General features: G+C 37.6%; 1 protein-coding gene across 1 annotated transcript; it reads right to left on the bottom strand.

Annotated features, from left to right (window-relative positions):
- Positions 1–23,736: 23,736 nt before the first annotated feature.
- Positions 23,737–48,257, bottom strand: LOC140162722 (uncharacterized). The gene is made up of 5 exons (XM_072186007.1): positions 48,162–48,257; positions 36,287–36,366; positions 31,436–31,701; positions 28,900–29,046; positions 23,737–23,961 (listed from the first exon to the last, which is right to left on the bottom strand). Exons 1-5 carry the CDS (start codon positions 48,173–48,175, stop codon positions 23,752–23,754), a joined length of 717 nt encoding a protein of 238 aa, XP_072042108.1. The 5' UTR covers positions 48,176–48,257; the 3' UTR covers positions 23,737–23,751.
- Between the last annotated feature and the right edge of the window lie 23,832 nt (positions 48,258–72,089).

Raw genomic sequence — 72,089 nt, 5'->3', positions numbered from 1 at the left:
AGCTAAATTGGCGTATTAGATACAAAATACAATGGGCTACACGTTGATGTTTAGATTTTTGAATGCTGATGTATATTTCTCGACCTACGTCCAAATTCATTCGTACGGTATTTTTTTCTGGGACACACTGTATTGTTTTTAAATATTTTTGTAACTAGTAACGTATAACTAGCCTGCAAATTCCATGGTCATCCAGGCTTGCCCACTGAGTTATTTGTTTTTGTTTTTTCTCTTGTATTTGCTCTGTTCAATGTAATTTTTGATGTTGACGTATTTTAGCGGAATTTGTAAAAATTAAAACTGACTACGCATTATCACTACTGAGCATGCAGGGGCGTGGCCAGCCCTCTCTGCCAGGGTGGGCAAGGCTCCAAAATTTTCTCCCAAAAATGAATAAGAATTAGATGAAAGCGAGCGAGCGTAGCGAACAGAGCCTTTACTGGCGTGGGGTCCAGGGGCCCTGGTGGGGGTCATTTGGTCATTTTTATACCGTGAGGCCTCCTTGCATACATTTGTAACGTTTTTATTTGAACATTTTACCATGTAAAATAATGTATGGTTTCTTCCATTTCTTCCCCCTTTCTCTCATTCCTTCCCCCTTCCATCAAATTACTTCCCCTTCTTTTCATCAAGTTCCCCTTCCTTCTCTTTCCATCTTCTTTAAATTCTTTAATGTCTTCCCCTTTCTCTCATTCCTTCCCCCTTCCATTACACTCACTTAAATTACTTCCCCCTCAAATCCCTTTCCGTTCCCTTCCTTAAAATTCCTTTCCCTTCCTTAGAATTCCTTTCCTTCTTCATACTCTTCAATTTCTTCCCCTTTCTTACACTCCTTCCCCTTGTGCATTAATTGCTCCCCCACAATAAACATGCACGTTGTTTTCTTAATCTCTTTTTCCCTCTTTCATTTCTCTCTCCCTATTCCTTCCCCCATTCCTCTAAGGCTTCCCTTTTGTTTTTTCATTTACCTCTTTTTTATTTATTCTTGTTTCCTCTCTGTTGTTTTTCCTACCTTCTTGGCCCTTTCTTTTCCCCATTCCCTCTTCCGTTTCTCTTCTTTCCTTTCCCTTTCTTTCTTTTTTCCTTTCCTTTCCTTTTCCCTTCTTTTCTTTTTTCTTTTCCCTTTCCTTTCTCTTTTTTTCCCTTTTCCCTGCAAAATTTCCCCCAATTTTTTCCAGGGTGGGCGAGTCGCCCACCCTGCCCACCCCTAGCTACGCCACTGTGAGCATGCTAAGCCTGTCTAGCGATGAATTGCCTGCCAACAAGCACGTCTTGTCACTGTTACTTCTCTAATTAAAAAAAAATGCTTTGCTCATCTCTCAATTTAATGATTTATCAAGATCTGACGTATTATAGTTTTAAGAGCAGTATGTGATTGATAAGAAGGTCTTCAGTTAAAATTCAGTTGGAAATCCAGTTTAGGATGTCCATCTCAGACAGAATGGTGATGAATTACCCAGGTAGTAGAAAATGGGGTTGAATTCAACTGAAAGTTATGTAAATCCGTCTTAGTCAAGATGGCAATGGATAACTTGATTACTCCTATATAGATTGGCTAGCAAATAATGGTGATCAAATCACTCATACGCTATACTTGAACACCGTTATCTGCTAGCAAATCTATATATAACTTTCAGCTGAATTCAACGCCATTGTTTACTACTACTGGGTAATATAAATTATCAGCTGTAACTTTAATGAATCATAATTGTTATTTAAGAATAACATATGAGTTTAAATACTTTTGAAATGGTTTAATTAAGTTACTGAGTTTTGTCTGCTGATATCCTTTACATGTGTAGCCGGCTGGAACTGGTTTGAGCAACAAAATTGAAAGGACTCAGTGCGACAATGTAATTTCTATTTTTAGGGTGGATCTACGATTAGCTTAGGTCGTTTGGGCGTAAACGCGCGCGTTATTTTTTCCCCATTCGTAGTTCTATGGTTAACGTCAGATACGTTACGTCTAAGCGATACGTATATGCATATGGAAGATTTAATCTCACAAGAACTTCGTAGTAGAATATGGCCCCGTTTTAGCTGCAAACAGTGCAGCCGTCGCGACAGGGGGGTGGGGGTGGAGTTGCGTTACCCCCGGGCCCGAGGTCTAAGGGGTCCCGTACAACAAATAAAAGCAACACACCTTGGCCCATTAAAGCGAAGAAAAGCGAAATGAGAGAGCCCGTAAAAGTAAAAAAAAAAACTACCATAAATGATGGCATCTCTTCCTAGTTTTATTGTAGGTAAGGTTAGATATCTTTTCTTTTCTTTTCTTTTTTACAGGCCCATTAAAACTTCTTTCCTGTTTTTACGGGCCCATGCTGTCTTTTCTTTGCTTTTAAGGACTCACAACGGTCTCTATTCTTTGCCTTTTACAGGTCCATAACATGTTAACATGCGATTAACAGTATAGTCGTTATTATTGATTATTGAGCGCCTAGCAGGCTGCCAGATATCTCTCCTGTTTTTTGCATCATTTTCTGTGTATTTCTCTGTTTATATCCACCAAACTGTTTGCAGTTCATTTGCTAGTGACTTCGTCCATCTGCTGGATCACTGCCGACTTGATTGCTTACTGATTGGATTAATTATCATTGTTTTAATATTTTTAGTATGTACTCTATGACTATGTTAACTATTATACTAGGGCTGGTACTAATTCCTGTACTGGTCAATTCTCACCTCACTGACCATGATCAAGTTTTTCACACTTCCGTGGTAGTTGGTCAGCCAAATACTGGCATTTTTCACACCTTTATGGTGGGTGGTCAGTCAAGTACTCTTGTAGACTCTCATAGCCTACTTATATATCACTGTGCTACAATGGAATCCTATAGTAGAAATGATCTGCTTCAATTAAATAATAAACATAATGTGTCTGAAGAAACATGGAGGGCAATCACATCTTTGGGTATACAAAGTAAACCCCCAACACATAGGGGGAAAAGAGCAGGCCGTCGAAAACAGAGAAGAATTGAAGTTCGTGTGACTTGTAGACTTCCAAATCTTACTCGGAGAGATGATAGACCTACTTATGCTAACTTATCTAATCTCCATCCAGTTCCACATTCCAAACCACTTTCAAACCTTAATGTTCATTTGTGGAATGCCCAATGTCTTCGAAATAAAACTATTACTCTTGTTGACCATGTATCGCTTTATGATGTTGATGTAATGTTGATAACTGAAACATGGTTTATGGCTGAAGCCGATTTGGTGATAGTAGGAGAATGTACTCCTCCTGGATATGACTTCATAAATGCACCTCGTGGTAGTTCAACTTATGGTGGAGGGATTGGCATCTTATACAAAAAATCATTGAACTTAACTTCAACCCCTACTGGGCTCACTTCCGTCACTTTTGAGCACTGTACTGTTACCATCAATAACTCCATCAAATTGATATGTATTTACCGCCCATATCCTTCCCGCGTGAATGGCTTTAAAACCTCGGAATTCCTTGAAGAAATAGATACATTTCTTGAAGATTTCTTGAGATCTCAGATCTCGGCTTCGTTCCTCATCTGATCTCACCCGCCTTTGGGTTCCTCGCTCTTTTAGTAAGGCTGGGGAGGCTTTATTTGCCATAGGTGCTCCCAAAATATGGAATGAGCTCCCTACTGAGATCAGAGAGGCGGAGTCGGTGTCTGGGTTCAAGTGCATGCTCAAAACCCATCTTTATCCAGATTAGTTTTGCTGCTTGTTTTTGTATGTTATTGCTTCAATTGTTGGAATTGCTTTGTATAATTATTTGTTTGAATTGATTTTGTATATGTTTTCTTGTAAGGCGCTTTGTGGAGCGCCATATAAATGTTTTATAATAATAATAAAATAATAATAATAATAGTCAAGCCCCTCTCCACCCCCACACATAAGTAAGTTTATGAAGTCCTGTACTTCATTCAGAGGCGTTGATTTCTTTTTGGCATGGGGACATGGGGGTGATTCTTGAAGCATTTTGGCGACAGAATAATTTTCTGATACAACTATGCGGAAAGCGCTCAAAAATATTGTCATAATTGAGGCTAAACTGGTGAAATATGATGTAAAAGTGGAATATATTCGCGTAAAACTAAAACATTAGCACTTTTGGTGCGGAATAGCCAAATATGAGGTTAATTTTGTCAGAAACCCACATACAGCGTCAACATGGGGGGTGCGATTGTATGGATCATCCCCTTGCAAAATATTGGGGGATTTACCCCTCCCCCACCCCCCATCCCAGGAATGTACACCTATGACTTCATCACTGATCAAAGGGATCAAAGGGGTCCCGTGCGTTCATTTTACCCTCGGGCCTGTAATGGCTCAAGGCGGCACTGTCTGATAAAAGATGGGTTACAGTTCTTGTCTCCGATTTAAATATCAAGTCATGTATGGATTTCGGTCAAACTTCTCGTAAACTTTTTACGTAATGCGAGATAGAAAAACGAGAGTTGTCGCATTCTCCTGGGAGCATTATAATACTGCAACACGATACAACTTAATAAATACAGCATATACAGGTGTACTTATCGTAAAACGTACTTCCGACTCGACTCCACAAACAGTTTTCTCTTTCTTTTGTATTTGTTTGATTATTTCCGATTGTGTGCACCTTTTTGTGTATAAAGTTCTTTTTGTTACCTTATAATATCAATATCTCAAATAAATAAGGCCAATATAAAAACAATATCTGGAATAGAGTCCCAATATTAAGGAAAAACACACTGAAAACTAATCAGGCAGCTGCTTGACTAGCTTTAAACTTGTCAGGCTGGTTAGTCAATCCAGCTTGACTAGCTTTAGGTTAGTCAAGCCCGTAATTCAAACTCTAAAATCATAAAAAGCCTGCTTCACCAACGATATTTGTTGTGCTCGACTAGCTTACGACATCGAATGGACAAGCTAGTCAAGCCGGCTTGATTAGCCTTAGGTTAGTCAAGACGGCATGGATGGAAGTTACATTGACAATAGCATCAGGGAGATTATTTCAGATGAATGGGAGAGATATATAGAGTAAAGATAAAATAAAGGAATAAAAACAGCGCAGGGTTGCGAAGGCAGGGTTTGGAATGGGGCTGTAAGGATTAGAAGAGGATTCTGAAAGTGAACAGCTGGCTTATGGTCTGGGTGGAAGTTACAATCACTAGTGGAAGTTTTGGATGAGAAAACGGATATTTTGATGAGAAACGGCCAAAATGGTGAGAATTTAATTTTCTCATTCTTTTGGATGAGAAAATAATAGTGTTTATTTTGCGGGGATTGGCAATTCTCACCAGTTTTAATAAGACAATAATGATTGACACACACACCAGGAAGTTTCTCATCCAAAAGAATGAGAAAATTAAATTCTCACCATTTTGGCCGATTCTCATCAAAATGTCCGTTTTCTCATCCAAAACTTCCACTAGTGAATAAAGCGATAAAATAAAGGAATTACAACAGCGCATGGTTGCGAAGGTAGGGTCAGGAATGAGGCGGTCAACTCTGCTCTAGTTTCTTGATTCCATTCCATCTCACTTGCTTTGCCTACATCGATTCCATACATAGTGTTGCTATGGAATGACGATGTAGCATACCAAAATAATACAATTTTTGATAATTTGACCTCATAACTCATGCTATTTGTTTTCCCTTTGTCCACTTTATGTTGAATGAAATGTATATATGTATGCCAGATGCTTGCAGTATAGACAAAAGAGCTGTTTGATATTGGTTGTTGTTGTTGTTGTTGTTGTTGTTGTTGTTGTTGTTGTTGTTGTTAGAATTGTTATTGTTTACTTTTCATAGCTTCAAAAAACAAGAACATCGGTAAATGGTTAGAAATAATGTATTGTGTTGATGCTTGAGGGAAATATGCTTTCCCGTCTAACTCTAGCGTGCAACACAATTAATTGGGGATGTGACAAAGATATTCGCCGAATGGTCTTTGGCACACACTTGTTATGTAAAGTGGTCAGTGCTCTAGCTGATATGAAATAGCTTAGTGTTAACAAAATAAATATAGCTTGTAAAATGCTCATGTTCTGACGCTCTGCTTACTAGATTAAAAGCATCACGTCAGTCCTCTCCTAATCCCAAACAAATCTAACAATAATCATGCCCATGTTCGTATTACCACGTTCGTAATCATCTTGACGCATTTGTTACTGGATTATAATGTCATGTCAGCACTCCACAAGTCCCAAGTAACACGGTTCCTGGAAAGTATTATCAGATGAGGGGTTTTATCATGACAGCAGACTTATTCGTGATCATGCATTCCATTATACATTAATGTTTGCATACTGGTAGATATTGTAGTTTTGAATTTGGTGTAAACTAAATAAAAAAACATGTCTCTACGGTAATCGGGGTTATCAATTTAGTATTTTTCGATATAGTGTGTTTACCTCTGAGGGTGAAAGGAATCACAAAATAGGTTAACATTGTATTTGTGCAATAGTGGGCCTGCAAATGATCACGATGTGTTTTAATAATTTATTTCCTAATAATATTTTTGAATAATTTATCATTTTGTATGTTTTTGTGCAATAGTGGTCTTGATGATGTATTTTAATAATTTAAATATAACTTGTACATACATCATATTATAACGTTTTATTTTGAAAGATGTATGGAGGATGTGTGTTGAGAGGGTGAGAGAGGAGTGCATGTGAGAGTGTGACTGTATGAGGAAAAATGCAGGGCTACTATTTTATTTATTATATATTTTGTCTTTTAGTAAAAGATCGTATTAATTTTAGTTTTTAGTCTATGTACACTAATATATTATATTTTAAATTAACTTGTGTTTGTTAGTAATATTTTTAATATCCACACGGACATGTGGAAGAACAATACTGTATTGAACATGTTTTTACCGTGTATAAATAAAGCTATCATTATTATTATTATTATTAATCATACTGTCTCAATACGCGTAATAACCTGATCCAGCCGTCTTAGATAATAACCCGTGAATAATGACTTTCTAAAACAGCGCATAACACCACTTTTACTTCACACGCGCTTCTTGTTTAATTTAACGAATTGTGTTGTGTATATCAATCTCTGACGAATCTTAGATGTCAGAGCGATTTGTGATTAAGAAAGGTTTAAGTCGAAATCATCGAAAATGTAAAAAAAAAAATACTTGAAGTAATTTTGCATTCTAAGGAAGACTTGAAAGGTAAGGTGCTTGAAACCAATTTTAATTGCTGAAAAGCTTAAAGCTTAAATTTATTGCTTAAAAGCTTTTCAAATATGTTTTCTGCAGGCGAAGTTTGCATTAAAAACATTAAATAGTGAAAAAAAAAAAAGCATATAGTAAAAAACATGGAAACAGAAAACCTGGCAGACCCCTCTAACATACGTGGATGTATTGAAACAGGACACTGGACTGGATGTTATGGATTTGGGAACGGCCATGCAGGACAGAAGGGTTTGGCGTGCTGTTGTAGTTCGAGGACACCACTCATCTTAAGTAAGCAATATAGTAACACACTTTTTAGAACAAATTTAACCATCTGTTTTAACAGCAAATCACAGATATTATTAAAACTGTGCCGTTCTTCATTGTGTTTATTATAAGTAAACATAGCTTGTTACAGTTTTAAATCCACTGTTTTACCCCGAAATCGAAACCTAAATGTTATCGTCTAACATTTCCTACTAGCATTTTGTTTTGTTTTATCAGAAGATGTTACAATTTTAAATCCATTGTTAAATGACAACGATATCTTGTTATACATTGACAAAAACGCATGTCAGTAGCATATCAGCCTTGGAATAATGTCACAATGTGATCATATCATTTTTAAGGTAGGCCTAATATTTATTTTAGGCCCATTTTAAATCCATTGTTAAACGATAACGACATCGTGTTATAAATTGACAAGGAATACGTTTCTATCAGCAACGAATCAGTCCGGGTATAAAGCTTGCCATAATGTGATCATATCATTTTTATGGTAGGCCTAATGATATCAGGTAGAAAAGCAATTACTTACAATAAAAGAACATACTAGGCGAGGGGTTATGCACACGAAATTATGATTTTGGGTCTTTTATGATGAAGCAGTTTTATATTGAAGAAGACTTGGAATTTGAGAAGAATCCTATTAGGTTTGTCTCATATCGATCTCAACGTTTTAGCATCAAATTATAATACATCCTTTTCAAAATGAGTAATATTGATTCATAACCTGTAGCGATTTTGAAATGTTATACCATACATTTCATTCATTGTTGGTTGCTCAAACTATGTGTACAGCTTGACATACAGTTTAAGGAAACTTTTGCAGAGCAAAATCAAATGAAAATCCTATCCCGAAATATGATGCTAATGGAGACGTGTTTTATTGTAGATTTTAGCTTTTTCGAAACTTACTTTAGCGTGTATGAATACATAAAGTTGAATGAATTACATATTTTAGCACACTCAACTTTACTGTGTACCTTTGTTGTAGCATAGTATTGTTGAATAATAACGACCAGTAAATCTAGTACATTCGTCCCACTGCCATACATTTTAGAGGATGCTTGAATTCCTTTAACTGAGCAACAATTACATAAAATGTCATTTTGTTTGTGCTGTAGTGTTTGTAGACATCTTACATTTGTTTATTTTACACATATTTACTGCTCATGAAGGATCTACTGGAATCTATTGGTCCTCGAGATGAACTGGAGTCCGTGAGCCTGATATTCTCCCGAGACTGCCAGGTCGAGGGAAAATAGTAGGTTCACTGTATCCAGTTCACCGAAGGGACCGATATATTCCACCAGATCCCGAATTTAATGATATTAATATATTCTTTGTTCGTTGATTGGTTAAAATATTAGAAAGCAAGCTCTCTATCATAAACAGAGGCCTAGGCATACATGTATGCTAGGCCTAGTGGTGAATAGGTTGGCCTTGCTTTGTTTTGATTGAATGCACATGCAGTAACGTAGTACGCACACAGGTTAGTGGCTTAAGCGTACCATGAAAATGTTGTAACCTCTACAATAATCGTAATTTCAAAATTATAATACTGATACTATAACTAATATTAAACGATCGATGAAACCGTCGTAATTTAGCTGCAGTTCTGTGCTGCTCGTGTGCTTCGCAAGACTTGCTACACATTAATACCCCTGAACCGGCACTGAAATCCTGCGTTCGTGGCGAGTTGCACTAACTACTTAGTCTCGGTCCCAGCTGACTTGTGCTCCTTCGTCACTAAGCAAACCGTCTGGCGACAACCTCATAGTACGTCTTTTCTGATTGGCTGAACATCAACGCCATAAATACTCGCGTTAAATTTTGCTGTCAATCAACGCTGGGCTTCGGCGCATGCAGTGGTCGATGGACAGCTATGCGGTTACATAAATCCACACAATGTACGTGAGTACGCGCTGCACGTCGCGTACATGAAAGGTGATATTGGACGATCGGCGCCTCAGTTGCTGCTATTAGCTAGCGTACATTTTTCGTTTGCGGTATCTACAAAGACTACAAATTGTGGAGGGCCTATGATGTTAAGTGTCACTTACACAAGTCACGTCCTATAGCCAATTGAAAACAGTTTTATTTGGAATTCCGCGATTGTCATTTCAGACGGTTTGTTTAGTGACGGAGGAACACAAACCGGCTGGGACCGAGACAACTAACTACTGGGAACTGCGACGCGGCAATGAGGATATACACGCTAATAGGGAAATAGTAGTGTTATTTCCCCGTAGTAGCCCTTACCTCATTAATCGGTCTTTTACTGCTTTGCAAAATAGCTAAATCTATTTTGGTCACATGATACTCGTTTAACCATTAAATGAACGAGAATATATTAATGAAGGAACGTTGAAATGTTGAAATGAAAGTGGTTTCAGGACTAGAGTGCTAATACTCCTCGGCGACTATTGGTTTAATCAACGCTCTGCAGGGTCTATTGTTCTATTGTTTCCGATTAGAGCGCTGACATATTGGAAAATGTTGCCAATCAATATTCATGAGAGTGTACATTCAACGTCCAGTTTGCGAAATTGGGTGAGTTGTGTTTGGTAGGTGTGAAATATATCTGACTGGGCGTTTTAATTACGTAACGAATAAAGGCATTGACATCATCGAATGGCTGCCCAGTGCTGTTATGTGTTTAGTTATTATATAGGCCTAATAATGATTATTAAATGTATTCATCATTCCTTTCTTTTCCCTTCTCTGTACTTATTATTTCCTAGGCCTACACTTTATCACTCCCTCGCTCTCATTGTCCCCTCTCACCCTCCCTCTCTCATTCCCATCATTTTCCTTATATTTCTATTTATCTACTTGTCTTTATTATATCTTTTTATTTCTCACTTCCTCCAGCCCTCTCTCATTCTCCATATCCCCTCCTCCCCTCCTCCTCCCTCATCCCCTCCCCAACTCCCTCCCTCTTTTGGTACGCCACTATTTCTATACCAATCTCCTTCTTAAAATAAAATTAAATGGAAATTTCTTAAAAATAACCGTTATAGGCCTATACTTAAATACTTAAATACTTACATGTATACGTATAGCGATTACCATTATAGTGTAATATAGATATATGGACTGGACATGGCAGCCTTCATACATTTTAATGTGTAATCGATCAGCAAGAGCATTCAATTTATTTAAATGAAACGCCTAACGTCAGGTGGGTGGTAAAGATGATTGCATCGACAGCTAAAGCCTCCTTATAGACTTCAGACCCACACACGCACACATTTGGGATACGTGAGTACAATGGTACCACTTTACACATAACTGCCCTTACACATGACTGTAGTGTGGTCACTTATTGATATTCGCCTGTTGTGTAGAGCGTTAATATGATGCCGGATCAGTGACCAATTTAATGGCGGAACCCTTTATTCGAAACAATGGTACCACTTTTATGAATAGCCTGTCGCAACTTCTAATCGGCATCAAACGAACAAAAGATTATATAATCTATTGCGACTCTATTTCTATTTAAAAGCTCTTTGGGTTTAATCATCACCAAGAGGTCAATGGTCAAAACTCGAGATTCAAGTACCATTTCCGGGCAGAATGTAAAGATAAAAGCACAATTCCACTTGATTTTGTTTCTTCAGGGTGTAAATTATTCAACAAAATTAGGGTGCCATTTTTTTCCAAATGGGCTAAGGGTGTCAAATCCATGATGGCCGCCAGTTAATAAAAAATTAAATCTTTGAATACTTTAAGGATGGTTGGTAAAGTATGAGGTTAAAATAAGCAAAAGGTTAACAATCAAGATTTTCTGATTGAAGCAAAAATGGTCTCAATTAAAATACAAAGGAGATGCAAAATAATGCCGTTATAGAGCTAGCGTTAATTATCTCACATTCATAATCTCATTAATATACGCAACAAGTGCGATCCAATCACAGATAATAAATTTTAAATACGCGGACGCAAGTGCAGGTCATTGAAAAAGTATAATGGCCGCGTCTCGTGACGTAGCTAAAAGTACGCTCTTAAAAGTGACGTGTTACGCGTTCGAACAATTTACGCGGACGCTGGCCGCCGTATTTGGACATCGCATGATTGCGTGCTAGTGTGATTGGTCGTTAGCGGTATTTTCTTAATGGGCTATTCGATTTTTTACAGGGAAAACGACAGATAAAGTTAAAATTGTGTTCTGTTTTCAAATTAAAAGAAGAAAATGTGACGTAAATTGAATTTTTAAAAAGTGAAAAGTGACGGTTATGAATGAGGTTAATGATTTTGCATCAGTTATTTTTCGGGATATTCCTCGATTCCAAAGCACAATGTTTAGATATTTCACAATACCCTCAAAACAACTGATGCGCAGTCATTATCCTCTAATTTCCACCTCGTTACTGTCCCAAATTACACAAAAATAAACAATGTGGCTAAATCCACATGGGTAATTTTGCAACCTACCAAACATACAAAAATGTCTACCTTGCATTATCAAGTTATTCAGTTTAGATTAAAAGTGGCTCACAATTCATGACTTCATATCACTCTAAAACACAATTTGTGCTTAAATCAACAGTGTTATAATATAGAACAAATCTCGGAAACCACGCCCCTTTCTAGGAAAAAATTAAGCTACTAGTGTTAGGATTGGCAACTTTGTTTCCACAAGAACACCCACGTTTACTAGAATAGTGTTTGAATTGAAATATGAAGCGACATATCCCAATTAAGAACTACACATGTGTTGCTAACATGACACAAAATACGAATATTGCAACGTTTGTCTAAATAAAACGTTATTGAAAAAAAAAAGTAATTGAAAAAAGTGATATGCAGAAGGCTGCCACCCTACTTTTACGATATTACGTTGACATTGAAATGATTAGAGCGCTTCCTATTGAGTGTTCTTTTACGCTCAAAGGTATTTTCAACATGGTGTGGCGCTATAATATTTTCCAGATGTGCAGGGTGTTACAAAGTGATGTAACAGGATTAATTTTTAGCGATGTATTCGCCCCAAATGTCACGTAATTAATCGGATTAACTACCATAGCAATAGAGGAATACAAATTTGAATATATCGCCCTGCACTACAACACTCACACACCTGTAAGATTCAGTATATTTTCAATACCTTTTCAATCAGTGCATACTTCAAGGATGGTTGGTAAAGTTTGAGGTTAAAATAAGCAAAACGGCAAAATAATGCCGTTATAGAACTAGTGTTAAATATCTCACATTGCCACCTCGTGACTGTCCCAAACGACACAAAAATAAACGGTGTGCACGTGTGGCTAAATCCACATGGGTAATTTTGCAACCTACCATTTACTCTTAGTATGTGTTTTAGAACTTGAACAAAAATGTCTACCTTGCATTATCAAGTTATTCAGTTTAGATTAAAAGTGGCTCACAATTCATGACTTTGTATCACTCGAAAACATTTGTGCATAAATCCACAGTGTTATAAGATAGAGCAAATCTTGGAAACCACGAAAAAAAAAGGAAAAAATTAAGCTACTAGTGTTAGGATTAGCAACTTTGTTTCCACCAGAACACACACTTTTACTAAAATAGTGTTTGAAATATGAAGCGACATAAAACCAATTCAGAACTACACATGTGTTGCTATTAAACATGACACAAAATACGAATATTGCAACGTTTGTCTAAAGAAAACGGTAATTGAAAATAGTGATATGCAGAAGGCTGCCACCCTACGTTTACGTTATTACGTTGACATTGAAATGAGTAGAGCGCCTCCTATTGAGTGTTCTCTTACGCTCAAACGTATTTTTGAACATAGTGTGGCGCTATAATATTTTCCAGATATGCAGGGTGTTACAAAGTGATGTAACAGGATTAATTTTTTAGCGATGTATTCGCCCCAAATGTCACGTAATTAATCGGATTAACTATCATAGCAATAAAGGAATACAAATTTGAATATATCGCCCTGCACTACAACACTCACACACCTGTAAGATTCAGTATCTTTGGAAAGAGCGGTATTGTAGTCAATCTATGTTTGTTGACATACAAAGGTGATTAGTGCAATCTGCTTGTAACGTAGGGCGATCTCAAAAATTAAATTCCTCTATTGCTATGGTAGTTAATCCGATTATTACGTCGTTTCTACGGCAAATTGCGCTGTACCTCTGCATCTTACCATAAAATATCACAGTAGGCATAAACATCTGAATCGTAATTCTACACTAAAAGTTTAACATTATGCTGAGTCCATGTACCTTTCACTCGCACCTGATGTACGATTATCTTTGAAAAGAGAGGTATTGTATTCAAACTATGATTGCAAACATACACGGTCATGAAATACAGCAGTGGACGCCGTTCACCAGTATTTCTACTGCTAGAATTAAAAAAAATAATGCTATTTTCTTGCGCATGCTGAGGAAGCCTGATTACCTTTTTAAAATAGCCGAGTGGGAGGGTTTTTAATGAAATATGTTTTGTGTAAAAACTGAAGCATCATAATGTATAAAAAATATTTGAATATTAACTGTATAGCCAATGGTGCTAAAGTTTATGTGGTTTAGAAAGCAGAGAATTTTATTTCAATTTTATATACGCCAAAATATTGTCTGAATTTAGTGGAAATTAACACTGAATTGATGGTGAAAAATTGTTACGGTCATGACATGTGCGCAGCCTGCTTATTACGTGGGCACCTTTTAGCTTTGGACATTTAATAATCTTAAGTCGGGTTGAAAAAAAAAAGAATATAATTAAATATCCAAAACTAACGCTAAATAGGGCATCTCCGTCTAATGGTCCAACCCCGAATTGCCCATCAAATGTGTTAGAGGAGTATACTTAGTGTTTCTATATAATGTGGGGAAGGAAAGTGTAGAACTCACGACGCACTGCGTCATCATCCCTATATCTTCGTGTCCAAAATTGCGTGATAGTACCATGAATCCTCTCATTTTTCAAAAGCTACGCATGGCGATTTTGTTTGAGATAGGCCGAGCGACTCAGGCTAAGCATACCATTTACATGATACGAGATACCATAGCCCTGCCATAGAGCCTGCCGCTTAATTTCTATTCTACGATTTGCGTATGATCAGTACCACATATGGTGTTACTATTATAGAAAACGCAGGTTTTGTTTCCAGTACACTAACTCGAAAAGCAACACACTAATTAGCGGGGCCTTGCTGTTTGCTGTGGATATCTTTAACTGCATTTTATAAGTAAAGATTTTGAAATCCAAAGTAAAAATTGTGATATTTTCAACTGTTTGAGAAATGAATTATACAAAGGAACCCGTGTAAAACCCAGGTGCTGTATCTATAATACAATGTACATTTATCGACTTTCTTTATCTGCGTCAATAATAGAATATCGATTCAATCGAATTGAATACATGTCTCCATTTTGAGTTTGTACTACACCTCTGAGCGACAATGCGATCTAGCCAATTAGATACGGTAGGCCTCCTTTTCTTGCGTTCGGTGAAATACCAATCGCCTTCGCGTCGCTCACCAACGGAGTATTAAGTTTATATTTATAACACTGGCTGTTGACACTGTGCGACGGTCAACAAATTTACTTTTAGTTATAAGCATACTTCTTTGTAGCGTACTTACTACTCTCAATCGTAGAAATGGGGACATGCCCATAAATCGGGCCGCAGGAACGCGCTAACCATACGTCCTATCATTATTTTGATGCCACTGCTCGAAAGAGTGCCCCCTATTTCTATTTGAAATACCCCCTCCCTCACCCCGATATGTGCTTCCTTAAGAAGTTGAGACACCAAAATACTCTCACACAAACTCGGGACGGGGGGAGTGAGTAGAAAGAAAATAACTTGATATTTTAGAATAAGAATATTCTACTGGTTGTAATATAAGCAATGATTGACTTCAATTAAAGCACTTTAAACGTTTGTATTTTTGCCAACGGTGTCAAGTTAACTACTAAAACGTTATAATTATATATAATTGGTCAATGATATGATCGAGTTACACTATTAGACCACGTGTTAACATTTTAGCTAGCATAGATTACTAGGTGAAGCCTTGAATTGTTCGTTAAAATTGTAACATGCTATTTTAACAGTGTAACGAGTAGAATAATAAAAAATTAATAGGAGATATTAGAGCGAAACAGGAGAAGACGAACACATGTGATGATGATGACACAAGTAACTATTTATTTAACGGAGTAATAACATTTCCATTCCATGTTCTGCCTCATTGGTTGTACTTTTCAACCGCACCCCCTTACTAATGCCTATGTTAATTAAGGGTACACGATGTATTATACTTTGAAAACTTGCTTGATTTATTGTTGTTAAGGGCTGGGGTATGAACGTTTGGACGGTATTTATTTTGGGACATTAGAGCACATCAGACATATCGAATTGCATTCTGAATACGAAGAATGTCATTCTGATATCAAATAATTTTGATTTTTGGAATTCGCAATTTAATACACATTTTATGGCAAATCATTAAAAATTGATATTTTTGATATTTAACAGTACTTGAAGTGAACTTCATAAATCTGATGATTTATACTTAAAGTGTATGTAGGTGGGATGAAATGCCGACGATCAATTGAAAATTTTGACCTTTCGTATTGAAGATATGGATTTTTTTCCCAAACACCAAAAAAATTAGGTCTTTTTGGGAAAAAAATCCATATCTTCAACATGAAAGGTCAAAATTTTCAATTGACCGTCGGCTTTTCCTCCCTGCTACATACACGTTAAGAATATATCATTAGATTTATATAATTCACTTCGAGGACTGTTATATATCAAAATTTGAAAAATATCAAATTTTTATAATTTGTCATAAAATTTGTATTATATTGTGATTTTCAAAAATGAAAATTATTTGATATCAGAAAGACATGCTTCGTATTCAGAATGCAATTCGATAGGTCTGAGGTGCTCTCATATCGCACAAAAAATACTGTCGAAACGCAATAAACGCTCATTTTAGATCCCTTAATGAGTTACGTACATTTAACGAAAGTGTTGTTGCTTCAGCCTTCTTTACAACATAACTCAAGAACCACAGGACCTACAAAAGGACATCTGTAATATTTGAATTCTTCTACACACTCGCTATAAAATGATCATGTGATTTTTGCCAAAGTTCACTACCATTCGCAAGATGCTGTTAGCTACCAGATGGCAACAGTTTAAAATAGTTACTAACCTTAAGTCACGCAACAATTCGATTCAGGGATGTATTTACTACTATGGTAGCCTGGTATGTATATCCCGGACACCAGTCTCACTTTAATATTACCAACAATATTACAACTAGACTAGGAAACCTCAAAGCAACACTTATATATACCACTACTAATGGTCTTTTGATAAGTATACGTCTTCTACATAATAGGGCACGCAATGTAGAGTTAATCGCACATTGAAGTCACTACATATGAGACCAAGATATGGATTGACGACGTAATTTTGGTTATAATGATTTTTTGTGAATTTCGGACTTAATCATTCAAATGAGTATTTGTGCTGAAACGCACGCGAAGCGCGCGAAGTTTTTTTACTTTCATCACTTGGAGAGGGCGCAGAATCGATGCTGAATTGTTCAATGTGTCGCCCTCATAAGGATGCGCCCAGGGCAAGTGCCCCCCCTTCCCTACCCCGTCGATACGCCACTGATTTTGTTATTGCTACTTTTCTTTTAAGCTTTATCTGAAGATGGAAGTGTTAATTGACACTTAGAATATTTCTCTGTGTTTCACATACAGCGCTATTTAACGCCACGTTTACACATTCATTGGTACGTATATCAAATACGGTGAACGACACAATACATACAGATCTATTCAGACCATTTATACGTTCGTAGCCAATATACAGCCTGTCTCAAAAAAACTGTGCAAGTAAAAAACGCCCTCTATGGCAATTAGAAAATACCGTTGCGACATGATGCTTAGATCAACGTCACGGGCGTAGTCTAAAGCTGAATTTATACTCAATCGCTTTTGCAGAAAAGCGATTTTCACGCATGCTCAATGTTTACTTACATTTCCAGAGCGTCAAGCCGATCAATCGATTCAAATCGCGGAGGCAAAAACGACGTCGCTTTTGCAAGTTGAAGAAATCTCAACTTCCCAGCGATATCGCTTGACACGTGAATGCGTCAACCAATCATATACAACCAACTGGATCTATTATTTTTTCTAATTAATTTATCTTTTTTGATTTTTAACTTTTGGTGATGAATTAATTCAAAGCAATACTTATTGACAGCAACTCATGTTTTAAAAATGTATTTTGTGGCATTTAGAATATTTTAATTGTCGTCTGCAATCGCTATCGCCGTGATAAGTATAAATGCAAAAGCGACGGGCGATGCATCGCAAAATTCGGCGATTGCAAATCGCTTTTGAAAAAGCGATTAATCGCATCGCTCGGCGATCGAGTATAAATTCAGCTTTAGCTCTCAAATTCCATTTGTTCTGTTCAATTTGCTTGTTTAAATCTTGAGATATGTTTCGTTAACAACGAAAGGGTAAAATTTCAATTGTGCCACTTTTACTTGGAAAGATCAAGAGGACTGTACATGTAAATCAATAAATAACATCAAGTTTATCAATAGTTCCGCCGTGAAATCAAACGCATCAATTATACAACAATAGAAATACTTTTTTGCTGCTTTGTTTTTGTTTTTTATCATGATACAGGTATTATATGATTCCCACTTTCCACTTAAAATAGATCAAAATTTCCATACAGTCTGCACTCCGCTTCCTCATTATATTTTGTTTAAGTAATTATTTTTCTACCAGAAACCCTTTGCATTACACTTAATCGCTACGTTATAGATCAAACATTTGTCAAGATGAATGCTACTGATATCGGTTTTTTATCTTGTGAACACGATATCATTATCATTCAACAAAGGATTTAAAATTGTAACATCTTATGATAATGCTGAATTGTAGTATTAGTATTCTGTGGATATTCTTGCATTAATAAATTGTGTCTACATTTGTATCATAATTCTTAAGAATTAACAAACAAGGGTGAATAAGGGTGATATTTACCTTTCTAAACAGCCGCAGGTTATACATCCGTCCTGCTGTTCGATAAAAACAGTATTACAAAAGTGAAAATGATGTATTACAAATATGAACCTTAAACGTTGAGATGGATATCAGAAGAACTTCTTTTCAAGGGATGCTTCTGAAATGCCAAGTCATCTTATATATAGACGAATCCAATTTCACGCATTCCTACACCTTAATGGCAGCCATAGCCGCGACAGGGACCAAGCTATCTCAAGCTATCTCACCTAAAATGTGAAATGATGCGGCCTTGAAGGGTATTTTAAACTGCATTCTATCACCCGTGTTACACGTAGACAAAAGAATGATGACAGTTTACAACACAAAAGAATCTAACGTCGAATTTTAAGCGGGTTTAACCCAATTGGGCACTCTCAACACCTGTTTGGTGCATGCGGGGAGCCGTTTATGGCCGACCAAACCCTGACAATGACTTGGCTCGTTGGATTCGTCTATACATCAATACTGCTTTATCAACAAAATCATTACATCTTCAGATCTTAAGTAATAAAATAGGAAATGGGGTTACGCATCCTGCACAAGAACAACTAAACAAAATTGCTCGCTACAATTTAAGAGACAATTACTTCTACCTAATACACTTTACCGTTAAAACAATGGACCTTTCCAGTTGAAAGCCACATAAGACATGTCCTAAATCTCATACAAACCAGGTGTGAATTTCAAATGGAGTCACATTCCAGCAAAAAATGCACACCACCTGTTTGGAAGAATAAGGTCATACCTTTTATCCAGATGGTGTATGAATTTCAACTGGAATAGCCCAAGATTTATGCTGATGCGGTTTTTTTTTGTCTTTGTTTTATTGTAACACATCGTTTTTGTTTACCAAGGGACATTTTATTTAAATAAAACAAACAAACGCTACTGGTATGCATTTATTATCTCAAAGTTGGGAAGTTTAACATAATTTTATTTTGGTTTTTATTTCGGATTAAAACAATCAATTTTAAGATTTTAATAACTTATTTATAATAAAACACATAAAATACGTATCGAGTTGTGTTAAATACAGACACTTGATAAGAAAAGAAAAACTCACCCTTTTTTTACCAACTTCCGCCATTTAATGTAACTCACTTCATGAATTATATATATTCTTAACCAGCATGACAATCACGAAATATGTGACCGTCCATATCAAACCACTCGTAAAGTCGACAAATTGTATATCGAGTTACAGTGCAAAATAAGCATAAAGGTTGTATGCATATGCACCTACTAATTGTCCTACATGTTTCTCATTTTAGTCAAACGCCAATCTTTAATCCTATTGTTGAAGAGGATAATAAGCTTTTACTTATGTATAGAGTTAAGTAAATAGCTCTAGTCTTTGTTTGCTTTGGCTAAATCCTGTTCAAGTGGTGGGTTAACCAACAATCAACAATGAGAGGACATTACTGACGTTGACTTGGGGATGATTTGAAGTGACCGCCAATTATGACCATTTGATATGTAATACCAGCAATGTGGAAACAGAGAAATAATGAAGCACCAAAATAATGTGCCCTGTTACTGAAGGAGCAAAGTTTAACAAGCCATAACTCCGCTTCTGGATATCGTTTGAAGTCAAATGATATATCATTGTAAATCTTATGATATATTTTCTAAACACGGAAGAAAACAAAATTGAGCAGGGGCCGACTTTACGAGCGTTTCGACGTGGACGGTCACCACCTAGGTTTCATTATCATTGAGGTATAGGACATTTTATTTTTTCGGAGAAGAGCAGGTAGGGCTACAACTTGATTATATTTCTACATGTTCATACTACATACTCTGAAAATTTAAAAAAATTCGCACGAGTCCTTAAACTAAAACTGACTCGTTCATTTTTCCTCAAATTTTGCATATGATGTGGATTTATCATCTGGAATGTAATGCAAGTGGTGTCGTTGCTGCTCTTCTAAATTCATTTTTAAAATGTCCGCCCAGACCAAGGTGTCACATATATCATTGGCAGAATAAAATACGACTATTCTAAGTTTCATCTTGTTGCAGGAGAAATGCAACAATGAAGCAATTTGGATCAGTAAATATTTTAGTAGAAATGAAAAGTAATACTTTCTTTATAAAATGAGGTTTGCAATGGCAATGTTAATAAGAGGCCGTGCTCCTTATTGAATCTCACGTCTATTCAAGCCAGTGTACTCATATTGGTAGTCATAATCAGGAACTGGTTTTTCTTTATATTAAGGGGTGGGGTATGAACGTTTGGACAGTATTTATGGTGGGACATTAGAGCACATCAGACATATCGAATTGCATTCTGAATACGAAGAATGTCCTTCTGATATCAAATAATTTTGATTTTTTTTTGAAATTCGCAATGTAATACACATTTTATGGCAAATGTTTAAAAATTGATATTTTTGATATTTAACAGTACTCGAAGTAAACTTTATAAATCTGATGATTTATACTTAAAGTGTATGTAGGTGGGATGACAAGCCGACGATTAATTGAAACAATTGAAGATATGGATTTTTTCCCCAAAACACACACACACAAAATAGGTCTTTTGGGGAAAAATCCATATCTTTAATATGAAAGGTCAAAATTTTCAATTGATCGTCGGCTTTTTCTCCCAGCTACATACACTTTAAGAATATATCATTAGATTTATAAAATTTACTTCGAGTACTGTTATATATCAAAAATGTGAAAAATATCAAACTTTAATAATTTGTCATAAAACTTGTATTATATCGTGAATTATTATTTGATATCAGAAAGACATTCTTCGTATTCAAAATGCAATTCGATATGTCTGATGCAGTTAGGACGCTGGACAACCGATTGTTATTGTTCTGCAAGGCTCACTCAGTCATTTAATAAGGCAATACAAACGATCGAATTTGATATTCAAATGAACAACATTTTGAGTTACACCTTTTCAGTGTAAAATTTTTTTTCTCGGCCAAATGAAAAGCAATAATTTTCATTTTTTCAGTAAATGTCAGGAAAAACTGTAATGCTTGATACTGTATTTTTTTTTCAAATCTTAGTGTTAAACTTAGTCGTGAAATTCAGTCATTTAGTGTAAGATTTTCGATTTTGATAGGCTTCAACTCTGCCCGCGAGCCTTTTTTGGATCAACCTTTAGCTTTTCAAAGTAATATAGTTCGCTAAAGAAGGATTTTTCCCAACTTTCTAACGCACATCACCGTGAGCGATATATCATAGTTTTGTCAGAATTTCCGTTTTGATTCCATAATTCAGAAACGTCAAATATAAAAACAGTACTGAACTAAGCAAATACATATGGACTTTAAAAGAATCAAATGTGCAATACTCCATCAAATGGAAAATCATCAAACGCTGTAGGCCATATACAAACATCTCTAAGAGATGTAATTTATGTTTATATGAAAAATATGTTATTATGTGCCACCCTGAATTATGCACTCTAAACAGTAGAAGTGAATTTGTCATGGCATGTAGGCACAGGAGGAAGTTTTTGTTGTGTAATAACTAAGTGTTTGAACATTTTTTACACTTGATCAATAGTGTGTATAAACTTTTTTCAACTTTTTTCAACCAAGCATTTCTCTCATCTAGGGCCTTTGCCAGTTATACAAATGCACCTGATGAGTGTGACAGGGTTTTAATGTCTGTCATACGAAACAGAACTGTAGTGTAATGTATTAGCCAAGTTCAGCCCTTACAAGCAAATTACATTTTGTCGGGCGCATCACATAGTGACGTATCCTGTGAGTGCACAAAAGATGTGCTTAACAGCTCTGCTAACATTAACATTCATGATTGTTGGTAGTAGATGTGCAGTTGTGTTGGTGTTTTAGGCGCAATGCTTACGCTAGTTGTGTGTTGCGTAATGCATGACTGGTGCACGCTTATGTGACTTTACAGAAAATTTATCAGGGGTGTAGTACCACCTTAAGTTTCTCCTTTATTATCTTAATTACTAATTAATTACTTTATTTTCGTCTTTGGAACTTGGCACAATTTAAGACAATATTCAGTATTCAAAACCTATGTACCAAATATAACCAAAAATCATAATACATCACTATGTGATGAGCCCTACCATTTTACAAGATACACATTTACAATGTACATAAAAACATAATGAAGGCTTAATAGCAAGCCCAGTTGAATGAATTAAGACCTTTATTGTGTAAGACCAGTATAAAAGTGATGACAAAGTTATCAGCTGAGAATCAATCATAAAATAAGAGTCCCAAAGTTGAGGGTCTCAAGTGAAAGAAAATTGCCTATTTTAGATTTTTGACTTGTACTGTAATTTTCACAACAGAGTCTCTCAAATGATGTGGATCCTTTTATTTTGGTGCACTGTATAATGAGACCAATCCTCACTAAATGTGAGTAAGTCACTAAACTTATTTCTCAATTATGACCATATTTTTTGTTCAGAATGTAAGTTTTGACATGCTAGGGTTTATTTAGTAAGGCTAAGACCCTGGTATTTTTATGGGTAAATCGTTTGTTTTCTATTGAATTCTGACATGTTCAATAATAAGGTAAATCCGGGGTAAATATCTCATTCTTGCCTTGCAACTTCATCATGTTTTTTTCTAGTCTCATATGCCAACATGCTTGAGTAGGCAACTACAATATATTGCTTATTATATGGAACATTTCATGCATTCCAACTGCATTGTTCCATAGTATGAGATCTGATTCAGATATCTCATATGAGAAGTTGCCTTGATTTTGCCTTTTTTCAATTTTGATCAGTTTAAAGCCATCTACAACAACAACAAGGCCCAGTATGAGATCCTGGTTATAGCCCAATGACGACAAACAGGACTGAATACACTGTTCTGCGTTTTTCTCAAGTATGTTGTAAGAGCGCATGGGCCAAATTTCCGGGTTGTGGATAACTCGCACACAAGTTTGACATGTGATTCCTCTCTTAACGGTTGAGGAACTGGATCTAGATCCTGGACATCTTGGGTCTGAACCACCATTAAGTCTGGCCTGTGGGACTCAAAGTAATGGTGATGTTTATCGCTCTTCACAATATAATCACCAGGATTATCAATCACAGAACGGTCATTATTTGGCAGATTTCCATTTATACCTACCATATCTTCATAAAGAGGGTCAACAGCTGTATTTTCACGAACTGGTGATCTAGATTTAGATCTAGACCTATGAGCGCAATCAGCCTTTCTTAGCGCTACCCTATATGCAAGTGGTGTCCTTACTCTAGCTCTTCCCTCCGTATCGACTGCTCTTCGTGGTATCCATACACTAAACTGTGTGCACAACCCCTCCGATCGATACATTTATGGAGGTGTTTGATGGGGAAGGAACAACAGTTTGTACTGCTCCAGGCGTTGTCACTTTGATGTTGGGGAAGAGAAATTCAAGCAAACTTTCAACAGCACCTGGACCGATTGAAGTAAAATCATCACAGACAGCTTCTATCCACTTGTGAATTGCAGGATGAATATTTTGAAGCTGCAATGAAAATAATAATAAGAGAAATGGGGGTTGAAAGAATATACCATGTGTCCAAGAAAGAAGTAGTCAACAGAAGATTCATGGTTTGTATTACTTCAAAACAAGGATGGATATCAAGTGAAACATACGTTTGAACATCACTTGAGGGCCGTATTCTTAAACATGTAACACTAATCACTAATTTAATTGCACTTTAAACGCCCGCTAAAATAAACGCAATTCTCAAAGCATGGTCAACTATAAATGTTGTTTACATTTTTACTGCACATCGCTAAACGGGCCTAAAATGCCGCTCAAGTTAGACTAGGACTGGTGGCAGTTTAAATCAATGCCGTCAATGCAAATTATATTGAGGAACAGAAGTATGGCCACGCGAATTTACAAAAAAATTTGATATAAAACAATCCACTGACATCCGAGCAAAATCGAGTCAAAAAATGTACTACCCGTCTGATGTAAGATATGTAGATGTTTTTAAAATGTGCTGAAATTTTACTTCATTAATATCAGATTCCCAAATAATTGTGTATATTTTAAATACGAAGGTACTAGCTTTGAGCTGTATGTACTGTATGGCCTATATGCTACAATGTATTATGCATTCAACATATTTCTAAAAAATCGGGTATGGGGCATAACGGAACCCCTAGGTGTGTGGCATAACGGAACAGGGTTCTGTTTTGCCCCGGGCGTTTTGCCCCACAGATGGGTTCCATTTTTCCCCAATTGGACATAACACGTCTTCACTCAAGGAAATGTATGACATCATTGTAGGGTGTTATGTTAAAGCTGAGATGTTCTTGTTGCCCATGGATGTGAAAAAATCACTTGAATTTTGTTTCGTGATGTGTAAGATATCCCACAATGCAATGCGTCAAGAACCTGATTTTGAGAGGTGAAATGCTTACAAAATACGGGTTGAGTCCTTTGTGTTGGCGTTGCCCGGAGGATTTAAACCATAGCGAGGTCTGGGCGACCAATCACAAGCCAGATCCATTAAAAGATGCATTACATCATGACCAATTTTAGTTAGGCCAGAAATTGGCCTAACTCTCCATAGAGTCCCGTGTTTAAAATGTTAACCGCAAGTCAAAGTCAGTAGTCCACTTGGGAAGCTAACAAACAGAGGGAGTACGGTGACTGAAAAGATCAGTTGTGAAAATCTATCAATTGTGCACACATTAATTAAATCAGAGTTTTAAGCTTAAAGACAATATACAGAATATGCACAATGGGCAAGTGGACTACGGAGTAGTCTACATGCTAACTTGGAAGTTACATTGTGAAAGACTATGCTCAACAGTTTACAGGTCATATCAGGAGGGCTTCCTGGTCATATCAACAGTCTCAACCTGCACATTAAGTTCAATGATCCTAAAAAAGAGGGTACTCTACCATTCTTGGACACTTCAGTAAAGCGGAAAGTGGACAGTAGTCTTAATATTAGTGTGTACAGGAAACCTACAGTACACACCCCGACTAGAACCCTAGCATTTGACTCTCACCACCCTCGAACACAAACTTAGTATGATTCAAACCCTGTTCCAATGTGTGAAATCCCTTTCTTTCATGATAGGCGGTCTGTGTTGACTTTGAAAGAATATGCCCCTTTTCCGCATTTTTTTATTTTATTTTTGTAAATGCATAGTTACCAGCGCTTGTGCAGAGTGAGGGGGATGAGTTATCCTTTTACCATTTACTTTAGGTCATGCACCGTGAATAGAGGTATAGGAAAGGGTGGAGGCGTTACATATTTTCCAATCTTTTAATACATTTTTTGCTGTAATAATAGAATGGAGAAAGGCATTGAGCTGATTTATATCTCATTGTCTAGCTAAATCTGAGGAAAGTTTGACATACTAATTGTACTTTTCTAGATATTGTAATTTGAATGATGCAATGTCGGGGATGGAGGCTCCTACGTCAGTGCAAGCATGTGTTAAAGTATAGGAATATTGATTTTTAGTGCCTCTTGAATATGTTTTTTCCTGGATCTTCAGGGTGGGGGGGGGGGGGGGGGGGGGGGGGGGGGGGTACCATTTTGTTGGTATGTTTATGTCTAGCTTACAATGTGCCCAGAATTAAGTTAAAGCTGGGTTGATTTGTTGCAAGTGTGCTGCGTTTTGTGTCCTACCTTTGATGGTTTCCCTATACGTTAATATACTAAGCGTGCATTTATACTCTGAAATGTTCTGAATATCATGTCTTTTGAGGGAATGACCCTACTTCTGTCAAGTTTACAATAAAAAGGAAATTTGATGAGGAATTCAAATATGCCATTGGTTTTTGTGTAGGGGATGGAGGAAAAATTTTTGGATTGATTTAAAAGTCCTAAAAAATATTAAAATTATGTACAATTTTTGAACACCCTGTATCTCAGTTAGGCAACGTAACTCGTTAAATTGCAAGTTTGCTTTTTTTTAAAGCCATTAATGTTCTTAGCACACCTAAAAAGGTTTTAAAAGAAAGTTTTCATGGTAGTAAATAAAAGAAGAACAACATTTTGTACGTTTTGAACCAAAATTTAAATTTCCCACCCTACATGTATATATATGAAATTTGCAGCACCCTGTATATCAACTTACAAGTTGTAAAATTTGTCTTCCTTACATTTTCAGCTTTACAATGATATAACGTGTGCAATAAGTTTGTTCCACCCCCTCCCAAAAAGCATTAATAATGTGTTTAAAATGAAACTCACACAATGCATTTCAAGGCTATTTGTTATGTTGTTACATTAGTAGAAATGTAAAAGGGGGTACTACACCCCTGTGGTAAATTTGTGACTATTTTTGCATTTTTCTCAAAAAATAATACCACACTGGTAACAAAAGTTATATATGTGCCCATCCACCACAAACTGGTAAAGTCGGCATTTACCATTTTGAGATACAATCAAAAACAATATATGGATTTCTTTGTAAAATATATACGAAATTTGACCTTTGATGAACCATAACTTCACTTCCAGATGTCAGATGAAGCTGGTTGAGGTGTCATTCTAAAGCTAAAAGTACATTGTTACAAAATCTGCAATAAACAGAAAATGGTCTAGAGCCGACTTTACTATCACTTTGTGGTGGATGATCACATATATTATTACTACACTAAAATTTCAGTGACTCAAGACAAGCGGTTCAGTATATAATGATCGTAAATGAGGTACATCCTAGCGGTACCTTATTTCATATATCATAAATAATGAACCGCATGTCTTGGGTCACTAAAATTCCACATAGTAATTGGTTTCCTTGCCACTATGATATGTATGTGTTACCTCTGTGTTATTAGTTTTTGAGAAAAATGCCAAAATAAACACAAATTTATCGAGGGGTGTAGTACCCCCTTAAACAAATTTATTTGTAGTCATAGTATCCTTGATGGTCAATCACCATGATCACCTCCAAACCATGCTTGCCCCAGTTACTGTCCACTAATAAATGGCACAAGAAGTTCCTCATTCTTGTCTAGACTTTGCCATAGGCCCTACACTCTGGACTCTATCTCTAAGTTGTGTTATTATTTTGCAATAAGGAGTTTCAAAAAACATTTCTTTTAGAATAGGCCACAATATTTCTCTATTGGGTTAAGACCTTTCTTCCTCCATTCTATAGCAATGTCCGATTTCTTTGGACGCCATCTTGAAATTCTCTAAGGTTTGTGGTTCTTTAAATTCCTCAAGACACATGTCTGTCCACACTTAAAGCAATATTATAACATTTTCAAACAAAATAGATTAGCATTTCTTTGCCATAAAATGTTAGCTTTTACTGTCAGATATATCCCTTTTATTTTTGAGCCGAACAACTACGGCAAAGCAAAGAAAATTGAATTTACTACCAGCGCACATGTCGCCAATACGTACCACTCCTTCGGTCATGTTGTGGTACGACCCTTTGTTGTGTATATCACCGTCCCGCACGCCGTGACGTACTGTGTGTTATGAACATAGTGTATGCGTTCGACTAATAATTCCATCGTAATAATAAAGCGCTGAATCAGCCTTTAATTCAAAATCACGGATTTTGACAAAACTACAGCACTTAGAGTCTTGATTTTTGCAGGGTATATTGGTTTAATAAAGTACAATTTAATCGTGTAAAAAAGGAATTTTAAAAATTCAGTGAGGGCGTCTTCCTCAGCAAATGTTATAATATGGCTTTAAGAAAATTAAAATGGCTGGAGAAATTTTACAGCGTGTATGCCTTAAGAACATTCATATAGCAAGTAATCTTGAGGGCAAAAGCTGATGGCACTCTAACTATAGTGATAATATCATTATATGCTTTGGGCAAACCGGACATAAGGGTGGAACGAACTTTTTGCTCACCGTATATATGATTTTGTAGGTTTCTGACAAACCTTAGATGACTTGCAACCATTTTTGTTTGAAACCATGATTATATTTTTAATTTTAAGCATGTAACGTGTTTTGCCCTCAATTCATAGCACATGACCTTTAGACAAATCATCCTAGATCCTTACGGATTGCGTGTACAAATAGTTGTATAATTAAAGACAGAGATAAAAACAATTTATCGCGTCTGATGTCGCTGTCAATTACGATCCTTGATTGGTTTACACAGGTTAATTAGCGCGTAAAAGGAAGACCAATCTATCTGGTGCTGATCGGAGAAAAGGAATAGCAGCAAATGGCGAAAAAGTCCATACTTTTACAAGGCAAAAAGCAGCTTTTCTAGGCATTGTGGACATGGTGCCTTCACCAAAGAAAGTTTCCTACTATAAATACCTAACTTTTGAGATGGTTTGCATGTCAAAAGGTGCAAAATTAACAATAAGACGCCCGCTTATAAATCCGCGTTCAGCAAGTCATCATCACGACACTTGTAAACAAACCGTGCTCGAGTTTGATTGACATGTGACGTCAGACGCGATAAATTGTCTTTAAATCTTTGTCTTTCATTATAGGCCTACCATTATATCAGCTATGACCTGATCTGCCTTATAAATTGCTGTTTTACGGCGGGTATTCCATCTGCCACACTGATAAGCTTCATGCAAGGTATTAAAACCCACATTTCCAGGATTGTTAGGTTGAGGTTGAGGTTGAGGAGGAATCATCTGGAAATTTAAAAACAAAATTTGCATAAATTAAGACTTCAGTCAGTGGTTCAGAGAGCAAACAAATTACTAATGCATGACACTGCTAGGGAGGTCTTCTGCAAAGGGATAGATTTATGTCATAGAAGTGAGAGAACAATAGAAGGAGAAGTACAAAAGACAAGCACATAATTTGCATTAAAAGAGGAATATGTTTGCATGATAAAAGTGCATTGCGATAGAAACTCAAAACAAGAAAAATATTCACCAATGGTTGAACATGTTTGCTATACAGCTATCTTTATAGTAAATGTCAGGAGTGTTACACAGAATTAATTAATTGGCAATAATTAAAATTTCTGAAGAACTACCAGTCTGTTGGTGTTCTTTTAGCACTTTAAAAAATATATTCCTGAAGCCAAACTGCTGCATTCATGATGTAAAGACCTTCATATTCACCCACCAAGTTTCATGCCCATACAACAGTTTTTAGTAATTTGACCTCAGATGACCCCCGGATGACCCCAAAATGACCTTCCAAAAATTTGGCTCTAAATGTTGACTGTAGGCTACCCACCAAGTTCCATCCATGCCCATAGGACAGTTTTTAGTAATTTGACCTCAGATTACCCCAGGTGACCCTGAAATGACCTTCCGAAAATTTGACTAGGTACGATCAGTACGAAAAGTCCAAAGCGATTTTCAATGTATTTTCTAAAATTAAAAGAACCACTTTCTAGCGGGAATTTTCGTAATAAGTTACAGAGCTGAAGTTATGAAAGGGTTGGAAGACTACAATATTATGACATAAACAAGAATATGTTCTTTTGAACTTTTTCTACAGCTTGTTCCTTTAAGTACCAACATGTGCAGACTACATGTACATGGTGCGAAAAATAAAATATGTTCCAAAAATCACTTGTCGCCAGCTCATTGCAAGGTTAAGATGACAGTAACAATCTATTTCTGTCTGTTTTTAGTAAAATTAACATTTGGGCCAAACTTGGAAAAAAATGAAACTTGCATGATATCAAAACTGTTTTCTTTATACAGCGGGTTGAAAAGAGAAATCCTGTCTCGTCAGGAGTGATACATCAGAATTCAACTTGATACATCATACACCAACGTGGCAATATTCATAGATTACTTTTTATTTTATAAATGTGCATTGCGATAGAAACTCAGCTATTATAGTAAATGTCACGAGTGTTACACAGAATTAATTAATTGGCAATAATTAAAATTTCTGAAGAACTACCAGTCTGTTGGTGTTCTTTTAGCCCTTAAAATATATTCCTGAAGCCAAACTGCCGCATTCATGATGTAAAGAAATATTATATGTGTACATAAAAACATGGTTTTCAAGATTTTTACAAAATGTTACACTCCTGACGATCAATTGTAAGTATTTTAGGCTCAACAATAAAATTGGAACTTATGTAGTTCAATTTTTTGGGCACCTCTGTTTGAGATAGCCAGACTAAGTAGATAGTGTCACCAAAAAAATACAAAAACTTCTGTAGAAAATGTGATTTGCAAATTTATATATTTGAGGCTATACAGTTACAGTACTGGACGTAGCAAAGTGTAAGGAGTGTAACAAAAACATGCAAGCTAGGCTCAAAAAATAAAATTGAATGTAAGTCACTAAATTCTGTGCCTTTTTTGAGAGGGCCATAGATGTTGTCAACAAAAAAATACAAAGAATGTTTTAGAAAATGTAGTTTATAAAATATTTGGGGCCATGTACTATACAGTGTCAGGAGTGTTACACAATAGCATTACTTTGATGGATCCTTACATGTACATCAATCGTGGGAATTTAAGGGTCCAAATGCAAGTGCTCTTTGAGGGGCATTTTCTTCTTAATTTAATCAGTTGTGACCCTCATTGGTGAATGTTATCACTCACTAGCTGTGTCTGAAATGATATGCCTAACAAGATAGATTTCTGAATTTCGTTGGGATTTCAGGGAGTGGGTTAAAATCAGCACTTCGTACTGTTCAATCTAATTATTTTTGACTTTGAAGGACCCATTATAATGTCACAGTGCACTTATAGGTCCTAAATATTCAGAATGGATTAACTATGTGCTAATGTCTATGAGCAACGCAAAAGAGAAATTGCAGCTATGCTAGACCACAGGCAGAATTTCAGGGCCTCCTAAAGTGGTTCAGCCACATATATGGCACTTAAAATCAGCAATTTTAGACCCCTGATAACAACAGGTATGAATTTCTAGTCTTTTGTATCTGAAAGAATGTGGTCTAAATAAAGGGGGGGGGGCCTGGCATTTGCAATCAAAAGGGTCACTTGCATATCATGTGCTCAGATCTGTTCTTACATTTTTTAATTAATCTATTTTTTGGCTCTGACCTATTGGAAAAATTTAAGTTATGAGGTTACTCACACGTGCCAGAATGGCTCTTTTAACATCAGTTGTAATATTGGTGAACTCTACCCAGCTTTGAGGTACTGCAAAATTCTGGAGACCTTGACCATCAAGAGGTATCATCCTGTGGAGAGTCTGGATTTGGAATTGGCCTGCAGGGTCATCAGGCTCAGGTGGATCATTTGTTGGACGGTCTTCCCAGTCAACAGGTATAAATTGGTCGGTAGGTAGAAGTGCATTGACAACGCCATAGTCCACTTTTTGGAAGGCCACGCAAGATATCTCTGCAAATAGATTGACCATCAATAAATGTATGATTTTTGGGTTTTTAAATCAATAAGGTGGAACTGTGCCCACCCAGAACCTTCAAACTTGGTATTCTGGGTTACTTTTTGCTGCAGATTTCAAATATTTAACTGGAAAAAGTATAGCTTGCTCCATTTTAAAGTTATAGTGGCCAAAAATGGCTCTACATTCCATCTGGACCACTTTTTGTGAGGCCGTATAAGTCAAAAAGTAAAAATAATTTTATTATAATATTAGTGGTGGGTTAAAGAATGATGATGCTTCAAATTTCTTAGTTAACCAGCTTATTTGATGCAGTATGATCTCCTGAGCATTTTTTTCATCCAAATTAGCCAAAAAATTAAGTGGTTAAGTGGTCTAATCTAGGACTAGTGTGTCTCGTACAGGCCTAAAGCATTGCTATCTAAATGATAATATTCATCTTTCAGTAGCTTGATTACCTAAAAATCACTAAATAACACTTCTTCAGATTGTTTGTCCTTGTCTTCTTTACTGATGCAGTCAATCATAAGAAATTTATAAATACCCCTGTTTGGAAAACAATCCACGTAAGAATCAAATATGCAAACCTATATTCTGAATAAAATAATTCTGCTGCAACAATTACCCCCCATCATAAACTATTTCCTAACAAATGGTAGCCTGATGCTGTCAATCATAAGAAATAAAAGCTGTTTTACAACAATCCTTAAGGATAAAATATTATGTAAACCTATATTCTGAATAAAATAATTTTGCTCCACATGATCTACCATTTCCTAACAATAGTATTAGTAACTGAAATGGTAACCTGAGCTTTATTCCTTTTTATTTGAAACCTATCCTCTTACATCCCATGCAAACGATTTTACACCTTTCTTTGCTATCTATGCTAATATTACATTATTGTTTTAAAGAAAAAAAGTATCCAAACGGTTACATTGCAGCACATTACATGAAAGCTCCATTGGGCACCCCATTCCTTTTTTAAAGGAATTTTTATTTAAAACTCACTTGGTGTCCCTTTTCCCTCCACTCCTTCAAAGTTGTACTTTCCTTACCAAAACCAGTGCTGTCTCTATTATTGACCCCGAAGTCGGGGGTCAATAGAGACACCAAAATTTTATTTAAAAAATATATACCCCCCACATATATTCAATTTTTTATTTGGTGGATTAAAGGCATATATGGGTGGACATAATATGCCCTCAAAAGTTTGGCTCATGCGGCTACAGGGAACAAGAGCACCACTGGTGCTGTAGCTCATTTGTTATGGGTTATGGTCAGGAATACCATGCATAGCTATGTATAGCCATGCATCTCTATGTATAGCCATGCATAGCTATGTATAGCCATGCATAGCTATGTATAGCCATGCATAGTTATGTATCTAGCCATGCATAGCTATGTATAGCCATGGATAGCTATGTATAGCCATGGATAGCTATGTATGGCCATGTATAGCCATATGTAAAAATGTCATAGCCATGTATAGCCATGTATAGCTATGTATAAAGGGCTGCCAACTTTGAAAAACACATTTCAGTATTCTCAAACCTCAAAATCACCATAGTGCTGTGATCAAGCAGAAATCAGCATTTTGAAAATATACTTACGGTTCTCAAGATATTTATTTATTCAAGGTATTTATTTATTTGTACCTTTTGCTTGTCGAGTATCCTTTGATTTTATTTTGTTTAATACAGTTTTGTTTGTATATTTAATGTCTTGGATGCACCATCGGATAGATGAGTGCCACTGATGTAAAAGCAATTTCCAAATAAAAACTTGAAACTTAAAAACTACAACAATTTCATGGTAAATGCCATGCATAGCCATGCATAGTTATGTATAGCCATGCATAGCTATGTATGGCCATGCATAGCTATGTATAGCTATGCATAGCTATGTATAGCCATGGATAGCTATGTATGGCCATACATGTATAGCCATGCATAGCTATGTATAGCCATAATGTAACCATGTCATAGCCATGTATAGCCATGTATAGCTATGTATAGGCCCCCTACAGGGCTGCCAACTTTGAAAAACACATTTCAGTATTCCCAAACCTCAAAATCACCATAGTGCTGTGATCAAGCACAAATCAGCATTTTGAAAATATACTTAGGCCTACGGTTCTCAAGATATTTATTTATTCAAGGCATTTATTTATGTGTACCTTTTACTTGTCAAGTATCCTTTGATTTTATTTTGTTTAATACAGTTTCGTTTGTATATATTTTAAAATGTCTTGGATGCACCATCGGATACCCAATGACCCCCTTTTTTAAATGATGCTTTGTACCTGATAGGCCCCTACTTCGCGACGCCGGTAGGCTTTATACCCGTCACTTCTAAAGTGTGTCCCTCCCCCGGGACTATATGATAATAGATAGTGGCCAGCACATTTATAAAGGACTGATTACTCACAATCTTCACTCTTAAACTGTGTTTTTCTGAATGTGCTGATCATGTTGATTGCTAGTCGGAAACTCCTGCGAAGCTAGCTATGGACATGGCATCTTACCTACTCCATTCTATAACAGTCTGCCTAGTGCCTTGTGTGTTTTCTCTTCAATCATTTTGTTGAATGTAATTTTATGAATCAAATAAAAAAGATAGAAAGTGACTTCACATAAGTTATGTGTCATTTTATTTATAATAAAGAAGTTATTAAATTAATAAAGTAAGACAATTTATTTATCTATACATTGTAAGTGCATGTCAAATGGGGTACATTGTTCAATACTATAGGCCTACATGAATAAATTATGCCCATATTATAGCTAGGCCCTAAAAACTTTATTTTGTATCGGATTTTTCCTGTTGAAAAGACAAAACTGATGTTTATGATAGCAACCATTTCATCAATAACATTTTGAGTCATTTTTATCCATAAAACGACACAGGATATGACAGATAACTACTTTCACATCAATAGGGTCCATATGATCACAGGTTGTTGAGAATCTGTGATATGATGAAGATTTTGATTCTATAGCTCTGTTATCAACATGATATCACGCTGTTCAGTGGTCAAGGAGTAAGGACCCCCGGTCAAGGACACTGATATGACATCATAGGTGATGTAATTTTCTTCTGCTGACCATATGATGCTGTATATTAACTATTATATAGTCTATTATTGTTACATTTAGGCCTATACCTAGAACTTTTAAAGTCATAATTAGTTCAAACATAACTTTGGTAATACTCGCTCGTTTTCATTCGTTGAAACGGCAAAACATACTTACTTTTCCTTACAAATCGAATAACAATAATTTTAAAACATTCCACCTCAGAGAGGGGTTGTCACCCATATCCTGATATACCAGGCACTGAAAAAGTGCTACTCACCTTGAGTAAATGTTTACATAACTAATTGGGTTTAGTGACTGGGTAGATGTGTGATAAATGAGTGAGATGTTTGTTCTTAGTCATTAGTCAGGGTTGCCAACCAACAATTTGGTAGCCCAAATTGGGAGAATTTCAGAAGTAAGGGCCTACACAGCACGAGCCCAATTGGTGCTTTATCTATTGACTTGCAGAATGTAAGGCACAGCAACACTGAAAAGCAAACATTGTAGCCGCACTGAAACAGTAAAGTTCAACATCTCTTTTACAAATTCGCACGATCAAGGAGTTTGTACAGTGTTTGTAATATGAAAAGCACCACAAACAGTCTGCATAGGAGACTATTCCCTGAAATTTGGTCAAACTTTTCGTAAGAAAATGCTCCAAAAATGATACTTTCTGTCCGAATTTTCTTAGCTAAATAAGTAACAATCATGAACGATCATGCAAAGATCACCGCCTCAAATTACCAGATCCATTGCTCAAACGATGTAGCAAGAGAAAAAAAAAAACCTACAGAAAAATGGATCATGCCTAGAGTTCATTGCGTTACGCAATGAGCTAAAAAACTACAATCTAGAGAGTGCCAAAACTGTCCCTATTCACCTCATTCTACGGTACATATTGGTGACGTTTATGTCATTTTTCAGTGTGTAATATTTTTTGTACCTAGTTCATGACATACGAGCTGTTACGCATCCCCCCTGCTGAAATTTCATCATTTCTTATTATCAAATCTTTAGAAGTTACTGATAAATAACAACATCTCAACTCTCAAGCTTAAATTTCACTTGTGCATCGTACCCAGTTGAAAATATGTAGAGATGCTTCCATTGAATTACATGTCGTCAGCCTGCTACGCTAATTGCCTTTAGAAGTCATTTTTACATGTTTCTCATTTGCAATTTTGATTTGCTGAGTACCGGTAATAAATAATAATTAATCAAATTTACAGCCGCATTCTTCATAAAACGTGTAGAATACCGTACATCAAAAGATTATTCATAATCATAATCATATTTACTTATTTTACCATTTTTACCGGTAATTTACCGTAATCTACCGGTAATTTTAAACCGCCATTTTTAATTTACCAGTAAATTAACAACACTGGGTTTGAAGTTCTTCAAGTGCACTTAACTAGCAAGAACCAGACTCCAATAGCCCTTCTCCTTCTTTCCTAAAACTAGGTAAAATAGTTGTAATTGTAGTACCGGGTACACTTACCACCATACGAGATATGTCGTAATTCATTTGGCATACAATCCATAGGTCCAACTCCAAAGCATGCAATCCTGCCATCAGGCCTGTCAAAAATCATACAAACAAAATAATAAGCTACATATAGGTACAGGTTTATACAGCGGTTTGGCACTTAATTTAAGAATAGCACTCATCAACAAAACTATGAAATTATAATAGTTGATAGTTTGAAAAGTTTTGACTCAATTTTTTGTTCGCCCCTTCCGGAACGTTAAAAAATTGTCTTAAAATGTATCGGGACGGAATTTTACATCACATCTAGAGTAATAGACTGTGTGTGCATCAGATCTGGGACTTTAGTGCATAGAGCCGTGTTTGCTAGACAATACATGCAGGGTTGGACTTTTGACTGGTCAAAACCTGTTTTGTCCACGAAGCGGTTAAAACCAGGTTTAAACCGGTCAAAACCGGACCAAACTGGTCAAAAGTTGATGTATCATAACATAAAGGCGTTTACCCGTAGACCTATTTGGCGGTTCTCGGCTGGGCGCGATTACCTGGCTGATGGTAACTGTACCCACCAAGTTTCATGCCCATATGACAGTATTTACTAATTTGACTTCAGCTGACCCCTGGATGACCTTGGACGACCCTGAAATGACCTTCCAAAAATTTGGCTCTTTATGTTGACTGTACCCGCCAAGTTTCATGCCCATATGAGTTTTTAGTAATTTGACCTCGGATGACCCCTGGGTGACCCTGGATGACCCCAAAATGACCTTCAAAAATGTGGCTCTAAATGTTGACTGTACCCACCAAGTTTCATGCCCATATGACAGTTTTTAGTAATTTGACCTCGGATGACCCCAAAATGACCTTCAAAAAATTAGGCTCTGAATGTTGACTGTACCCACCAAGTTTCATGCCCATACGATAGTTCCTTAAGTTATTTGCCCTCAGACGACCCCTGGGTGACCCTGGATGACCCCAAAATGACCTTCAAAAATTTGGCTCTAAATGTTGACTGTACCCACCAAGTTTCATGCCCATATGACAGTTTTTAATAATTTGACCTCGGATGACCCCAAAATGACCTTCAAAAAATTTGGCTCTAAATGTTGACTGTAGGCCTACCCACCAAGTTTTATACTTGTACGACCGTTTTTGCTAATTTGACCTCAGATGACCCCAATTCCCAAAGTCACCCAGGTGTCAGCTGAGGTCAAATTACTACTGTCCTGGGCATGAAACTTCACTGGAACTCACTTCCCTACTCAGTAACCACCATAGAAGACACCAAGCAATTTAAAACAGCCGTCATAAGCCACCTCAACCAACAAGACTAGTAAATTTCAAGCGCACACCTCATCCTGCGTGTATGACTCCACCAGGAGTGTTATGCAGTATACATTTTAACTAACAAATGCAGGGCGCATGCGCGAGCCGGGAAGTTCAAGCTTGCTGTAGGCTCGGTCCCTACATTATGTACACACATACTCACCGTATATGACACGTTTGCAACGCCCCGACTCAGGTGTCAATTTGTGGATTAAATTAAATAAAATTAAATATCTTTTTTTTCTATATGTCCGTTTCTCCGTCTCCCGGGGAATTGACTTGAAAACACTATGAGGATTACTCAGTTAATTTTTGAGGACAAAAATCGTGAAATTGGTGGTGTACGGGAATTTTGTTTATATGGCCAAGTTTTAGGCCAAAAAATATATGATTTTTTTCTAAATTTTTTTTGACCGAAAATTCGACCCTTTCTCGCTTATCTAATGAATTTTCAACTTCTTTTTGACATATGTGGTAGATACGACTTTGGTGTTTATATTCCCTGAAGTAATTGTTGTAATTTTGCTTAGTTTTATAAAATGAAGTGATTTTCTGCATGGAGTTGTTTTTTAAATATTCGGCTTTGTTTACGTTTCAAAACCAAAACTGAATTTCCCGGCTCGCGCATGCGCCGTGCGTTTGTTACTAGTTAAAGTTAGTTCACCACGTAAACTTATGGCTCAAAATTCGGACCGCTCGCCAATAAGTTTACTGCTTTCTGTGTTTTGAAATTTGTTGACGTTTTAACGATCCCCGATTCCCGGTCGCTTATTTTAGCTGTGTCACGTCACATGCATGACGCTGGTGGGTACCAACCAAACTTCAGGAAAAAAAAAACTCGATCGCCGATAACGATGTGATATGGGACTTACATTGGATTACACAGAGATATTTCTTGCCAAAATTTGACCATTTCTAGGCAAGTTGGCCCTACTTTGTCTAACGTCATATGAAAAGGACAGTCTTAAGTAAGCATAAGTGCAACGCTTTTGATGTTTTGATGTTTTTGGAGACTGGGAGGGTTCAGAACAAAAAAATGATGGAGCCTATTCTTGACTGTGTAATATTCCTTCAACCAGTTGCCGTGCGGTAACAGTCTTATACGATGGACAGATAGTATCAGTTTGTGAATGAGGACATCGTATAAGTTCCTTGTACTAAGTTAAAGTATACATTCAGATTCAGATTCTACCTGAGAGTACTAAATATAGAGAGGCGCTACATCGATCGCTCAAGTGAGGACAGCGTGAGCTCGATACCTGTATAAGAGTCTGTTCGTCACGCCACAAATCTTGAAAGGTGATTTTGAATATGTAATGATATGAATGAGCTATAATGTGACGTAGCTACGAAAAGGCGCTGTCATTGGATGTATGTGGTTCATTTTCCTATGAGTTATTGTTGTTGTTGTTTTAAATGTTTGTTTTTTTGTCTTTTATATGAACGCACCGCCAATTAAGGCGTGTGCCACTGATATAGGCCTAAAAGCGTCCGTTCAAATACATAAATAATATAAAATATGCCCATATTGTTGTTGCTAAGCAGACGTCACGCTTTCTGCGAACGGTACAAAAAGGTGACTATAAATAGAAATATATTACGGATCTTGGCAGCAGACAGATTGCGCTGTCCTCTGACCCTGACTCATTGCCACGTTGACCTAGATAAACACGTACAAGCAGGGGATGCGACTGTGCCACAGGGCACAGGTTTTGTCTACGGAATCGGTATAGGCAATTTGTACAGAGTGCCGCTAGCCTGATTCTACGTGACGTGACAGCTTTTTAATCCCTATTCATGTTACGTGAATCACGCTATTGTGTAGGTAACCTAGGCAAACCTTATAGTTGAATCATTTTCTTACGATCCGTGACCATTCATAGCATACCTTTGTTTCTCTGTGGATTTGACTAGATGGACATATTCTAAGAAAAAATAGCTCCTATGTCCCTCCCAAAAATGACGGGAAAATCTATTTATAGCTCATTTTTCAAAATGGCCGCCGGTGGCATTTTGAAAAACATGAATATCTATATACCATGTTCTTGATAGGCTATAATGACAAATAATATGCCGTTTTCCACTATCTTTGGCATGCCCAACTTTTTAAGATAAAATTCAAAGTGTTTGGAGGTTATCTTGACCCCTAAATCCAAGATGGCCGCCAGTTCCATATTGAAAAACATGAAAATCGATATATCATGAAGTGGATAGGCTATAATAAGAAACAATGTGTCGTTTTCAACTATATTTGGCATGCAAATCCATTTAAGATCATATTCAAAGAGTTTGGGGTCACATTGACCCCTAAATCCAAGATGGCCGCCAGCGCCATATTGACAAAAACATTAAAACCTATATACCATGAAGTGGATAGGCTATACTGACAAACAATGTGTCGTTTTCCACTATTTTTGGCATGCCAAATCTTTTTTGTCATATTCAAAGTGTTTGGGGGTCATCTTTAACCTTAAATCCAAGATGGCCGCCAGCGCCATATTGAAAAATATGAAAATCGATATATCATGAAGTGGATTGACTATAATAACCAACAATGTGTCGTTTTCAACTATTTTTGGCATGCAAAACGATTTAAAATCATATTTAAAGAGTTTGGGTCACCTTGACTCCTAAATCCAAGATGGCCGACAGCACTATATTGACATGAAGTGGATAGGCTATACTGACAAATATTCCACTATTTCTGGCATGCCAAACCTTTTCATGTCGTATTCAAAGTGTTTGGGGGGCATCTTGACCGCTAAATCCAAGATGACTGTCTAAGCCATGTCGAAAAACATGAACATCGATTTTCAAGATGTGACACACATGAGGCCAATGCTTATTTTTACTCAATTACTTATACTATTGATTTTGAAAGTGTTACTTTTGTTCTTTCAGGAAAGTTGCACGTTAAGAGCATGTGATGGAGAACAGAACAGACACTGAAGAGCTACAAAGCAACCAAGAGACTGATAAACTAGAATGCGTGCTGAAAGATCATTGCCCTGTAAAAAACAGTTTAGAAAAAGTAGAGAATGGGAGAACATTAAGGACAATTTTTACAATGGAAGGGCCTTGATAAATTTCAACATGTCAATACAACAGTGGAATGGGATAAAGGACCTAAGGGTTATCATATGCATGCTACTTGTTGTACCACGATGTCTAACACACACGCTCACTGCCAAGCCACAAAAGGCAAGCACAAATCTGAGAAATCAGAAAAAGGCTGGGATGTCCGGTCAGCAATCATCTTTATCAGGACCTCCTCCCAAGAAACTTCGTTCAAGTACATGTGGGCAATTCCACGGTAACTCGTGCTACACTTTATGGCGTCCTTTTACATACTTTGTGCTCCAGCTTTTAAATTGATTTGATTGGAATCTGTATTTTTTGTATTTTAATACCCAACATTCAAGGCTAGATCCTCATAGTATTGCTAATTCAGGATATCAACTTTTGTATGTATGGGACAGATGTAAAAATCGGTAACTCGTGCTACGAGCAGAGGACATGCTTAAAAATCACTCATTTTTATTTTGATGGTGTGCTAAAACAAAAAACACTAAAGCCTTATTGATTATATGATAAGTAATTGCTATAATAAGGTTTGTTTTGGTATACCTTAAAAAGTTGTGCCCCTCATAGTTTTACATTGACTGGCAAAAAACATGGTAACTCGTGCTACGGTAACTCGTGCTACAGTTTGTCCGGCCATATATAAAATGGTATTGTTCATCTAAATGTCAATTTTTTTTGGATAACAATTCCTCAACAACTGGTGTAATGATCAAATAACTCAATCTATGTACAAATAACCCCCCAAATAACCCATCTATGTACAAATAACACTATTCAGTGTATGTACCAGCATACAATGTACCACACACATTACATACAAACATCCCAGCCTTACATACGCCTTGCTTGATCCTGTTTGGATATTTTATTCTAGGGCTTAAATTTAAACAGTTAAATTGAACAGTCAACAATTGATAAAACTTTAAATTCCATGTTATTTGACTCTAAATTCCCTCACAAAACTTGTAATGTTCATGGTTATTTGCTCTGTAAGTTTTTTAAAAATTGCTTTCTGAGTTATAGAATGTTTGGTCATCTTTTGGTTGAGACCATTTCCTGCTTGGTGCAAATACTCTAGTTTGCCCGATTTCAATCACTTCACTAAGCTGGAAAATGAGCCTCATTACACTCAACAACAAACCAATTTCCAATACAAATCTCAGAACTATACAAATCTCAGTATCAACAATGTCACTGTGGCTGTTAATCTCAGGATTTCCAGTATCTATTTTGTTTGTTTTATTTCTTCTTTTGCCTCGGTTACTCATTCAGTGGATGTTTTAAGGTATCCTCTGTTCTTCCATGAGGCCCATATTAATTGATTGGTTCTTAGGCTAGATCCTAGGGGGTGGAGGGCTAAAAATTTTGGTTGCATCATTTTGACCAGGTATTGATAGTGGGATATATGCTAAATACATTGTAGCATGTTTTTTTAGAGAGACTGTACAATGTAAAGTCTTTGAGCTTTTAAAAAAAAAAAAAGGACTTTATTGGTGTGTGCAAAAATTTGGTATAAATAAATTTACACTATTTTGGCACATGATCGGGGTCGAAACTGGCTCCTTGAATCTTATCTCTATCTTTGCCTTCCATATTTTTACTTAAATTTTCCTGCGACAGGAGGTCACTTTTCTCTTTAATTTTTGGCCCCCACACATGTGTGGTTGCCTGGTTGTTTGTTTCTTTCTTTCTTTGTTTGGCTGTCCGGGCGGAAGCAAATTCATTAATCCACTGTACAGCTCCAACACAATAACTACAAACTTGGTACCGGTATGGTGATAGAATAATGGTGGCTTGATGTGCTGTGTAGTTTTGTGTTATGTTATTTGCATATTTATGAATATTAATGAGCTTATTTACAAATTTTGCCTACATTTTCATTAATCCACTTTGCAGCATTATAAACACAATAACCAATCAACTTCAAACTTGGTTTGGTTGGATATGGTGGCCTGATGTGCTGTATAATTTTGTGTCATGTTATTTGCATATTTATGAATATTAATGAGCTTATTTGCATATTGCATATTATTTTTTATTTACAAACCTTTGTTATTTACACACTTTTGTGTGTGTGTGTGTATGGGCACCTTAATTACGAACTGCATAAATTATTCTAGTTTGTCATGGGGCAGGCTGCCCCCTCCCCCCCCCCCCCAACACTGGCTACACTGCTGCTAGAAAGCTGTTACCAATATCATGGTCACATATAAATGCATATTCATGTAGTTGGGAGATCCTCTATTGCTGCCAAGTGGTAGATTTTGCATTACCTTTGCTGGTACAGGGGAAGTGGGCTATGGTAACTCGTACTACATCGGTAACTCGTGCTACTGGTAACTCGTGCTACAGTTTTAAATGGGTCATTATTATGTGATGGATAGTGTTTTGTATATTAATTTCTTATTTTTACTCAAGGCACTACTAGTAGAAGGAAAATAATAAGTGGCATCAATTAAATTGCCAACATTTTAAAAATACATAAAAAAATGCATCTTTCGGTAACTCGTGCTACGCCATATTTAGTGCTATGAAAACGCAATGAAAGAAAAAAAATAGTTACCAATACCATGGTCACATATAAATGCATATATTCATGTAGTTGGGAGATCCTCTATTGCTGCCAAGTGGTAGATTTTGCATTACCTTTGCTGCTACAGGGGGAAGTGGGCTATGGTAACTCGTGCTACATCGGTAACTCGTGCTACTGGTAACTCGTGCTACAGTTTTTAATGGGTCATTATTATGTGATGGATAGTGTTTTGTATATTAATTTCTTATTTTTTACTCAAGGCACTACTAGTAGAAGGAAAATAATAAGTGGCATCAATTACATTGCCAACATTTTAAAAATACATAAAAAAATGCATCTTTCGGTAACTCGTGCTACGCCATATTTAGTGCTATGAAAACGCAATGAAAGAAAAAAAATTAGTGGGGATTATTTAAAATGTGTTGGATGTTTCTTGAAGACCATATTTCAGAGATATAAAATGTATCAAATTTAAAAGAAAAGTGCCCATGTTTAATAAAATAGGCCCACTTGGAAAATATCTAAGTTGAACAGGAGTTTTTCACTTAAAATACACTCTCCAAAGAAACTTTTTAAAAAACCCAAAATGTTAGAAAAATGCCGAAAAAGTTTATAACTTGAACCTTACATCTGTTTGGAATAATATAAAAGTTAAAAGAAATATATATTGGCAATTTCATTTTTTTGAGTCATGTCCACTTTTGCTTGGAATTGCCCATGTATAGGTGTTCGGCATGATAAGGCATTGTGCGTCCACAAAAGTCTGGTAACCGGGACAAAAACACTTTTGTTACTTTTGACACAAGATGCATGGAGAAGATTCAAGGCACACACTATCTACATTGCAGATGAGGATACAAGAGAGCGGTTAGATACGTTTATAACGTCAATCCCAGACAGGCAAACAGCCTTTGGCTTGGAAATCAGATACCACCGTCATTGCTGGCGTCAATATATCAGCAATAAAGCGAGAGATAATCTCAGTGAAAATGCAGAGCATCTACAGCATGTTAACCTTCGGGAGGCTCAAGCTTTGTTCTTTCAACATATCCAACAAGTCATATTTAAAGATCGTGAAATACGCAGCCTTGAAGGACTGCTCCAAGATTACATTCGCATTACTTCAAACAACGAGCACTTTTCCCAAGTAAGGTCCACCTACCTCAAGGAACTTCTGATCAAAGAATTTGGAAAAGTCATAGGATTTCACGAACGTATTCAGAAGAATGTTAGTGAGCTTGTGTATGATACAAGAGCTGGGAGTAACGGATGACCAGTTGCTCAACAATGTCGCAACACGACTTAGAGAACAGGTCATCAAAAGAACCACTATTCCTTGGCCCCCGTACATACATGAGTTGGAGCAAGATGAAAACATTAGTGAGCTCCTACTAAAGCTCATTACCTGGTTGAAAAAACCTAGCACATGTTCAACTGATGACAACCCAAAGGTCTGATCAATTTCGTTAATCTTAGAGAGCAATCGTTATTTACGACAGAGGTTGGTATTTTCAAGGGTGAACCCGATTTGTTTTATCTTGAGGGTGGGGGTTGAAATTTTTCGTTGAACCAGGAGGGGGGATTGTTAAGTTTTAAATGGAGAAATTCGTGAAAACAAGGGCGGAATTTGAAAATTTGCTTTCCCCCCTCGCGTCCACTCAAAATTGTCAGATTCCCCCTTTTAAACTTAACAATCCCCCTCATGGTTCAACAAACAATTTTGCGTTTCCACCTCAAGATCAAATAAAAATTCGGGTTCCCCTCAAAATTCCAATTCCCCTGTCGTAAATAACGATCTCTCCCTAAGATTGACGCAATTGATCGGACCTTTGGGTTATCATCAGTAAGACCTGTGTTAGGTTTTTTCAACCAGGTAATGAACTTTAGTAGGAGCTCACTCAAGTTTTCAGCTTGCTCCACCTCATGTATATACGGGGGCCAAGGAACAGTGGTTGTTTTGATGACCTGTTCTCTGAGTCGTGTTGCGACATAACCAATCCGTTACTCCCAGTGATAACAGCGCGGCCTCGATGTATGTTTCGGAAGTGCTTGTATCATACACAAGCTCACTAACTTTCTTCTAAAGAAAATCCTATGTCATTTCCAAATTCTTTAATCAGAAGTTCCTTGAGGTAGCTGGATGGACCTTACTTGGAAATGTGCCCGTAGTTTGAAGTAATGCGAATGTAATCCTTCAAGGATGCGTATTTCACGATCTTTAAATATGACTTGTTGGATGTGTAAAGAACAAAGCTTGAGCCTCCCGAAGATTAACATCTTGTAGATGTTCTGCATTTTCACTGAGATTATCTCTCGCTTGATTGCTGACATATTGACGCCAGCAATGACGGTGGTATCTGATTTCCAAGCCAAAGGTTGTTTGCCTGTCTGGGATTGACGTTATAAACGTATCTAACCGCTCTCCTGTATCCTCATCTGCAATGTAGATAGTGTGTGCCTTGAATCTTCTCCATGCATCTTGTGTCAAAAGTAACAAAAGTGTTTTTGTCCCGGTTACCAGACTTTTGTTGACGCACAATGCCTTATCATGCAGAACACCTATACTTGAACGAAGTTTCTTGGGAGGAGGTCCTGAGAAAGATGATTGCTGACCGGACATCCCAGCTTTTTTTTCTTAATTTCTCAGATTTGTGCTTGCGTTTTGTGGCTTGGCAGTGAGCGTGTGTTAGACATTGTAGTACAACAAGTAGCATGCATATGATAACCCTTAGGTCCTTTATCCCATTCCACTGTTGTATTGACATGTTGAAATTTAACAAGGCCCTTCCATTGTAAAAAATTGTCCTTAATGTTCTCTTATTTCTCTTCTTTTTCTAAACTGTCTTTTACAGAGCAATGATCTTTCAGCATGCATTCTAGTGTATCAGTCTCTTGGTTGCTCTGTAGCTCTTCAGTGTCTATTCTCCATCACATACTCTTAACGTGCAACTTTCCTGAAAGAACAAAGGTAACACTTTCAAAATCTATAGTATAAGTAATTGAGTAAAAATAAGTATTGGCCTCATGTGTGTGAATTTTTCGACATGGCTAAGACAGTCATCTTGGATTTAGGGGTCAAGATGCCCCCAAACACTTTGAATAGGACATGAAAAGGTTTGGCATGCCAAAAATAGTAGAATATTTGTCAGTATAGCCTATCCATTTCATGTTTTTGTCAATATGGTGCTGGCGGCCATCTTGGATTTAGGGGTCAAGGTGACCCCAAACTCTTTGAATATGCTCTTAAATGGTTTTGCATGCAAAAATAGTTGAAAACGACACATTGTTGTTTATTATAGTAAATCCACTTCATGATATATGGATTTTCATGTTTTTAAATATGGCGCTGACGGCCATCTTGGATTTAAGGTTCAAGATGACCTCCAAACACTTTGAATATGACAAAAAAAGATTTGGCGTGCCAAAACTAGTGGAAAACGACACATTGTTTGTCAGTATAGCCTATCCACTTCATGGTATATATATTTTCATGTTTTTGTCAATATGACGCTGGCGGCCATCTTGGATTTAGGGGTCAATGTGACCCCCAAACTCTTTCAATGTGATCTCAAACGGTTTTGCATGCCAAATATAGTTGAAAACGACACATTGTTTGTTATTATAGCCTATCCACTTTATGATATATCGATTTTCATGTTTTTCAATATGGAACTGGCGGCCATCTTAGATTTAGGGGTCAAGATGACCTCCAAACACTTTGAATTTTATCTTAAAAGGTTGGGCATGCCAAAGATAGTGGAAAACGGCATATTATTTGTCATTATAGCCTATCCAGAACATGGTATATAGATATTCATGTTTTTCAAAATGTCACCGGCGCCATTTTGAAAAATGAGCTATAAATAGATTTTCCCGCCATTTTTGGGAGGGACATAGGAGTTATTTTTTCTTAGAATATGTCTATCTAGTCAAATCCACAGAGAAACAAAGGTATGCTATGAATGGTCACGGATCGTAAGAAAATGATTCAACTATTAGTTAACACATTTACTAGTCAGCGAATTCGCCGAGACCGGGGCCCCAACACAATGCATATTTACATAGAAATTTGAATTTTTTTCGAGAATAGGTGGGTGAAGGAAACCTACATAAATATGTTTTCTATACTTCACTTGACCCAAATATATGATTTTTATGGTGATAATCAAGTCGCACATGGAATTTTAGAGGATTTTGATAGCAGTTCCATTAAAAAAGCTGCCATCGCCATGAGACTAAGATCTAGAAACACCCCGAAATGCCGTTTTGGGGAATTTTGCTAGCTGAATCTTTTTGATGAAAGTCAATCTTTGACAAGATGTAACTTTGCTACGGAAAGTGCTATGAAAAAAAAGGTTTTCAGTTTTGGCTTAGTTTACTCAAGGGCTTTAATTTGATATATAAAACGATGCAATTTGATGGCAAATTTGAATTCACCTATCATACCTATAATTGTGGACCATCCTTCTGATACTTGAGTGTTTGGACAAGCGGAACGGTTTTTTGTTTACCTCTCTGTTTGTAAACAAACCAGGAGGTCGAAATCGTCCTCCTCGCCGAATACGAAAGTCAGCGTAATAGTACGGTAGTAATTAATTGTACATTGTTATGATTGTACATTCATTGGCATTGCATGTACGGCACTGCACCAGGACCGCGACACTCCGGAGGACAGCAGAGGACAGAAAAATGTGACTCTCCTGCTAGTCTCCTACACAACCAGTTAATTATGTTTTTGTTCATACCGCATACAGTCTGGCCCGCGCCCGAGACGAGCAGGAGAGTCACATTTTCTGTCCTCACATCGGTATAGGCCGTCTGCACGTTAATTGTACGGAGTGTCGCTTCTCTACCTTTATTTTCTCTGACTGCACTGCACGTTGATGGTGCATGGTGAAAAAAGAACAAGACAATCGAAACTGTTCAAATGGTGGGTGTACTTACAAAACTTCAGTCATGTCTTCCACTCTCAGCGGTCCTGTGGTTCTTTTTTTCAAACCAATCTGATTATTGTAAGGGATACGACGCCCTACGCCGCCCCCAGCTTTGGCCGCGGGCTGAGCCTGCGCAGCCATTTCTAGTTCTGTCAACGCAAAAGTTCTCCGTAAACATTAGCGTTGGGCGATAATCAATACTCGATTAAATGTAATTCCAATGCATTGTCTATGGGATACACACTAAGGGGCTGTCCAATAATTATGAGCCCTGGGGAGGGTAAAATTGAGGGGGAAGCAATTTTGGCAAGCCGAGAGGGGGGGGCAAGCGATTTTTGGCACACATTCTTGGGGCGCCTTTGAAATAAAACGCTCTAAAAAGGCTTAGGAAAACCGTACGGAAATGCTTAAATTTATGCAAATTTTCCTCCTCGCTGCGCTCGCAACATGTAGGCTAGGCCTATTATAGGCCGGGCCTATAGGCCTATAGACCATTTAAAGTTTGCAAATTGGGATCCAAAAAAATTGGCATGTGCAAGAGGGGGCAAAGTTGGCGGGCTCAGAGGGGGGGGAGGCGATTTTGACAGGCCGAGGGGGGGGCAATCGATTTTTGGCGAGCCGAGCCGTTTGCAAATTTTACCCCCTGGGCTCATAATTATTGCACAGCGGGTGACAGCCCCTTAGCGGCGCACCGTACACACATGACAAAACAAAATTTTGTCAAACAACAGCACGTATGGTTCTAAAATTTTAAGTGTGTATTTGTTATAGTGTATTCATTACAATTAGGTCAAAATCTCAATTTTGAAAATGTTACTTTGAATAACAAATAACAGTGACCAATCAATCACATTCAAAGCGTTTCGACAAACTATTTGCCTAGGGATTTGAATTTTTTCGTAACTTCACAACCTATCGTAGGCCTATAGGATGTTTCAGACATCCGAGCTTTTCAGGTGTCCTTAAGTGGTAATTTTCGATCCCAATCAAAGAAATTACAAATATTTTACAAAATATTTTACAAAAACCATTATTATGCATTACGAAAGATTTGAAACTACATGTAGGCTAGTCAATAATGTATTGATTTTGTTTATTAATTTCAACACAAAAATTGTGTTAAGAGTGTTTTAAACTTAAACTGACAACAGAAAGAGTCAGCTGATCATTAATTTTTATTTGTTTTAATATCTTCTGTTAAGCATTGTGGAAACAAAGGAACGAAAAGATATGCGAAGTTTTAAATTGACAACTTTGTTTACTGACTAAAGCGAAAGCTGTAAACTTGTTACAAAGTAACATCCCCGGGGTTAATAGGCCTACATCTTGTTGATTAAAGTGATATTTTCTACTGGTTTTATTATCACCTGTGTTGTTTGTGTTAAGATTCGTAATCCCATGCAGAGTAGGCTAAGTATAAGTTTGTTAATGTGGCACAGCCATACGTACCCCCCCCCACCACCACCACCACACCCTCCTTCACCCATGGATAATAATTAGGCCTATTGTGGATCATTGTTTCATTGGTAATTTTGAACATCGGCAATCGATACAAAAGCTGGTATCGCCCATCCCTATTTTAAATACTACACACAGACGAGTGTCACGTGACTGTTCTGTTTGGCTAGTAGCTAGTAGATGACTAGTGGCAAATGGTGGTCATACATAGACCACAAACCCCCGGCACAAACCTATAGCTGGGGCACAGATTTGACCAATATAACCTAATATAACCTAATTTTAGAGGCAAAGTCCCCATTGCCACACACACAAAATGGTCATTTTAAAACTGCAGCCAACGAGCTAATAGTTGAGACTTAGGACTGATATTTGATTTTCTTACAGGAAACATTCATATTGTCCCACTGCATTAATTTTATTCCTAAGTCTCGATGTTTTCAATGTTAAATAGGCCCTAATACATGTAGGATGAAAACATCAGATATTTGCACACAATCCCAATGCAAAGTAGGCCTATGGTCAATTTGCCACATGTGTACAAAAACCAGACATAGGCCTACCAAGGTCAGAAACCCCATTGGGCCATGGGAATGTCTTTAAACATCCTCTGGCTGGGGCACGTCAAGTGTTTTGGAGGTATCTAACCCCTGCAAAATCTATAATAAATTACTGAGTTGCAAAACTTTTCGTGATAAAAACTCGAACGGTGGTGATGCAACTGCAAATTTCACTTTTGCAAACCTAATCATATCATTCACCGAGTTACGCTGCATAGGCCTATTCACCTCATTTTTTTTCAATCTTAGTAAGTCTAAAAATGAGCAAAAATAGCTTTAAAAAATATCCAGGGACCTCAAAATAGTGAGCGTCAACTCAGTTACTATGTCCACCTAACAACTACATCGCGTCAAACAAAAATCTTGCGTCTTCGCGTATCAACACGCCGCGTCAAACAAAAAAACGCAAAGTAGGCTATCATTTAGTTCGCGTCATACTAGGGACAGATAAGAGGCAGAGCGGATAAGAGGGGGAAGAGGGATGTGAGCTAAAGGGGGAACAGTGAAAGAACGGGAGGATAGGGGACAACGGGGGGGGTAACAAAGAAGAAGTTGATTAAAATGAATTAAATGAAACGACTGATTAATCGGTAAAAATTGTTTTCAATAAATAGCCCATTCCCTAAAATATATGAGTTATTATTTTATAAAGTTATCATCGAAGAATGTTTCGTGATCCTAGCATCCTCTTTTTACATGTTTTATGACATTTTCAGTACATATCCACGAAAAAGCATATTCCCAAAATTTCAGTTGATTCCGATTTTGCGTTTGCGAGTTATGCATGATTATGTGTATTACACTGCTCCATAGACAATACGTTGTAATTTCGTTCTGGTGCACCAGAACGAAATTCAAATTTCACGATATCTTTGCTAAACGAATTAATCTACAAGAAATATTTTCTACATAAACATTATGTAGCCAGAGTATTCCAGTGATATAAAAATCTCAACTTTTTTTTTGAGAAAAGTGGGGATGAGGCTGTGGATCACGAAATGCCCTTTTAATGCATGGTCCGGGTGCATGGCATATTGTAGACTACCCCTTAGTCCACTTGCGCATTCTGCATATACTCTGGATATTGTATTTAAGCTTAAAACTCTGATTTAATTAATGTGTGCACAATTGATAGATTTTCACATCTGATCTTTTCAGTCACCCTACACCCTCTGTTTGTTAGCTCCCCAAGTTTAACCTGGAATTTCGCGATTAAGGGCTGGGGTTTGAACGTTTGGACAGTATTTATTGTGGGACATTAGAGCACCTCAGACATATCGAATTGCATTCTGAATACGAAGAATGTCATTCTGATATCAAATAATTTTGATTTTTTGAAATTCGCAATTTAATACACATTTTATGGCAAATCATTAATTTATTTTAACAGTAGGCTACTTGAAGTAAACTTTATAAATCTGATGATTTATACTTAAAGTATATGTAGGTGGGATAAAAAGCCGACGATCAATACATGAGTCTGCCCCCCCCCCCCGCCCGAAAAAAACAATGAAAAAACAACAACACACACACCCCCACACCCCGCATCAAATTTCGCTCCCTCATGAAAGTTGCTTTTCCTCCCTCCCCCTAACGGGCGTAGCAAGTGGGGGGGGCAGGGTGGAAGAAGTCCATGGGCCCCGAGGGTTCGGGAGCCCCGAGCACAAAAGGGAAATTAAGTAAGTGCATAGCTAGAGGCCGAGGAGATAAAGTTAATTTAAGTGTGTTTTAGTGTGTTTTATACTATATATCATTACTTTTTAAAACAAAAAGGGCCTGATCTCAATTTGTAACATTTATAGGCCTAAGACTTGAGATTCGCAAAGCATGCATGGATCGATGTTGAACTGAAGTCAGCACGGAGTCCTGCTTAAGCTGTCTTAATAGGCCTACTGACTTTGGTGACAAAATGTGACGGGCCGTACATATCGGCGGGCCCGCGGTATTTTTCATATGTTTTTGGGCAGAGGACCCGCCTTCAAGCAAAACATAATCACAGACCTAGGGCCTATATAGATTGACCTGACTGCGATTTAGGCATGAGCCTACTATACGTGCAATTTAACCCTTTCCCTTCTCATTTTCTCCCTTTCTCTTTTTTCCCCTTTTTCCTCTTTCTCTTCTTTTCTCTCCTTTCCTTTTTTTTTTTTTTTTTTGTGCCGCCCCCCTGAATCCGCGCCTGGTGTTTTGCACTACTTAGACTTATCATGCTTATAATACGGTCATTCCGTTGGTTAAAATAGCAAACTATCCAATACTCTTCCGTCATTATCAGATTATGCTATCTTCAGTAGATAGCATTATCAGATTATTCTATCTTCAGTAGATAGCACAATGGGATCATGCTATCTTTAATAGATAGCACAATGGGATTATGCTTTCTTCAACAGATAGCACAATTGGATTATGCTATATTCAGTAGATAGCGTGATCACAGTATGCTATCTTCAGTATAGATATCATGATCAGATTATGATATTTTCAAAGGTAAAATGTTAGGCCCTACTTTTCCTGCAGTGTATAGGCTATGTAAAGTTGAAATTGGTATTGGATTACTCCGTAAACGTGGTATAAAAAAATAATAATAATAAAAGATCCAGATGCTAGGTTAACACTCACACAATATCGTTGTATCTTGAGCGCGTATCAACAGTTACGCATATCAACTTGTTTGTAGAATATTTTAAAAATATCAGCAAGTGCGTACGCTATTCAATTATAAAAGGCAAAAAAGCAAATCTTCCGAACATATTTTGTCCATTATTGTACCTCCAACACCAATGGACCAGCCCTGCCAGTTGTTGGAATTTCTAGTGCATAGCTAGAGTCCGAGGAGATAGAGTTAATTTAAGTGTGAGTAGGATTTAAATTATGTTCTATTCGTTAGTGTTAATGACCTCGTATGGATCAGGTCCATTTATGCACAGGCCCTATAAAATATGTCCATAAAACAACCGCTAGACCGAAAATAACGAGCACAGCCAATCGTGTTTTGCAGTGGCGGATCCAGAGCAGTCAGAAGGGGGGGGGCAATTTTCAAAATCAAATGTAAGTAATGGCTATCCCGGAGCGCTTGCACGACGCAGCTGGGGGTGTCTTAGGGGACGGACACTTGTTTGTATGTACGCAGGGGGTGTATTAGGGGATGTTCCGCCTCAGAAGTTTGAAAATATTTCAAAATGACCGTCCAATTGAAACCGTTATTTTTGCAACATTTTTTATACTATATATCATTGCTTTTAAAACAAAAAGGGCGCGATCTCAATTTGTAACATTTATAGGCCTAAGACTTGAGATTCGCAAAGCATGCATGGCTATGTAAAGTTGAAATTGATATTGGGTTACTCCGCAAACGTGGTACAAAAAAATAATAAAAGATCCAGATGCTAGGTTAAAACTCACACAATATCGTTTTATCTTGAGCGCGTATAACAGTTACGCGTAATAACTTGTTTGTAGAATATTTTTAAAATATCAGCAAGTGCGTACGCTATTCAATTATAAAAGGCAAAAAAGCAAATCGTCCGAACATATTTTGTCCATTATTGTAGCTCCAACACCAATGGACCAGCCCTGCCAGTTGTTGGAATTTCTAGTGCATAGCTAGAGTCCGAGGAGATAGAGTTAATTTAAGTGTGATTTAGTAGGATTTAAATTATGTTCTATTCGTTAGTGTTAATGACCTCGTATGGATCAGGTCCATTTATGCACAGGCCCTATAAAATATGTCCATAAAACAACCGCTAGACCGAAAATAACGAGCACAGCCAATCGTGTTTTGCAGTGGCGGATCCAGAGCAGTCAGAAGGGGGGGCAATTTTCAAAATCAAATGTAAGTAATGGCTATCCCGGAGCGCTTGCACGACGCAGCTGGGGGTGTCTTAGGGGACGGACACTTGTTTGTATGTACGCAGGGGTGTATTAGGGGATGTTCCGCCTCAGAAGTTTGAAAATATTTCAAAATGACCGTCCAATTGAAACCGTTATTTGGTGCAACATTTTTTATACTATATATCATTGCTTTTTAAAACAAAAAAGGGCGCGATCTCAATTTGTAACATTTATAGGCCTAAGACTTGAGATTCGCAAAGCATGCATGGCTATGTAAAGTTGAAATTGATATTGGGTTACTCCGCAAACGTGGTACAAAAAAATAATAAAAGATCCAGATGCTAGGTTAAAACTCACACAATATCGTTTTATCTTGAGCGCGTATAACAGTTACGCGTAATAACTTGTTTGTAGAATATTTTTAAAATATCAGCAAGTGCGTACGCTATTCAATTATAAAAGGCAAAAAGCAAATCGTCCGAACATATTTTGTCCATTATTGTAGCTCCAACACCAATGGACCAGCCCTGCCAGTTGTTGGAATTTCTAGTGCATAGCTAGAGTCCGAGGAGATAGAGTTAATTTAAGTGTGATTTAGTAGGATTTAAATTATGTTCTATTCGTTAGTGTTAATGACCTCGTATGGATCAGGTCCATTTATGCACAGGCCCTATAAAATATGTCCATAAAACAACCGCTAGACCGAAAATAACGAGCACAGCCAATCGTGTTTTGCAGTGGCGGATCCAGAGCAGTCAGAAGGGGGGGGCAATTTTCAAAATCAAATGTAAGTAATGGCCATCCCGGAGCGCTTGCACGACGCAGCTGGGGGTGTCTTAGGGGGACGGACACTTGTTTGTATGTACGCAGGGGGTGTATTAGGGGATGTTCCGCCTCAGAAGTTTGAAAATATTTCAAAATGACCGTCCAATTGAAACCGTTATTTTTTGCATCTTTTTTATCTTATATATCATTGCTTTTTAAAACAAAAAAGGCGCGATCTCAATTTGTAACATTTATAGGCCTAAGACTTGAGATTCGCAAAGCATGCATGGCTATGTAAAGTTGAAATTGATATTGGGTTACTCCGCAAACGTGGTACAAAAAAATAATAAAAGATCCAGATGCTAGGTTAAAACTCACACAATATCGTTTTATCTTGAGCGCGTATAACAGTTACGCGTAATAACTTGTTTGTAGAATATTTTTAAAATATCAGCAAGTGCGTACGCTATTCAATTATAAAAGGCAAAAAAGCAAATCGTCCGAACATATTTTGTCCATTATTGTAGCTCCAACACCAATGGACCAGCCCTGCCAGTTGTTGGAATTTCTAGTGCATAGCTAGAGTCCGAGGAGATAGAGTTAATTTAAGTGTGATTTAGTAGGATTTAAATTATGTTCTATTCGTTAGTGTTAATGACCTCATATGGATCAGGTCCATTTATGCACAGGCCCTATAAAATATGTCCACAGTATCATTTGTCCTCATAAAACAACCGCTAGACCGAAAATAACGAGCACAGCCAATCGTGTTTTGCAGTGGCGGATCCAGAGCAGTCAGAAGGGGGGGCAATTTTCAAAATCAAATGTAAGTAATGGCCATCCCGGAGCGCTTGCACGACGCAGCTGGGGGTGTCTTAGGGGGACGGACACTTGTTTGTATGTACGCAGGGGGTGTATTAGGGGATGTTCCGCCTCAGAAGTTTGAAAATATTTCAAAATGACCGTCCAATTGAAACCGTTATTTTTTGCAACATTTTTTATACTATATATCATTGCTTTTTAAACAAAAAAGGGCGCGATCTCAATTTGCAACATTTATAGGCCTAAGACTTGAGATTCGCAAAGCATGCATGGCTATGTAAAGTTGAAATTGATATTGGGTTACTCCGCAAACGTGGTACAAAAAAATAATAAAAGATCCAGATGCTAGGTTAAAACTCACACAATATCGTTTTATCTTGAGCGCGTATAACAGTTACGCGTAATAACTTGTTTGTAGAATATTTTTAAATATCAGCAAGTGCGTACGCTATTCAATTATAAAAGGCAAAAAGCAAATCGTCCGAACATATTTTGTCCATTATTGTAGCTCCAACACCAATGGACCAGCCCTGCCAGTTGTTGGAATTTCTAGTGCATAGCTAGAGTCCGAGGAGATAGAGTTAATTTAAGTGTGATTTAGTAGGATTTAAATTATGTTCTATTCGTTAGTGTTAATGACCTCGTATGGATCAGGTCCATTTATGCACAGGCCCTATAAAATATGTCCATAAAACAACCGCTAGACCGAAAATAACGAGCACAGCCAATCGTGTTTTGCAGTGGCGGATCCAGAGCAGTCAGAAGGGGGGGCAATTTTCAAAATCAAATGTAAGTAATGGCCATCCCGGAGCGCTTGCACGACGCAGCTGGGGGTGTCTTAGGGGGACGGACACTGTTTGTATGTACGCAGGGGGTGTATTAGGGGATGTTCCGCCTCAGAAGTTTGAAAATATTTCAAAATGACCGTCCAATTGAAACCGTTATTTTTTGCAACATTTTTTATACTATATATCATTGCTTTTTAAAACAAAAAGGGCGCGATCTCAATTTGTAACATTTATAGGCCTAAGACTTGAGATTCGCAAAGCATGCATGGCTATGTAAAGTTGAAATTGATATTGGGTTACTCCGCAAACGTGGTACAAAAAAATAAAAAAAGATCCAGATGCTAGGTTAAAACTCACACAATATCGTTTTATCTTGAGCGCGTATAACAGTTACGCGTAATAACTTGTTTGTAGAATATTTTTAAATATCAGCAAGTGCGTACGCTATTCAATTATAAAAGGCAAAAAAGCAAATCGTCCGAACATATTTTGTCCATTATTGTAGCTCCAACACCAATGGACCAGCCCTGCCAGTTGTTGGAATTTCTAGTGCATAGCTAGAGTCCGAGGAGATAGAGTTAATTTAAGTGTGATTTAGTAGGATTTAAATTATGTTCTATTCGTTAGTGTTAATGACCTCGTATGGATCAGGTCCATTTATGCACAGGCCCTATAAAATATGTCCACAGTATCATTTGTCCTCATAAAACAACCGCTAGACCGAAAATAACGAGCACAGCAAATCGTGTTTTGCAGTGGCGGATCCAGAGCAGTCAGAAGGGGGGGGCAATTTTCAAAATCAAATGTAAGTAATGGCCATCCCGGAGCGCTTGCACGACGCAGGGGGGTGTCTTAGGGGGACGGACACTTGTTTGTATGTACGCAGGGGTGTATTAGGGGATGTTCCCCCTCAGAAGTTTGAAATTTTTTCAAAATGACCGTCAAATTGAAACCGTTATTTGGTGCAACATTTGTATACTATATATCATTGCTTTTTAAAACAAAAAAGGGCCCGATCTCAATTTGTAACATTTATAGGCCTAAGACTTGAGATTCGCAAAGCATGCATGGATCGATGTTGAATTGAAGTCAGCACGGAGTCCTTCTTAAGCTGTCTTAATAGGCGTACTGACTTTGATGACAAAATGTGACGGGCCGTACATATCGGCGGGCCCGCGGTATTTTTCATATGTTTTTGGGCAGAGGACCCGCCTTCAAGCAAAACTTAATCACAGACCTAGGGCCTATATAGATTGACCCGACTGCGATTGAGGCATGGGCCTACTATACGTGCAATTTAACCCTTTCCCTTCTCATTTTCTCCCCATTCTCTTCTTTTCCCCCTTTTTTCCTCTTTCTCTTCTCTTCTCTCCTTTCCTCTTTTTTTTTGGGAGAAGGGGCCGCCCCCCTGAATCCGCGCATGGTGTTTTGCACTACTTAGACTTATCATGCTTATAATACGGTCATTCCGTTGGTTAAGATAGCAAACTATCCAATACTCTTCCGTCATTATCAGATTATGCTATCTTCAGTAGATAGCATTATCAGATTATGCTATCTTCAGTAGATAGCACAATGGGATCATGCTATCTTTAATAGATAGCACAATGGGATTATGCTTTCTTCAACAGATAGCACAATTGGATTATGCTATATTCAGTAGATAGCGTGATCACAGTATGCTATGATCACGCTATCTTCAGTATAGATATCATGATCAGATTATGATATTTTCAAAGGTAAAATGTTAGGCCCTACTTTTCCTTCAGTGTATAGGCTATGTAAAGTTGAAATTGGTATTGGGTTACTCCGTAAACGTGTTATAAAAAAATAATAAAAGATCCAGATGCTAGGTTAAAACTCACACAATATCGTTGTATCTTGAGCGCGTATCAACAGTTACGCGTAACAACTTGTTTGTAGAATATTTTTAAAATATCAGCAAGTGCGTACGCTATTCAATTATAAAAGGCAAAAAGCAAATCGTCCGAACATATTTTGTCCATTATTGTAGCTCCAACACCAATGGACCAGCCCCGCCAGTTGTTGGAATTTCTAGTGCATCGCTAGAGTCCGAAGAGATTGAGTTAATTTAAGTGTGATTTAGTAGGATTTAAATTATGTTCTATTCGTTAGTGTTAATGACCTCGTATGGATCAGGTCCATTTATGGACAGGCCCTATAAAATATGTCCACAGTATCATTTGTCCTCATAAAACAACCGCTAGACCGAAAATAACGAGCACCGCAAATCGTGTTTTGCAGTGGCGGATCCAGAGCAGTCAGAAGGGGGGGCAATTTTCAAAATCAAATGTAAGTAATGGCTATCCCGGAGCGCTTGCACGACGCAGCTGGGGGTGTCTTAGGGGGACGGACACTTGTTTGTATGTACGCAGGGTGTGTATTAGGGGGATGTTCCCCCTCAGAAGTTTGAAAATATTTCAAAATGACCGTCCAATTGAAACCGTTATTTGGTGCAACATTTTTTATACTATATATCATTGCTTTTTAAAACAAAAAAGGGCGCGATCTCAATTTGTAACATTTATAGGCCTAAGACTTGAGATTCGCAAAGCATGCATGGATCGATGTTGAATTGAAGTCAGCACGGAGTCCTTCTTAAGCTATCTTAATAGGCCTACTGACTTTGGTGACAAATGTGACGGGTTGTACATATCGGCGGGCCCGCCGTATTTTTCATATGTTTTTGGGCAGAGGAACCGCCTTCAAGCAAAACTTAATCACAGACCTAGGGCCTAAATAGATTGACCCGACTGCGATTTAGGCATGAGCCTACTATACGCGCAATTTAACCCTTTCCTTCTTACTTTCTCCCTTTCTTCTTCTTTTTTCCCTTTTTTCCTTTCTCTTCTTTTTTCCCCTTACCTCTTTCTCTCCTTTCCTTTTTTTTGGGAGAAGGGCCGCCCCCTGAATCCGCGCCTGATGTTTTGCACTACTTAGACTGATCATGCTTATAATACGGTCATTCCGTTGGTTAAAATAGCAAACTATCCAATACTCTTCCGCCATTATCAGATTATGCTATCTTCAGTAGATAGCATTATCTTCAGTAGATAGCATTATCAGATTATGCTATCTTCAGTAGATAGCATTATCAGATTATGCTATCTTCAGTAGATAGCACAATGGGATCATGCTATCTTTAATATATAGCACATTGGGATTATGCTTTCTTCAACAGATAGCACAATTGGATTATGCTATATTCAGTAGATAGCGTGATCACAGTATGCTATCTTCAGTATAGATATCATGATCAGATTATAATATTTTCAAAGGTTAAATGTTAGGCCCTACTTTTCCTTCAGTGTATAGTCTATGTAAAGTTGAAATTGATATTGGGTTACTCCGCAAACGTGGTATAAAAAAATAATAAAAGATCCAGATGCTATATAGGTTAAAACTCACACAATATCGTTTTATCTTGAGCGCGTATATCAGTTACGCGTAATAACTTGTTTGTAGAATATTTTTAAAATATCAGCAAGTGCGTACGCTATTCAATTATAAAAGGCAAAAAGCAAATCGTCCGAACATATTTTGTCCATTATTGTAGCTCCAACACCAATGGACCAGCCCCGCCAGTTGTTGGAATTTCTAGTGCATCGCTAGAGTCCGAAGAGATTGAGTTAATTTAAGTGTGATTTAGTAGGATTTAAATTATGTTCTATTCGTTAGTGTTAATGACCTCATATGGATCAGGTCCATTTATGCACAGGCCCTATAAAATATGTCCACAGTATCATTTGTCCTCATAAAACAACCGCTAGACCGAAAATAACGAGCACAGCAAATCGTGTTTTGCAGTGGCGGATCCAGAGCAGTCAGAAGGGGGGGGGGGGCAATTTTCAAAATCAAATGTAAGTAATGGCCATCCCGGAGCGCTTGCACGACGCAGGGGGTGTCTTAGGGGGACGGACACTTGTTTGTATGTACGCAGGGAGTGTATTAGGGGGATGTTCCCCCTCAGAAGTTTGAAAATTTTTCAAAATGACCGTCCAATTGAAACCGTTATTTGGTGCAACATTTTTATACTATATATCATTGCTTTTTAAAACAAAAAAGGGCCCGATCTCATTTGTAACATTTATAGGCCTAAGACTTGAGATTCGCAAAGCATGCATGGATCGATGTTGAATTGAAGTCAGCACGGAGTCCTTCTTAAGCTGTCTTAATAGGCCTACTGGCTTTGGTGACAAAATGTGACGGGTTGTACATATCGGCGGGCCCGCCGTATTTTTCATATGTTTTTGGGCAGAGGACCCGCCTTCAAGCAAAACTTAATCACAGACCTAGGGCCTATATAGATTGACCCGACTGCGATTTAGGCATGGGCCTGCTATACGTGCAAATTAACCCTTTCCCTTCTCATTTTCTCCCTTTCTCTTCTTTTTTCCCCTTTTTTCCTCTTTCTCTTCTTTTCTCTCTTTCCTTTTTTTTTTTTGGGAGAAGGGCCGCCGTTGGTTAAAATAGCAAACTATCCAATACTCTTCCGTCATTATCAGATTATGCTATCTTCAGTAGATAGCATTATCAGATTATTCTATCTTCAGTAGATAGCACAATGGGATCATGCTATCTTTAATAGATAGCACAATGGGATTATGCTTTCTTCAACAGATAGCACAATTGGATTATGCTATATTCAGTAGATAGCGTGATCACAGTATGCTATCTTCAGTATAGATATCATGATCAGATTATGATATTTTCAAAGGTAAAATGTTAGGCCCTACTTTTCCTGCAGTGTATAGGCTATGTAAAGTTGAAATTGGTATTGGATTACTCCGTAAACGTGGTATAAAAAAATAATAATAAAAGATCCAGATGCTAGGTTAACACTCACACAATATCGTTGTATCTTGAGCGCGTATCAACAGTTACGCATATCAACTTGTTTGTAGAATATTTTAAAAATATCAGCAAGTGCGTACGCTATTCAATTATAAAAGGCAAAAAAGCAAATCGTCCGACAATTATTTTGTCCATTATTGTAGCTCCAACACCAATGGACCAGCCCTGCCAGTTGTTGGAATTTCTAGTGCAAAGCTATAGTCCGAGGATATAGAGTTAATTTAAGTGTGATTTATTAGGATTTAAATTATGTTCTATTCGTTAGTGTTAATGACCTCGTATGGATCAGGTCCATTTATGCACAGGCCCTATAAAATATGTCCACAGTATCATTTGTCCTCATAAAACAACCGCTAGACCGAAAATAACGAGCACAGCAAATCGTGTATTGCAGTGGCGGATCCAGAGCAGTCAGAAGGGGGGGGGGCAATTTTCAAAATCAAATGTAAGTAATGGCCATCCCGGAGCGCTTGCACGACGCAGGGGGTGTCTTAGGGGGACGGACACTTGTTTGTATGTACGCAGGGAGTGTATTAGGGGGATGTTCCCCCTCAGAAGTTTGAAAAAATTTCAAAATGACAGTCCAATTGAAACCGTTATTTGGTGCAACATTTTTATACTATATATCATTGCTTTTTAAAACAAAAAAGGGCCCGATCTCAATTTGTAACATTTATAGGCCTAAGACTTGAGATTCGCAAAGCATGCATGGATCGATGTTGAATTGAAGTCAGCACGGAGTCCTTCTTAAGCTGTCTTAATAGGCCTACTGACGTTGGTGACAAAATGTGACGGGCCGTACATATCGGCGGGCCCGCCGTATTTTTCATATGTTTTTGGGCAGAGGACCCGCCTTCAAGCAAAACTTAATCACAGACCTAGGGCCTATATAGATTGACCCGACTGCGATTTAGGCATGGGCCTGCTATACGTGCAATTTAACCCTTTCCTTCTCATTTTCTCCCTTTCTTCTTTTTTCCCTTTTTTCCTCCTCTTTTCTTCTTTACTCTCCTTTCCTTTTTTTGGGAGAACGCCCCCCCCCTGAATCCGCGCCTGGTGTTTTGCACTACTTAGACTTATCATGCTTATAATACGGTCATTCCGTTGGTTAAAATAGCAAACTATCCAATACTCTTCCGTCATTATCAGATTATGCTATCTTCAGTAGATAGCATTATCAGATTATTCTATCTTCAGTAGATAGCACAATGGGATCATGCTATCTTTAATAGATAGCACAATGGGATTATGCTTTCTTCAACAGATAGCACAATTGGATTATGCTATATTCAGTAGATAGCGTGATCACAGTATGCTATCTTCAGTATAGATATCATGATCAGATTATGATATTTTCAAAGGTAAAATGTTAGGCCCTACTTTTCCTGCAGTGTATAGGCTATGTAAAGTTGAAATTGGTATTGGATTACTCCGTAAACGTGGTATAAAAAAATAATAATAAAAGATCCAGATGCTAGGTTAACACTCACACAATATCGTTGTATCTTGAGCGCGTATCAACAGTTACGCATATCAACTTGTTTGTAGAATATTTTAAAAATATCAGCAAGTGCGTACGCTATTCAATTTAAAAAGGCAAAAAAGCAAATCGTCCGACAATTATTTTGTCCATTATTGTAGCTCCAACACCAATGGACCAGCCCTGCCAGTTGTTGGAATTTCTAGTGCAAAGCTAGAGTCCGAGGATATAGAGTTAATTTAAGTGTGATTTAGTAGGATTTAAATTATGTTCTATTCGTTAGTGTTAATGACCTCGTATGGATCAGGTCCATTTATGCACAGGCCCTATAAAATATGTCCACAGTATCATTTGTCCTCATAAAACAACTGCTAGACCGAAAATAACGAGCACAGCAAATCGTGTTTTGCAGTGGCGGATCCAGAGCAGTCAGAAGGGGGGGGCAATTTTCAAAATCAAATGTAAGTAATGGCCATCCCGGAGCGCTTGCACGACGCAGCTGGGGGTGTAGTGGGACGGACACTTGTTTGTATGTACGCAGGGTGTGTATTAGGGGATGTGCCCTCAGAAGTTTGAAAATATTTCAAAATGACCGTCCAATTGAAACCGTTATTTGGTGCAACATTTTTATACTATATATCATTGCTTTTTAAAACAAAAAAGGGCGCGATCTCAATTTGTAACATTTATAGGCCTAAGACTTGAGATTCGCAAAGCATGCATGGATCAATGTTGAATTGAAGTCAGCACGGAGTCCTTCTTAAGCTATCTTAATAGGCCTACTGACTTTGGTGACAAAATGTGACGGGCCGTACATATCGGCGGGCCCGCCGTATTTTTTCATATGTTTTTGGGCAGAGGACCCGCCTTCAAGCAAACCTTAATCACAGACCTAGGGCCTATATAGATTGACCCGACTGCGATTTAGGCATGGGCCTACTATACGTGCAATTTAAACCTTTCCTTCTCATTTCCTCCCTTCTCTTCTTTTTCCCCTTTTCCCTTTCTCTTCTTTTTTCCCCTTTCTTCTTTTCTCTCCTTTCCTTTTTTTGGGAGAAGGGGCCGCCCCCCTGAATCCGCGCCTGGTGTTTTGCACTACTTAGACTTATCATGCTTATAATACGGTCATTCCGTTGGTTAAAATAACAAACTATCCAATACTCTTCCGTCATTATCAGATTATGCTATCTTGAGTAGATAGCATTATCATATTATGCTATCTTCAGTAGATAGCACAATGGGATCATGCTATCTTTAATAGCGTGATCACAGTATGCTATCTTCAGTATAGATGATCAGATTATGATATTTTCAAAGGTTAAATGTTAGGCCCTACTTTTCCTTCAGTGTATAGGCTATGTAAAGTTGAAATTGATATTGGGTTACTCCGCAAACGTGGTATAAAAAAAATAATAAAAGATCCAGATGCTAGGTTAAAACTCACACAATATCGTTTTATCTTGAGCGCGTATAACAGTTACGCGTAATAACTTGTTTGTAGAATATTTTTTAAATATCAGCAAGTGCATACGCTATTCAATTATAAAAGGCAAAAAAGCAAATCGTCCGAACATATTTTGTCCATTATTGTAGCTCCAACACCAATGGACCAGCCCTGCCAGTTGTTGGAATTTCTAGTGCATAGCTAGAGTCCGAGGAGATAGAGTTAATTTAAGTGTGATTTAGTAGGATTTAAATTATGTTCTATTCGTTAGTGTTAATGACCTCGTATGGATCAGTCCATTTATGCACAGGCCCTATAAAATATGCCCACAGTATCATTAATTTTGTCCTCATAAAACAACCGCTAGACCGAAAATAACGAGCACAGCAAATCGTGTTTAACAGTGGCGTATCCAGAGCAGTCAGAAGGGGGGGGGGGCGATTTTCAAAATCAAATGTAAGTAATGGCCATCCCGGAGCGCTTGCGCGACGCAGGGGTGTCTTAGGGGGACGGACACTTGTTTGTATGTACGCAGGGGATGTCTTAGGGGATGTTCCCCTCAGAAGTTTGGAAATTTTTCAAAATGACCGTCCAATTGAAACCGTTATTTGGTGCATCATTTTTATACTATATATCATTGCTTTTTAAAAACAAAAAAGGGCCCGATCTCAATTTGTAACCTTTTAGTCCTAAGACTTGAGATTCGCAAAGCATGCATGGATCGATGTTGAATTGAAGTCAGCACGGAGTCCTTCTTAAGCTGTCTTAATAGGCCTACTGACTTTGGTGACAAAATGTGACGGGCCGTACATATCGGCGGTCCCGCCGTATTTTTCATATGTTTTTGGGCAGAGGACCCGCCTTCAAGCAAAACTTAATCATAGACCTAGGGCCTATATAGATTGACCCGACTGCGATTTAGGCATGGGCCTACTTAACGTGCAATTTAACCCTTTCCCTTCTCATTTTCTCCCCTTCTCTTCTTTTTTCCCCTTTTTTCCTCTTTCTCTTCTCTTCTCTCCTTTCCTCTTTTTTTTGGGAGAAGGGGCCGCCCCCCTGAATCCGCGCATGGTGTTTTGCACTACTTAGACTTATCATGCTTATAATACGGTCATCCCGTTGGTTAAGATAGCAAACTATCCAATACTCTTCCGTCATTATCAGATTATGCTATCTTCGGTAGATAGCATTATCAGATTATGCTATCTTCAGTAGATAGCACAATGGGATCATGCTATCTTTAATAGATAGCACAATGGGATTATGCTTTCTTCAACATATAGCACAATTGGATTATGCTATATTCAGTAGATAGCGTGATCACAGTATGCTATCTTCAGTATAGATATCATGATCAGATTATGATATTTTCAAAGGTAAAATGTTAGGCCCTACTTTTCCTTCAGTGTATAGGCTATGTAAAGTTGAAATTGGTATTGGGTTAATTCGTAAACGTGGTATAAAAAATAATAAAAGATCCAGATGCTAGGTTAAAACTCACACAATATCGTTGTATCTTGAGCGCGTATCAACAGTTACGCGTAATAACTTGTTTCTAGAATATTTTTTAAATATCACCAAGTGCGTACGCTATTCAATTATAAAAGGCAAAAAAGCAAATCGTCCGAACATATTTTGTCCATTATTGTAGCTCCAACACCAATGGACCAGCCCTGCCAGTTGTTGGAATTTCTAGTGCATAGCTAGAGTCCGAGGAGATAGAGTTAATTTAAGTGTGATTTAGTAGGATTTAAATTATGTTCTATTCGTTAGTGTTAATGACCTCGTATGGATCAGGTCCATTTATGGACAGGCCCTATAAAATATGTCTACAGTATCATTTGTCCTCATAAAACAACCGTTAGTCCGAAAATAACGAGCACAGCAAATCGTGTTTTGCAGTGGCGGATCCAGAGCAGTCAAAGGGGGGGGGGGGCAATTTTCAAAATAAAATGTAAGAAATGGCCATCCCGGAGCGCTTGCGCGACGCAACGGGGTGTCTTAGGGGGGACGGCCACTTGTTTGTATGTACGCATGGGGTGTCTTAGTGGAATGTTCCCCCTCAGAAGTTTGGACATTTTTCAAAATGACCGTCCAATTGAAACCGTTATTTGGTGCATCATTTTTATACTATATATATCATTGGTTTTTAAAACAAAAAAGGGCCCGATCTCAATTTGTAACCTTTATAGGCCTAAGACTTGAGATTCGCAAAGCATGCATGGATCGATGTTGAATTGAAGTCAGCACGGAGTCCTTCTTAAGCTGTCTTAATAGGCCTACTGACTTTGGTGACAAAATGTGACGGGCCGTACATATCGGCGGTCCCGCCGTATTTTTCATATGTTTTTGGTCAGAGGACCCGCCTTCAAGCAAAACTTAATCACACACCTAGGGCCTATATAGATTGACCAGACTGCGATTTAGGCATGGGCCTACTAATACTAGACGTGCAATTTAACCATTTCCCTTCTCATTTTCTCCCTTTCTCTTCTTTTTTCCCCTTTTTTCCTCTCTCTATTCTTTTGTCTCCTTTCCTTTTTTTGGGAGAAGGGGCCGCCCTCCTGAATCCGCGCCTGGTGTTCTGCACTACTTAGACTTATCATGCTTATAATACGGTCATTCCGTTGGTTAAAATAGCAAACTATCCAATACTCTTCCGTCATTATCAGATTATGCTATCTTCAGTAGATAGCATTATCAGATTATGCTATCTTCAGTAGATAGCACAATGGGATCATGCTATCTTTAATAGATAGCACAATGGGATTATGTTTTCTTCAACAGATAGCACAATTGGATTATGCTATATTCAGTAGATAGCGTGATCACAGTATGCTATCTTCAGTATAGATATCATGATCAGATTATGATATTTTCAAAGGTAAAATGTCACAATATCGTTGTATCTTGAGCGCGTATCAACAGTTACGCGTAACAACTTGTTTGTAGAATATTTTAAAAATATCAGCAAGTGCGTACGCTATTCAATTATAAAAGGCATAAAAGCAAATCGTCCGAACATATTTTGTCCATTATTGTAGCTCCAACACCAATGGACCAGTCCTGCCAGTTGTTGGAATTTCTAGTGCAAAGCTAGAGGCCGAGGAGATAGAGTTAATTTAAGTGTGATTTAGTAGGAATTAAATTTTGTTCTATTCGTTAGTGTTAATGACCTCGCATGGATCAGGTCCATTTATGGACAGGCCCTATAAAATATGTCCACAGAATCATTTGTCCTCATAAAACAACCGCTAGACCGAAAATAAGGAGCACAGCAAATCGTGTTTTGCACTACTTAGACTTATCATGCTTATAATACGGTCATTCCGTTGGTTAAAATAGCAAACTATCCACTACTCATCCGTCATTATCAGATTATGCGATCTTCAGTAGATAGCATTATCAGATTATGCTATCTTCAGTAGATAGCACAATGAGATCATGCTATCTTTAATAGATAGCACAATGGGATTATGTTTTCTTCAACAGATAGCACAATTGGATTATGCTATATTCAGTAGATAGCGTGATCACAGTATGCTATCTTCAGTATAGATATCATGATCAGATTATGATATTTTCAAAGGTAAAATGTTAGGCCCTACTTTTCCTTCAGTGTATAGGCTATGTAAAGTTGAAATTGGTATTGGGTTACTCCGTAAAGGTGGTATAAAAAATAATAAAAGATCCAGATGCTAGGTTAAAACTCACACAATATCGTTGTATCTTGAGCGCGTATCAACAGTTACGCGTAACAACTTGTTTGTAGAATATTTTAAAAACATCAGCAAGTGCGTACGCTATTCAATTATAAAAGGCAAAAAAAGCAAATCGTCCGAACATATTTTATCCATTATTGTAGCTCCAACACCAATGGACCAGCCCTGCCAGTTGTTGGAATTTCTAGTACATAGCTAGAGTCCGAGGAGATAGAGTTAATTTAAGTGTGATTTAGTAGGATTTAAATTATGTTCTATTCGTTAGTGTTAATGACCTCGTATGGATCAGGTCCATTTATGGACAGGCCCTATAAAATATGTCCACAGTATCATTTGTCCTCATAAAGCTACCGCTAGACCGAAAATAACGAGCACAGCAAATCGTGTTTTGCAGTGGCGGATCCAGAGCAGTCAGAGGGGGGGGCAATTTTAAAAATCAAATGTAAGTAATGGCCATCCCGGAGCGCTTGCATGACGCAGGGGGTGTCTTAGGGGGGGCGGACACTTGTTTGTATGTACGAAGGGGGTGTCTTAGGGGATGTTCCCCTCAGAAGCTTGGAATTTTTTTGAAAACGACCATCCAATTGAAACTGTTATCTGGTGCATCATTTTTATACTATATGTGACCGTACAGCACGAATGAGCCGTAAATGTCATCAATTGTATTCTGACTTACAGTGTAAAATGGGCATGAAGGTCGTATTCATAGGTACCTCAATTTGCTGCTACGTGTACCTCATTTAATGAGATACACGTAGCACCAAATTGAAATCCCTATGAATATGACCTTCATGCCCATTTTACACTGTAAGTCAGAATACAATTGAGGACATTTACGGCTCATTCGTGCTGTACGGTCACATATATCATTGGTTTTTAAAACAAAAAAGGGCCCGATCTTAATTTGTAACCTTTATAGGCCTAAGACTTGAGATTTGCAAAGCATGCATGGTTCGATGTTGAATTGAAGTCAGCACGGAGTCCTTCTTAAGCTGTCTTAATAGGCTTACTGACTTTGGTGACAAAATGTGACGGGTCGTACATATCGGCAGGCCCGCCGTATTTTTCATATGTTTTTGGGCAGGACCCGCCTTCAATCTTGAGCGCGTATCAACAGTTACGCGTAACAACTTGTTTGTAGAATATTTTAGAAATATCAACAAGTGCGTACGCTATTCAATTATAAAAGGCAAAAAAGCAAATCGTCCGAACATATTTTGTCCATTATTGTAGCTCCAACACCAATGGACCAGTCCTGCCAGTTGTTGGAATTTCTAGTGCAAAGCTAGAGGCCGAGGAGATAGAGTTAATTTAAGTGTGATTTAGTAGGCTTAAAATTATGTTCTATTCGTTAGTGTTAATGACCTCGTATGGATCAGGTCCATTTATGGACAGGCCCTATAAAATATATCCACAGAATCATTTGTCCTCATAAAACAACCGCTAGACCGAAAATAACGAGCACAGCAAATCGTGTTTTGCACTACTTAGACTTATCATGCTTATAATACGGTCATTCCGTTGGTTAAAATAGCAAACTATCCACTACTCATCCGTCATTATCAGATTATGCGATCTTCAGTAGATAGCATTATCAGATTATGCTATCTTCAGTAGATAGCACAATGGGATCGTGCTATCTTTAATAGATAGCACATTGGGATTATGCTTTCTTCAACAGATAGCACAATTGGATTATGCTATATTCAGTAGATAGCGTGATCACAGTATGCTATCTTCAGTATAGATATCATGATCAGATTATGATATTTTCAAAGGTAAAATGTTAGGCCTTACTTTTCCTTCAGTGTATAGGCTATGTAAAGTTGAAATTTGTATTGGGTTACTCCATAAACGTGATATAAAAAAATAATAAAAGATCCAGATGCTAGGTTAAAACTCACACAATATCGTTGTATCTTGAGCGCGTATCAACAGTTACGCGTAACAACTTGTTTGTAGAATATTTTAAAAATATCAGCAAGTGCGTACGCTATTCAATTATAAAAGGCGAAAAAGCAAATCGTCCGAAAATATTTTGTCCATTATTGTAGCTCTAACACCAATGGACCAGCCCTGCCAGTTGTTGGAATTTCTAGTGCATAGCTAGAGTCCGAGGAGTTAATTTAAGTGTGATTTAGTAGGATTTAAATTATGTTCTATTCGTTAGTGTTAATGACCTCGTATGGATCAGGTCCATTTATGGACAGGCCCTATAAAATATGTCCACAGTATCATTTGTCCTCATAAAACTACCGCTAGACCGAAAATAACGAGCACAGCAAATCGTGTTTTGCAGTGGCGGATCCAGAGCAGTCAGAGGGGGGGGGCAATTTTCCAAATCAAATGTAAGTAATGGCCATCCTGGAGCGCTTGCGCGACGCAGGGGTGTCTTGGGGGGGCGGACACTTGTTTGTATGTACGCAGGGGATGTCTTCGGATGTTCCCCCTCAGATGTTTGGATTTTTTTCAAAATGACCGTCCAATTGAAACCGTTATTTGGTGCATAATTTTTATAATCATTGGTTTAAAAAAAAAAGGGCCCGATCTCAATTTGTAACATGTATAGGCCTAAGACTTGAGATTCGCAAAGCATGCATGGATCGATGTTGAATTGAAGTCAGCACGGAGTCCTTCTTAAGCTGTCTTAATAGGCCTATTGACTTTATGACAAAATGTGACGGGCCGTACCTATCGGCGGGCCCGCCGTATTTTTCATATGTTTTTGGGCAGAGGACCCGCCTTCAAGCAAAACTTAATCACAGACCTAGGGCCTATATAGATTGACCCGACTGCGATTTAGGCATGGGCCTACTATACGTGCAATTTAACCCTTTCCCTTCTCATTTTCTCCCTTTCTCTTCTTTTTTCCCCTGTTTTCCTCTTTCTCTTCTCTTCTCTCCTTTCCTCTTTTTTTGGGAGAAGGGGCCGCCCCCCCCTGAATCCGCGCCTGGTGTTTTGCACTACTTAGACTTATCATGCTTATAATACGGTCATTCCGTTGGTTAAAATAGCAAACTATCCAATACTCTTCCGTCATTATCAGATTATGCTATCTTCAGTAGATAGCATTATCAGATCATGCTATCTTCAGTAGATAGTACAATGGGATCATGCTATCTTTAATAGATAGCACAATGGATTATGCTTTCTTCAACAGATAGCACAATTGAATACCTGAGTGGAAGAAGGGCCCAACTCCATCAAAACTGTTTTTGAGATATTAAGAAAAAACTTAATATTTGGAAAAGTTTTATAGACAGAATGTTTTCATCTTCAGGGGACCTTTAATACATGAACATACAATAGTACATACATTCAAAATTATATATGATGTTTCCATGGCAACGGTACAGGTCTTAATACGAGCTGGAGTTGGGCCCTTCTTCCACTAATATACTGCAAGTGCCAGTTCTGTGTTATAAATAGCTACAGAAATTAGGTAATCACCATTAATTGCACAAGTAGAACTCATGTGATATGTTAGCAAGAAAATTTATTGTAGTGAAAAGCAGATTTCATGGATGAACAAAATTCCTCTTTAACCCTATATTTGTGGAAGAAGGGCCCAACTCCATGGAGATGGGCCTTTCTTCCATGAAAACCATGATTAAGTGTACGTGGAAGATTATTTAGAGAGGGGATTTTGGCTCATCTTTCACACACAAGGAAGAAAGGTCTGCTGGCAATAAAATGCTGGGTCTAACTCATTTTTGTAAAAAATTGGAGTTGGGCCCTTCTTCCACTCAGGTATTCAATTGGATTATGCTATATTCAGTAGATAGCGTGATCACAGTATGCTATCTTCAGTATAGATATCATGATCAGATTATGATATTTTCAAAGGTAAAATGTTAGGCCCTACTTTTCCTTCAGTGTATAGGCTATGTAAAGTTGAAATTGATTTTGGGTTACTCCGTAAACGTGGTATAAAAAAATAATAATAGATCCAGATGCTAGGTTAAAACTCACACAATATCGTTGTATCTTGAGCGCGTATCAACATCAGTTACGCGTAACATCTTGTTTGTAGAATATTTTTAAAATATCAGCAAGTGCGTACGCTATTCAATTATAAAAGGCAAAAAAGCAAATCGTCCGAACATATTTTGTCCATTATTGTAGCTCCAACACCAATAGACCAGCCCTGCCAGGTTTTGGAATTTCTAGTGCATAGCTAGAGTCCGAGGAGA

This window comes from Amphiura filiformis, chromosome 10 (genome assembly GCF_039555335.1).
Source record: "Amphiura filiformis chromosome 10, Afil_fr2py, whole genome shotgun sequence".
NCBI classification, from domain to species: domain Eukaryota; kingdom Metazoa; phylum Echinodermata; class Ophiuroidea; order Amphilepidida; family Amphiuridae; genus Amphiura; species Amphiura filiformis.
Note: the sequence above shows the minus strand (reverse complement) of the source record. Positions and strands in the feature narration are given on the sequence as shown.

Excerpts from the sequence above, each read along its gene's own strand:
- LOC140162722 (XM_072186007.1), bottom strand. Across the intron at positions 31,702-36,286 it reads ACGACATATCTCGTATGGTG|AGATATCTTGCGTGGCCTTC; the intron begins GTAAGTGTACCC and ends ATCTATTTGCAG. Across the intron at positions 23,962-28,899 it reads AGGTCATAGCTGATATAATG|CTTCAAAATATTCATCCTGC; the intron begins GTAGGCCTATAA and ends TTTTCATTGCAG.